We start from the raw sequence: 72,089 nt of genomic DNA on the forward strand, positions 1-72,089 counted from the left end.
TTCATTAGCACCTAGCTACGCGCCATCGGATGAACGACGAGCTCGAGTCGGACCGGTTTCGAGAGAGTGAGAGTGAGAGAGTGAGTGAGAGAGAGAGAGAGAGAGAGAGAGAGAGAGAGAGAGAGAGAGAGAGAGAGAGAGAGAGAGAGAGAGAACGCACTTGAGATTCGGTTTCGATGGCGATTGTACTGCCAACGGGAGAACGACTATCCGTAAGATAATTCCATTACTATTGTCTCTCTTCATTGTTATTCCCCACCGGTACGTACCGACGACTGTTTGAGTCCTCTTCTTGGATTCCCGTTCGATTACGGAGGGATTTTGAGGAGAGTCACGTCTCCGCCGACGATGCGACTGAAATATGGCGTAAGAAACCCGAATTGCTCGCATACACAAGGATTGCTTGAAATTGCGGTCTTATGCGATATTTTGTCGTCTGGCGCTTATTACAGACATCGCGGTTGCTTTCCTATAAAGAAAACGTTCGACCATTACGGAGAAGTATGATGACAGATTCCTTGGTGGTTAGAGTCATCTTTTTCACGAGATGGCTATTTGAATAATAAATTTACAATCTTGAAGATTTCTTCGCTATAAACTGTCTTCTTTTATTATCAAGTATTTCCATCTTTTTACTGAGATAATCCACCAAAGTAGCGAAATTCGTTAAAACTATCAGAAATAAATTTTATATGAGAAAATTGATATTTAAATACGGGAATGACGAGCATGCTTATCAATATTTCAAATACATTTGTTCTAATGTTTATAATATTACCACAAATTACTACTGTTAGATAATTTACTCGCGTAACGATACCATTGATTATTGAAATCCATTGAGTAGTATTTGCTAGAGCACACGCGCGATTTTTGGAATTTTGACCGTGCGAAGCTCGCAATGTGTTTTCTCTAATATAACGTAGATGCTAGAGACGTTGCATCTGTCCATGCTTAATTTATTGCTTATCGATTGAGGAACGCATCTGGCGGTTTCGTCACGAACGCGCGGAATTTAATTAATAATACTGTTATCGCTGTCTTTCGCTCAAGAATTTCAACTGAGCACCAGTCGTTCCGGCCTGTTTTCAGAATTAGAAGGGTTAACGCATTACATTACAGATGTTGAATCCGGATGCAAAACTTATATTAAAATACGTTAAATGGTATTTAGAAATTTGCATTTTCGGAGTGGGAGAGAGAGTTAAAGAATCGCTTTGCTGTTTTGTAACGATAATTTATTCAATTCAAACTCCCGAAGTTGCAGGTTTATTTGGTTTCTGGAATTACCGCGCAAACCTTCACGCACGCATTCGAAATTACCACGTGCTTTTGGGTAACATGCTGCCGAAGTTCATTAGCACCGCCACGCGCCAACGACCACGGTCGTTGCACGCTGATGTCGAATACGAGGGTCTGCGAACGTAGGCAGGGCAGCGGAGGGAGGGGGCAGGGATTGACCGTGCAGAAAAATGTCCTTCTTTTGCGCGATATATGTATGTCCGCGCGCGAGTGTCAACGATCGTCAAATTCCATCCGTAAGGAATTTCGCGACACGTGGACGTCTGTCGATCCTCCTCGTCTCGTTTTCGTTCTGCATCAGTAAAAAAGACACGAATTCGCGCTCGCGTCGAATCCAATTTCGAGGTTCGTCGACCCGCGTTTGCGATTGTTGCGTCTTATTTCCATGATCAGTAAATTTTTAGCACGCGCTCTTTTTATCGCTTAGCAAATAAGTTATGCGATCCGCGTTTTATCTACATTCTTAAAATTTTTTACTTGGTATATTATTTCTCGCAGCAATAATTATCACAAATGTAATAAAGTATAAAGTCTTTTTTATTAACCTTGATTTTTCTCGTTTTCAGATCGAGCATTGCAGCGTGGCGTGCAGTTCTCCAGCTAAAGTGGTGAGTCCTTATCAATATTTAGCGATAGCTTTCCTAAGATTGAGATAATTTCGCGAGTACTATCAGTGTCGGAGTGCCAAAGTAACGCTACTAATGCGTTCAGAATTAAAAATATATATTTGTGAATGGAGAACATCGCAATTTCCATGTCTGTTTATTCGATTACAACGCCAGAAGCAATCTTAAACGATGTCTCTTCAGTTTTGCGCCGTTTCTTTTTATTTTAATACCGTATCTTCGTTCTATGCGATATCGTATAACGTTCTATAAGCTTGATCGCTTTATATTAAATATAACCGATACATGCCGTGTATCGTCTTCGAGTGGCTCCGGGAAATGCAATCGCAGGCGTATCGACGGCGAAAGTAGGCCATCCCTTAAGAGCGCCGCTCTCCTCAGGGCTGAAAGGGGTTGGGACGGCCAAAGGACGCGGTGAAAGAGAAGCTCATACAGTCAGTTGTACGCCCCGGTACTTCTCTGAAGAAGGGCCCACTCCGAGAGACTGAGTGCTGCTCGAGTCTCTCTTACTTGTTAGAGAATATCCGCGAGGTATATGCGCTTATTTTCGCTTTACCTGATCCACTAATCGGCTAAAAATTCTAATCGTGTTTGAGACCGCAATATCGTCACTTAGATCGTCACTAGATCGTTTCTTTATACGTATATTTTCTGTATCGCCTTATCTAAAGTATTTCAAAAACTATTCACTCCGTTACGACCAACTTAGCGCAATATTAGTGATAACAATCGGGATTTAAATACATGAATCAAATCAAACTCATAAGTTATAAAATCTTTGCTGGACTTTTTTCCCTAATATTTGCACAATTTATTTCTGTTTAGTTTATATAAAAGTATTTTTCGATAATATTTTCCGTTTGATTTTGATTAATGCGGCGTATCGAGAAGCCACCGCTATAGTCTTTGAATTACTGCAGCAGCGACATCCCTATTTTTTACCCCTTTCGTATGCCCGTCTGCGTCTTCCAAGCGTAAAGTATGACGCGCAGAGTAATTTTAATTACACGATGCAGCGGCCCTGAATTGTTGCTACCTCGGGGACCTCAGACATATTGGACTAATTCACGTCATTCAGGCGACACTTATTAAACCCGGGAATGCCGCCGGCCTTAATCCTAGCAGAATGCAGCTGGATGGAGCTGAAACGGAAGGGGTAAAAGACGTAGCGGTGCCGGTGCGCCGATGAACACCTCCGCGTATAGCGATTGCTTCTGAAAATCAAGGATTCGAAATTACTATCATAGCTTTTGATTACTATCGAAGATCTCATGCTGACTACCATCGCGATTATCGTTTATGTTATAAAAATAGAAAGAAAATCCTAATTAATATAAACTAAATTCTGCGTTTTGCTTATATACACTTACGTGTCAATTCTGATAGTAAATAGAAATGCCATATCGCAAAAACGGATCATTTTTTTGTCACCATGAATAATTCGCGAATCAGTCAAATCTAAAAAAGAATTCGCAGTCGGAGTAATCATTTACCGCGTCAAAGGCTAAAGGAGAAAAAAAGCCGACGTCGTGTTCGGATACGATTTCACACAGCGGTAATTAGAGCGACGCATGCTGAGCATTAAAAAGCCATCGTCGAAAAAAGGAAATAAAAAAGGGGGAAAGAAGGACAGGGTGAGAAGGCAAGACGTTAAATTCCTCCTGCAATCCGTCCTGCTTCGGGGTTCGGTAACGAAGGCGAAACAAAACGTTGCACGATATAATCGACGAATAATAATCGGTGCCGTCGCGCTGTTATCGGATGGGCATAACGAGCGCTATCGTTAGGTTTTAATGAGCACTAGCCCTAAATTAATATAACGACCCGCATGGTCCCGAGACCGTGACGGCAGGCGCGCGTAGGGCCCCGTGACGTGACACAACGACTAGACTACCGTGACGATTTTTAGACGATATACGCGTAGATGCGGTGAGGAACACGGTCCCGTTCCCGTTAATACCCATAACGATTGCCGCAATTAGTGATAAATTATTAACTAATTGCCGAACGACATAACGAATTCGAACACGCGATTCGTAATTTGATAGTAATAATAACCTTGGGGTCGCTTAGACGACGATCGCGAGCTATGATCCCTTTCCCTTTTTGCAAATTTTGTCTACAAAATATATTGCAGGAAAGGAAAGTGCTCTATCAATTAGCAGTGTGCTTCTTGATTAAAATTGTCGGTAATTAGTGATTAATTAAAGGAGCGTCAGTTAAGCGCGCGGATATTACTTTTGCGGCAAGAGAAGTGATCCCGCGAATCGGTTGTTAATTGGTCGTAATTAGCGAAAGATACTTAATTCTCGATGTTGTCACCGATACCGCGATCGCCACAAGTTTTGACAGGTTAATCGCGCTGTATAAATAAATGAAATGGAGAGCGAAAAAGAGAGAAAGAGAAAAAAAAGAAAAAAAACAGCAGTAAATGGAGACTCGCAGAGAAAACGAGCTTTCTCGGTTCTAGTTGCTCTTTGCTTGGCAGATTCATTAATTAATTAATAGTGTCGTATATGCGAAACTTGATGCATTCATGGGTGCGTTGACATGGCGCACAAATGGTGCGCCCCGGCACCGCCGCGTCGCGAATGCATTTTTGGGACAATTCAGTAAATAAAGGTGTCAGAATTTGAGTTGTGAACACGAGAGAATAATATCGTATAGCTCTTTCTCGTCGGTGTCAAATATAATACAAGAAAAATATTAATTGCTTACAAATAATGTGTGATGGTTTACTATCGTTGGTAATTTAAATGTGACACATATATGCAGTATACTTCTTGAAAACGCGACAGCCTATTTGAAATTTGATATAACCTTTACATCTCGATAATTAATTCAGATCTTACAGAGACCGCGTGTTATTCAAATTACCGAGCGGCATTATAAAGTCGATGAAAGAAAAAGAAAATAATTTCTTGCCGCATCAGCAGCGCATCTAGGGAGATTTTCCGCTGCAACACCGCGTAACATAGTAGCGAGGAATAATGTGCAGTTTGATGCAGCCGGTACACGCTGCTCGAAACGGCACGCAAGCCTGCACTAACATCAGGCTTTAGACGTCGTTTCCGGAGGGTGGGCGCACCGACTTCCCTTCTTTCCGAGTCACCTTGTATGCCATGGCTCGATCTTGTTCTCCTTTTTCTGTATGTATGCATGGGTAAGCGTCGCGCTACGTTGCGTTGCGTCGGAAGTAAAGAAAGGATGCTGTTCCCTCTCTTTCCCTCTTTCTTCCTCTTTCTCTTTCATTTATTCTTTCTGACGACATTGTCTCACCGCGAACTCGCGTCTTTACGCATCCGACATTGTCGTCATCTCATGATATTGCTGCAGGCTGATTCTGTAACTCTTAACGACAATTTCGTTATCGTTGTATTGCATTGCGCAGCTTTTTTTTACCATGTATAATATCTGCGCAACGACAATGTAACGATAATGAAACTGTCGAGTTACAGAATCAGCCTGCAGAAATTGAGTGTATTGTATATCCGCGCGGAATAACACGTTTAGATTCCGACACCTTGCGTCCTTTAACTTCGCAAGATTATCAGGTATAATTTGCATAATCGACGACTTTTATGCACTGAAATGCGTTGTAGTCAAACAAAAGTGATTATCTTACAATTAGATTTCTTCGCGTTACATGGCACTCCGGCACCAATTTTGTTAACTTTACTGCTGTAAGGTATTTTAATATTACTTCATTACACTCAATTACCAAGTATCACTCGCAAAATTATTTTAATCCGATAATATGCAGCATTTCCTGGAAACTAGTTTGTCGGAAGTCAATAATTCCAATCACTTATTAAATCGACAAAGAATTATGCGCTAAGGAACGCACACGTGCGTTGTCGACTTAATGATGATTTCTCGTGACTCTAATTTTCCGACGTTTGTTTTATTGATCAAACTGTATTTGAGTATATCCCCGGTAGAAATACAAGCTAAGTTTTAAGATTAATTATAAGTATTAAAATCAAGAACCAAGCGCGCTATCGAATTTTCTACGATAGCGTCATGGCAAAACGATACTTTCGCAGCACCCCGTATACAATTTATGAAAGACTTATGGCATTACCGGCCAACATCGCCGCAATGTACAAAGCGCGCCACCAACGCGCAATAGCGCATCCTAATGCGTCATGATGCATAATAATGCATCATAATGCGTCATGGTACGCCATAATCCACGAAAATGATTCTCCGCCAGGAGCTAGGGTTTTCTTTATTTCCTCGCGACTATTAAACGCGATTTCCCGCCAATTTCACCGCCGCAAAGTAATTGCATTTGGCGAACCGCACTACTAATTATCGGCTGTACGATCAGCCACGTCAGAGAGCGACGCGAAAAATGGCCATGTGGCTCGCGAACGTCGTATAAATATATTCTATCTCAGTCAGTTTCCCCCCCCCCTCCCCCAAGTATACCGAATTATCGATTCCATTTTTAATTGGAAGCTGTATCGGGCGAAAACGGACGAGCGATATTTAACCTGATTATAAACAGTTATCCGACTTTTTACCGTGGGCGTTTTTACCGGCGACGCGCGCCCGAATTAACTCGTAATTTCCAAAGCGAATTCACGCGAGATCCATCGGGCGGCGAGTTACGCGCTCCGACGGATGTATGAAGTGCATTTTAAATGCGCGCGAGCACGTTGCATCGCGAGCGCGATTTATAGTCCCCGCATAGTAATCTCCTCCCGCACTCTCTCTTGTATGTGTCACAGACCCCGGCGTGATGTATACGTCGTAGTAGCGAGCCGAGACTAGCACGTACAAATACACACGAGAGGCGCGATAGGACGTAGCCAGCTCTCCCGCCTGTATGCGTCGCGCGGCATATATCGCGCGCGCATACTGCATTACTGTACGAAAATTCATAGCACAGTACGTATACTATGTTAACGCCACCCCTCTACCCTCTCCCCTCCCTCAGGTTAGTCCCAGTATAGAGTCCCCTAAGTACTGATCCAGCTTGTCACCTCTCGCGAGAAACGCTTGAGATATTTATGCTTGCTCTGTCTAAGCAAGCAGCCATACTGTAAAGAAAATCCTGGTACAGTATTACCGAGCTCGCCCGGCGCGTTGTCTAATATTTCCTCGTCGACAACGGCCGGATGATATCTCATTTCGATTTCTCGCGCGCCGGAAGAGAAGCCCGCGGTACAATGCGGCGCAGGCCGACGCGACGGGTTTGATCATCATATGAGACCGGGCAACGATTACGCTAATCGCGGAGCCAGGCCGGAGTCGTGGCTTCCCATGGGAAATCGCTGTCGTATAACCGCGACCCGCGGTGTGTGTGCCGCGCGTGACGTCATCGGTCATCACTGATTTCTAGTCGATGGTCACGATGAGGATGTGCCGCCACGTGTGACTACGAGCTTGGTTGTACGATTAAGGTTTTAATTACGCACGTTAACGAGTGACCTCGGCCTCCGGGCACACACGCACGTGGAACATGCGCACCGCGCGCGCTGCGTACAAACATGACACAAACTATTACACGCGCGCATCGTTGATAACGAGCAAATTCCTCCTCACGCGTGTTCAACACGCGCGTGCGATACGTCGCGGATAAATGCAGTTTGCGCTCCTCTCTCGGCCTCTCCCTTCGGCCGCCCCCTCTCGCGTTCTTCCGGGACGACGGGATTAAATCGAGATAAAACGTGGAGTCGCGGAAACCCGACGAAACGATAACCGCGCGTTTTTCGCGATAAACGATCAACGACGAGGCGCATCGTCGTCAATGCGACTCTTATTTTCGTCATTCGCGTACCGTCACGTCGCGTCGTGTAAATTGGATTGGCAGCGGCTCCGTCGCTGTATGTGTCGCCCGTGTTGTTGTCGGTTCTATTAATATGCCAGCGGCGTATGCTATAAATTCTATTCCAACCCAACCCCCCTCCTCCCGGGGGTTGCAACAGCCTTGAGAGGCAAGGACAATCGATCTACCACCCTCCACGTGAACGAAACACGAGTGCGCGCCGCCGCGCACACGTACACGGATAAATACTGGCGGAAAAACGCGGGTACACACACACACGTGCACGTGACGCGCGCGTACGTGTGTGCGCGTCTCGTCCACGCCGCAAATTACCGAGCACAACCCACTTTTTAAAATATTTACTCGTTGCCCGTTGGAAAACCAATCGACCGTACTCTCGCAGCGCACTCGCCGACGATTAACTCGACTCTTTGTCAGCGGCTCTATCGAAAATCGCCGCGATGCGGTATTTGGGTACCACCACCTGTCGAAATTAACCGTGTTTTCGCGTCCGACGCTGCGATTTAGATCGGATCTAAATCACGACATGGATTTAAATAATGAAACGCCCGTGTATTTCCTATTGTGCTCGTTGTAATAAATAGCCGTCTAAGAGAGACAAAAGTTTGGTAATGCGTTGCCAAGAAAATATCTACAATCAAGCAACAAATCGTCTTTTTGATGCGGGACGTTTCGAAATGAACTACGATACATCAATTATACATGTAGAAAATAATTATACGCGATATTTAAATACTTTTTTAATTACCTGTTTACTTGAGAACATATTGTCACATCTTTCTTGATTTAAGATCGTTATACTTATGAGAGTAACTACAATGGATACGCGAATATTTTCACGGCCTGATTCGACGAAGCAACCCGCTTCTATCGCCGCCGCCTTGCCTTTGACCAGGCCCATTAGCATCGACGAGTTCCAATTGCACGACGTCAATCCGCTACCACTGACGTCATCGCTGCCACCGCTCCTTTAACGTGCATCCGCGCAACGTGTATTTACGCTTTCACGTATACGTGTTCGCGCGGTACGGTCAATCGCGACACGCGTGCCTGCACGCATTACGTGCAAAACTCGTGGCAAAACACGGCTATTTATAGCGAGGCGTATGCGTCCCACTGGCGTAAGCGTGCTCTTCAATTAGCGTGAATGCATTCCGGTTGCAACCGATGGCAACGCAGCCATCGCTCGATCTCTGCGCGTCGACATGAATTGGTGTGGTTTATAGACATACATATTTTTCCAAGAGCATTCCGGAAGGGTGAATAACTAACATTTTTGAATGATTAAACCGTATTTTGTTATCAAATCGAATGCGTGCAAAACACTGCGTTTGCCGGAAATTGGTTATTACGCAATGTTGCAATAAAAAAAAAAACAAATACAAGGTATTTAATATTGTAACATTTTTCGAAACAGTGAACCCGATTGCGGCTTGTTCCATATATCTGCCCTCAAACTCAAGATATTTAAACCGAGATTTAAACGAATCGTAGCAAGTTAGAATTAATCTTTTCGCGAATTAGCAAATTAATTGTTCTCTTATCGATCTTTATTGATTCGCCCATAAATCTCCTATTTTGATAATGTTTAGGATCAACGTTGTGATTATCGTTAAACGTTAATCATAATTACAACTTTTGATACTCATTTGAATGTGCATAATTAATGCATTTAATGGACGAACAAACTCGTTTATTCATATACATATTGTACATGGAATTATATCGCGGACATTGTAAATGCAAATTATTGCATAGGTGTGCGTGATTGAAATTTACGGAATTTAGATTTGGTCGCGCGAGGGGCGAAAAGAAGTTGGGCACGGCTCGCTTTGGCGAGGCACGTAATGTAAGACGTGCCATTCCCGTTGGATAAATCTTTTCGTATAGATATTGAAATGCCGGTTTCCTTCTAGTCGTAACTTTCGCGCGTCGCCGTTCATGCGAGAGCGCGCGGATCTATCGTCGAACGGAGAGAACCGGCCGGGATATCAAAGATCAGAAAGACGTCCCACAGCACGCCTCGCTAATTTCAGCTGAAACGCGAGCGCTTCCCCGTACCGCAACAATACGTTGTATCGCGCGCAGCTAGTGAATACCGCGATCGATGAACTTTCGAATGCAAGAATGCTCGCAGACAATCAGCCCGAGATCGTGACGCAAGATGAATCGCCCCGCGAACGTTCCGGTTCTGTTAAGCGCGAATTTATTCGACTATCGAGAAGCTCTTCTCTTTCCAGCTACTCTCTGGAGAATGATTTGTATGCCTAGTACGGCGACGCCTTAACGCACAGGAAATAATTATAAATAGATCTTTGTTTTCACGATTAGGAGTTTTGTTCAAAAAAAAGGGAGAAAAAAGACAAAAGGAGGAGAAAGCATAACCATTAAAAAAGTCGAATGTGTATATTGTCTGAATTTACTACATGTAAAAATAGTTTACGTGGTATGCACTATTATCATTTACGCATGGTTGTGTACAATATAGCGTGTGGAATATACTTAATATACATATATCGTGATCTCTCTCGTAAATTAGGATTTCGTGGCGCTAATATATACCTCCGCTTCTAGATCGATCGCGCGATCAAATGAAAAATCGCACGTGAAATACGTCATGGGTAGATCGCGTGCCGGATTCCTCGTTGAAACCTCGACTCCGTGGGTGATTCGGTGATTCGCTAGAAAATTCCGGCGTTCATTTGTCACAATTTATTCGATGAGACGAGACCACGATCACGTGCTTCGAAGAACGCCGCACTGGGCGCGAAGGAACGAGTCACGAGGCAAATCATTGTCACTTACGGGTCGACAAGGCGGTACCCTCTTGGAGGATGTTGTTATATTTCTCGTGATTTCATCATTAGAACGCCACTCAAACACTTAATTTATTAGCCCGTCTCGCGGACTCGGTACGGATCGGCGGCGCTTAGCTCTGCCTAGCACGTCCTGGTACTAACACTATCTGCCTTTGACCGGTTGTATCTGCTCTCTGGCGCCACGACACCTCCTGAAATCAGAGCTTAATTCGGTGATGACGTTAGCGAGAGATAGCTCAGTATACTGAGAATAATGGAGGAAGGCTTTAGTTTATTTTTCGTTTCTTCCTCTGATAATGAATGAAATTTAATCCTGAGAGGGACACAAGCAATCGCTTTATTATTTATTGTTGCCAACTTAACAAGCTGCCTCAGGCTTTCAATACAGATAAATCTTGATCTTATTATGACACGTAAAATTTTTATGATGAGTTGAAAAAATGAAAAAATGAGTTCATATGAATATCAATTATAAAGATAAAATAATTTATTTAGGATTGCCGTCGCATTTTGCGCCTTTTCACATATCTTTAAATGAGACTTGCGTTAAGCTGTTCCTCCAAAATTGGTCTGGTTAGCGAATAATCGAGTTCAGCATCGTGCAGCAAAGTCTTAACGAACGGCATCTCTTTATTGACGTTTGATGATCGGTTCTATTGATTCGAGCGATTCACGATCCCATTAGAGATGAGCCGCGCTAACCTGCGCGCATCTGCATAAGAAATGCGAGGGAATGAAACGGCAACCGTAATTAACGAGCGAAGTCGAAGTCACGTCATCCACCGGCGTCGTGACCGGAAAACCTTGGCGCTGCAATTTTCAAACGATACATATGCAGGCCGCGATAACATCCGTCTTGATTTACTTTCGGTCTGGTAATTTATTTGTTATGGCGAGGATTAACCTTCTTCTGTAGACCGTCGGGTCGGTTTATCCAGGCCCCGGTGTACGAAAGGTGACGTCAGGGACTACGGGGAGGGCGGGAGTGACCGCGAAAAATAAATGACTTCGCGTGTTCGTTGAGAGGTAGGTGGGTGGCCTCTCTTCCTTCAAGAAGAAAGAACGGTATCCTCCTCTTCCTTCCATCTCCCTTTCTCTTCCGCTTTCTCTCCCCCTTTTTTTTCTCGCGTGCCGCTAGATTTATGTCGACGCTTCGCCCTTTCGGGTCGACGATTCGCCTCGACGGTCCTCGGCTGATAATAAAATATACCGGGCCCTTATCGCGAGTGCGCCGCACCGTGGGAGCACCGCGAGCGCGAGCGTGGGGGAGAAAGAGAACGAGAAAAAGCACGACAAGTGCGTACGTATTAACGACGCGTGACTTCCGTGACATGCGATAAATGCAAATTCGGGGGAGCCATCCGTGAAAACGGTACCACGTGGCGCTGAAAAAGTAATGCGGGGCGAGGGAGTCGGTACAAATATTATACCAACTGTCTATATATGTCGACGTAGTAAAATGCGCGGTAGCGGCGGCGGCGGGACGCGTGCGTTCCGCTCGTTATCGTTTCGGCTTTTTATCGACGGGCGTAAATCCCGGTGCAATTAACGGGATAACTGATTTCCGATTTCGTTTACGTCAGCCATCGAAAATTAAGTAAAATCACCGACGTTTCCGTAGGGACGTGTTCTCGCGCTCGCCGCTCTGCCGCGCCGGGGCCCGGCTCAGATTACGATCTCTTCCGACGAGTGAGTAACGAATCGTCGACGTATATCGAGAGACCCGTTCCCGAACATTCCGTTTCTGAACACCCTGTGCTGCGGAATAACGTCAACGCTTGGCGCCACGGCGCTGTCGTTATTGGCCGTTACCGCTGGAGAGTAATAACGACCGCGTCGTGGCGCCAAGAGTGGTCGGCTCTGCTCACGACGAGCATCGTACACCGCGAATGAATAATTTTCCAATCATCGGGGGATAATTATCCTATCTTGTTCCGATAAAACAAGGCTGCACGCCTCACGAAGAAAGCGGGAAGCGATCATTAAAATCCAAATCAATCATTTTCCTCGCTGTACTTTATTTAGGTAGCCGGTAATCGACGGAAAATGACGGAAAATAGAGAATAATGATTTATCATACCTTAAAGAACCGTAAAAGGCAATATTACAAAAACATTCGTAACATTATCTTTATGTTATACTTGTATCCAAGGCATTTACTGCATATTTATTCAAACACTTATTAATATTTACGGCTAATAAATTTTCTCTGTCAGCCAGTTTTTTCCGTGCGTCGCAGATATTAATTATTTTTTACATATCTTTTTACGCTGCTTAATATTTTATGCGACGTAGAATACTAAATTTCTCTAGAGTACTAAATTCTTCTGGCTTAATATCTGCAACTACACTTGCCGTATTCATTCAAACATTACAAAAAGTACTCATTTCGCCGGAAACTACGGCCGAACTACGGCATTATAAGACACGAGAATAGCAATGGGGAAAACCCGCTGGAAAGATAGTGCGTAGATGTTCACATGTAACGGTATAGCGTGCCCAGGAGAGACGGGAGATGACGAGAGAGGTAACTCCGTGATATTCGAGCCCGAGCCGCGTTCGCGAATAAAACTATCGCGGTGAACGTCGTCGTCGTCGCCGTCGCCGTGCGGCGCAGATGCGATTGCAACAACGGAAGGAACGTCGGATCGAGGAAGAGAAGAGGAAGGCGATGAGAATAGCACTTAAAATCGTTTTACGGACGTCGCCGGTAACTATTTCCATCGCGTCGTCGCGCCGGCACGAGCCGAGACGACACGCGACACGACGGGATGGGACGAGGGATGGTAGGAGAGGAGAGGAGAGGAGAAACGAAACGAGACGCAGGTTTTTGTCGCGCGCGAGATCGCGCCTTTTACGCTTCGTGGTGAGAGGCGGAGCGGAGAGCGGTGCGGCGTGCGTACGGCGACGACGACGACGACGACGACGACGAGAGTGGCCCCGGGGCCGCGGCGCGAGGTTGCATTCGTCGTCCGGACGGCGGCAGGGTGACGGCGCGGCTTGCAAATGGTGGGACGGGAGATTAATGAGGTTTGTGTCGCCGACGTGGAAACCAGACACCTACGGCCCTGTTTCCATTTCACCGCCGCGCCGGGGAGACATACGAGACCCGGTGCTCCGAGAGGCCGAGACCGGCGTGCGTAGGCAGACGCACGACAAATATCGTAATTGCACACGGCAATTAAGAGTCGAGAAAAGTGTCTGGTCTGTTGAACGGGCCGATCGACCGACGTCATACGGGATTGATCGTCTTTTTTCGAGGCGAGAAAAAGATGAAGAAAAAAGATAGAGAATAAAGCGAGACAGACAATAACAGCCGCGGTTTGCGTAACATCCAATTTTTCTAATTTCTTTCATGATTTTTCTTTCGTTGATATTTCATCTTGTAACATTGATTGATCGTAATTGTACTTATCATAACAATAATTATTGGCAATTCCGCACAGTTTTAAAGATGCGTCGTAAATATTATGTTTTACATATTTGTGTCGTTTATAGGACGTATTTCGTCTCAAACAGAGTCATAATAATGCAAATTGACAATAATTGTACGTATTCTGGGGTTTGAATCGCCGCAATTAAACATCGCCATCGTTTGACGGATAATCTCTGAAATTTTTTTGCACGAATGTCTCGAAGACTAAACCGTGCTATAAATTTAATCGGAACGACATTGGAACCGCCGGCGGTTTTGCGACAGTCTCGCTGCATGTCTCGTGAGCAAAACGTTTAATTGGTATTTGTTTGGTCCAACGGAAATGTCACTGTTGCGAAACAGTGCCTCGTGAAAGTGCAAAACGCTCATTGGGCTTAAGCTCGTGACGCACGTATATACCGGGTGTCTGGTTTAAGTCCGCTTTGGAAGCGGGTCAAGGTGTAAGTCGACTATCGCGGTAACGCTCGCGGACGACTTGCATTAAGACGAGACCGGCTTTGCGCTCGTCGCGCGGATTAGTGCAGCAGGAAAGAACGCTATTGCGCGCGCCCGAGATGAACCGTGTTGTCCTTGTCACGTCCTCCTCGCGTCGAGCTTTCAATCTTCTTGGATTATCGCGAATACGAGAACTGTAATGCCAATATTCGAACCATCATTCCCTGCGCCACGTCAATTTTGAAGGAAATCTCATCGCTTGTAATTCTAACGGAGCAAACTCGAGACTTAATCGCCAATAGGCATTTGAAAATTGAAATGTTGCGAACGACGTTGCCGTTAAAATTCCCGCCGAGAGAAAACGGGCTCGAACGGAGTCTCTCATTGAAATTTTAACTAGCGGTTGTGTGAGAAAATTTCATACGGCCGCGCGCTATTCATCCCGATTCTCGATGAGCATTCATAACGGTAGATCGAGGCGCAATTGTTGCATCGCGGCTGTTTACATCGCATTTCATTAGCACGCGTGATACGCCGCGCGGCAAGAATCGCGCGTTCCATCCTAGCGCGCGGATCGAAGCGCGGTGCCGTCATCGCGAGGCCAAGGAACGGGAACGATAATTGAAACAACTACGATCAGTAAACATCTCGGTACACATGCTATCCCGGGTGTACGTAGTACGTATCGAACAATAAGGGATCGCGTTTTGTCGTTCGACCGTACGGATCTCGTTGTTGCCCGTGAAAGAAATTCGATTCAATGGAAATTGAAGCGGCCGCGTTGAAATTCTCGGTGCGTAATATCGGCGCGATGCGACGAGGGTGAAATGAGACGGAGAGTGACATGAATGGAGCACGAGCGCGCGCCGATGACGATGATGACCTACTCGATAAGAAACGGGGTGGAATAATAACATCGTTATCCGCATTGCACTTATGAAACCGAGGCGAGAGCGAGGTCGCGCCGGGCTCTGCGTTATTGTTTCGAATCGGACTCGTCGATGAAATGAAAACATTCTCAGTGACTTTAGGACTGTTCAAATGGAATCTATACCGCGCGCAGTTGTAATTTTATATTGCGCAGCCCACATATGTCGTCATTCTCTGCGTAATAAAATATTCGCGCATTTCGCTCAATCATTTTTATACTGGAGATCACTGCTGTTCAATATTTGCGATATTCTGAAAATAAAGCGGAGGAGAAATTGTCCTACTCTGTTATCGCGGCTTTCGAAGCTTGCGGAGCGGTCACGAAGAAGTTGTAAAAGTTTCAAATATTAATACGTAAATTTTGTATTTTAGCACTACAGATATGACACGAGGGTGACCGTAAATTATGTGACGGTACACCGGCTTTTACAGGATACTGTTCACAAATCGCTCCTGTAAAAATAGGCCCCTGCGTCACGATCTAACGACGACGTTAACGCGCGTGCACCGATCCAGGAACTTTCCAGCCGTCGTTACGTTGAAATTGTTTGGGCTTTCCGACCGGCCTCTCGCAGTGTAGCGCGCATACAAATGGTCACCAGTTAGCGAAACGATGCAGCCATGAATAGGTGCACGGCTGTAATGTTGTTCCAGGAAAAAAAATGTTACTTTGCAGGCAGCGTACTGTTTGGGGCGCGCGATACGCGCGCAGGATGTACAAATTCGTACAACTTCCGGCTGTGCGAACGCATCCTCTCGACTCGCGCTCTCCTTTACCCTCCCTTGCCCTTTCTCTCTCTCTCTCCTTCACCCTCGTGCCTCTCTCTCGTTCTCTTCGGTTGCATCGGCGACCACGTTTCGCATGTAGATGACCGCTTACTTGGCGCACGGGACACACGCGCGTGCTTCGCCCGCAAGCCGCGTGTACACGGCACACGCGCGTGTACCTACGCATGAGACACGCGGTCGTTGCCAATGCGACCAATCCAATGCATTTTAATATAGGTAGCTTTAACGACTTACATAATGAGGCAATTTGTTTTCTCTCTTCGCGAGTGCGCCCCGAGAAGGCTCTCGCGCAACGGAATTAGAAAGTACACGTATACGTGCCGTGATGGCATCCGCGATATCAACCGGCCGTACAATGCATGTAACACCCTGGACGCGCAGTTGCATCCTGAAGCGCCGCGTTATTCCCACACATGGCGATTATATCGTAGCTGGAACGATAAGGCGAATAGATGTCTTTTCTTTTTTTTTTTCACATTTTAATTTTTTCGCCACATCCTCTCGAGAGAAGCCTCTTTGCAGAATATTTTTCTTCTTCAGTTCTGTGAACTTGTTTACGATGAAACTTTAGCCGTACGAATATCATTTCGTTTATAGCTCCATCTTATTAATGCCTCAAAGCTTCAGAGAGAAAAAAATTATTAAGCTTTATTTTAATTCAAGTTTAATTTCAATTTATTCAGCTTGGTTTATATAGGTGTGTTGTTTATTTTACAAGAAAGTAGGTTTATCAGACAAACATTAATGGTTTACGCAAGCCTGCGCTAATCGCGAATGCGTATACACGGACTTCCGGTTTCCGTCTATGAAAGAAAGAACGGAGGAAGAGGAGCGAAGACGAAGAGAGAGAGAGACGTAGAGGGAAAAGAAGTAAACGGAATCAAATGTCTCGCTCTTACGTTGGAACGGAAGTCGAACCGCTTCGACAAGTTCAGGACCGTCCGCTGAACGCGATTTCTGTGCGATTCTTACGCGGCACGTCCGGTTTCCGGCTCGTTAGACAGTCCGAGACCGTTCACCTCGCATTCCGTTCATACTCCACGTCTTTTATATATAGTCTCCTGATTTTTTTTACAGTTAAATATACGGAACGCAGAATACATTCGGACGCATACCAGCGTGAAGTATTTCCGGGAATCTTCTCCCATGAATGAAAAACGATCTATCGATTTAAGTTAAAAAGTTGACGACAATTTTGCTTTAGTTTCTTACTTATTGCCCCTCTAGTGCTTATATTTGAATTTCAGACTGCACGTGCAACGCGTGTCATTTAATTTATACAATGTTATACGTAATCTAAATTCGTGCGTGTATGTCTTGGCAAAACTTTGTCCTATGGCTCTAATAATAAAGCGTTATTCTATTCTATTCTATTCTATTTCCGCGCGCTACTCCGACTTTTAGCGCAACGTGCATAAATCTATGTATAGATTTTCGCGAAATGCAAGCGAGCCGTTCCTTTGGAGAGTTATCCGGGATAAAATCGCCGTTTTCAATAGCGCTTACGCGCGTAACGATTGTCCCGCGAGATTTTACGAGACAAGGCCAGTAAAAAAAAACGTGCTTCTATTGCTGCACGATTTTTGCGCCATAATGATATTCCGAAGGTTCTTTATGTCAAACGTTTATCTTGCCGGCCAGGCAAGAATATCAGCAAACTAAACAAATAAAATATTGCCGTGTTTTTCGCAGCCTGATATAACGAAGGTTACTAGTATCGTTTATCGATTCAGGCTGTGCACTTCATAAAATTATTTCGAAAAAACTGCGTTTTATTCTATATTTCACGCCACAACGAAATCCCGAAGGTCCTCTATGTATTCTGCGTTGTCCGCGATACGAATGTCCGTAAATCGCACCGATAAAACGCTTCCCAACTATTATACCCGATGGGAGAGATCTGATTGCAAATACGACATGTAGATTATGGCCACGTACAATGTAAAACTCCTGTTTATATAAAAAACATCGCGTTGCGCGATTGCGATCGTCTTTTACACAATGACGGATGCCTGCCGGAAACGTATATACTTTTAGAAAATAAGGAAACCTACGCACCCAAGGTCTCGGGAGCGCGTAACGACAGCGTATAAATATTAATAGAGCCAGATAAGAAAATCAATCAAGTTTAACGACGTGCGTGCCGACGAATCGTTAACGTGTACGCCGGTGAGGTAAGCCGGAAAGATTTTACTTGTTCGCTTTCCTTTGTGTACGTGTATTTATTATTTGTAAAAGGCGCGCGCGCCATCGGAATTTTCCCTTGTAAGCGTTATCGTTTTTAATTTGTTACGTCCGCCACGGGGGAGAGCAGGTTTAATTTTTTAGTGTCACTCGCGCCGACCTTCGATCTCCCCGTGCGTCGACAGGAACTCCTTGTCACGCGAGGGAAATCATTTTTCGTTTTGTCATGAAGGAGTGAATGCTACGCGTCTACGACATTGGCGATCTATTATCGCCGTTCTATATGGCCGGCTATATACATATAATACATCAAGACCTACATAAAAATAAAAAGGAAAAAGGTCAATAATCGAGCAGTAACGGATGTTACATATAAATATTAAATTATATACATGTAAAAACGGAACGTTTTGACTTCACCGAGTCTTCTTCAGCCGTAGTATAAATAAAAATTACAAAAAATTATATAGAATTCTTAAACCTACAGAGCCACATCACCGTTCGAAAGCCTGACAAATACATACTGAGATCTTGTCGTTGCATCTATGAAGTCAAAGGTAAAACCGGAGATAAAATGTAGTCAGCGAATAAAATAACATAATTGATTCCTCGTTCGGAGGCGAGAATAAATCGGGTCCAGTCCATAAGAATTGGTGTTTTTGTTGTATAGTTGTAAGATAATTTTTTATACTTGACTATACAATCTTGACTATACAACAAAAGCACCAATTCTTATGGACTGGACCTGATTTATTCTCGCCTCCGAACGAGGAATCAATTATGTTATTTTATTCGCTGACTACATTTTATCTCCGGTTTTACCTTTGACTTCATAGATGCAACGACAAGATCTCAGTATGTATTTGTCAGGCTTTCGAACGGTGATGTGGCTCTGTAGGTTTAAAAATTCTATATAATTTTTTGTAATTTTTATTTATACTACGGCTGAAGAAGACTCGGTGAAGTCGAAACGTTTTGTTTTTACATATATGTAATTTAATAATTATATAATTTATATATATATATGTGTATATATATATATATATATATATATATATATATAAGACCTACATAATTTCTTATACTACTTTTTTAATAAGTTCACGTTTTATTTTTCTTTTGTGTAAGGAAAATTTTATTTCGGCTGATCACCCACCAGAAATATTATAGATACTTTATTTTTCCCTCTCCTCCACACACACACACACACACACACACACGTGTATTTTATAATCTATTTAAATACTCAAATTTTGATATTGAGATAGTATAAATTTAAAGTTATATAACTTTCATTAAATCTATTGCTCGTAAAAAAGTTGCTCAACTATTAAATGAAATGACAAATATCAGTCCACGATGTCGTACAGGTGAGACGCCAGTCAGATTTCGCGACGTTTTGCTCGGGGAAGTTTTCACGGTCCGCCAGCGGCATGAAAGCTTTAGAAAGCGTTCGCGAAGGAATGTTGAAAAATATTTACGCTGTGGCTCGTCCTGCCGTGACCGGTGACTTTCCATGCCTCTGAATGGCCATTGTCCCTAAAGAAGAACGAAAGCCGTGTAAACGAAGAAAGAAACGCGCGTTGCTCTTTCGCACCGTGTTGAACACGCGGCGGCAGCGCCGACCTGGAACAGCCTTGGGCTTCGAAGGAAGGAAGCAACCATTTGTTAGTGCTTAGGTAACGAGCGCCGGCATGTGGATGCCTTCTGTGTGCGCGAATCAACTTGGCTTCGTTGTTGCCCGCCTCTCCTCTCGTCGTCGAGAGGACCCGCGATTTAGTTTAATCTCCTTTGCCGACGTGTAACGAGCCCGTAACGCATCTAATTGTTGTTATTATACGCGAACAATTTCGCCTATCCCGACATTCATTATAGTAACGCCGCGTCATTCGCGGTTATTGCGCGACTAGCGTTTGATGTTTCGAAATGTTATCTCCGGCGTTTCGTATCTGATCCGTACCGTTAAACTACTCGAAGGATAATGACGCGTTGCGAATCTCGTCAAACGTTCATGTGTAGATACGATACTCGCGATGTGAATTCTACGGCAGCTAAACCGCTAATTGAAAATATCCTAAATCCGCGCGCGCGTCTACTCATTATACATTAATTTCTCATTAATAATGAACGTAATAAACTATTAAATAACCCAAGGAAATTCAAAGCAATTTTTAGGATATTATTGTGCATTAATTATGATAGATAATTTTTTTTATCGAAGAATTAAAAACAGTATTTTGTAAGCCAGAATTAGTGTAGATACGAGGGGATATACAAAAGAGTTTCCAGAAGTTGAACCTCTCGTGCGAATTGAAGGTACTTAGTTCAGGATTTTGCCGTTGAATATCGTGAAACACTTTGTCACATGGCATTGCGCGAGAGCATCGAGGGTAATTGTTCAGAAGCTGTTTTTGTATTGTCCGCAATACTTGACTATTTTCTTATAAGATGAAAGCGTGTATGTGTGAAATTTTATTTTCTTCTGAATAAACCTATTCAAACTTGTTCAGATGAGACTCAGAATCGAAAAAGTCTTTAAAAATAATACCATGAGAAAAAACATTACGAAAAACATATAAAATATAAAATACAAAAACGCTATTTTTTTAAACAATTCCGAGAACTGAGTACTCCCTCGTATTTATTATATATATATATATATATATATATATATATATATATATAAAAGGAAATTAATATTAATTAAATAATCTTGAAATGGTTTATTTCTCTATCATACCATGTAATACACCCCGACTGGAAATTAAACTAAGGTCCAAATAAGGACCATATAATATTTGCCTGATTTAGTTGTCAGGAACTGATACTATTGCCTTATCGGTATCTAAGTAATCGTGTAACGCAGTTTTTCTATAAGGTCCTTATAAGTTATCACAATCAGGCCCTTGTCAAATTTATATTAGGTCCTCATAAGGGAAATATATAAGGTATGACGCGCATATTCACCCGACATAAAAAAATATTATTTATTTTGAAATTTTATTACTATTTTTTAACTAAATTTGTTTCTTAAGATGCAGTCTATGATTATATATATTTTCTCGTATTTGAAAAATCACTTACCTTGGTGGGATTCGAACTCGGGACCTCTGGATCGTGAGCTAACTGCCTTACGTTGTGGACTACTTCTTAATTTGATGTAAGTGTTATATATAATTTACATATGTCATAACAAGCGCAAATATACAATTTTTCAAAAATTATTTATTTTAAGAAACAAATTTTTAGTTTAAAAAGAGTAATAAAATTTTGAGTTGGATATAGATATGATGTATATTTTAATAATGAAAGAAGACGAATTGTACTTCCTACAATAATAATATTAGTCAAATAAAAAAGAACCGCAATGTGTGTGTGTGTGTGTGTGTGTGTGTGTGTGTTTTATTATAGATATTATATTAATAATATCAGATTAATTTTGATGACCTTTGAAACTTTGTGTATTAGGGGATACTCAAAAAAATCCTGATTATTGCCTTCTCAGACGCGACAGGTTAGAATATCTAATTATTTTTTAGGGCAAACTGGCAAGGTCCTGACTGGTGCCGTATCAAGCATGCCTAGTTATATAATAATGCCAATTATAATTGATGATGTTAGCTTCACAAAACTTTTATATACATTATAGGTACAACTTTTATTCGATTAAGCACATATGTACATTATCTCGATCAGGACCTAAATTATATAACCCTATCAAAATTCTGATAAAACAAGACTAACATGTCTTAATCGGGGCCTGTTTATGTCACCCTATAAAATTCGGCATTTGTAATTACTATTTTCCGATAAGGCATGTATACAGGGTCCTCATAAAGACATGATCAGAATACTTGATTAAACTTACTTTCAACCGTGTTATAATTAGCCCGATTAAGTAATAATAAGGACCTAATCGGGTTGGCCTTAGTAAGGCATGCCTTAAGAATACCCGGTGAGGTCCTTATGGTATGTCGGGCCAATTTCCAGTCGGGACATTATCTTCTGTATATCAAAACTTTCGAGAAACTTATTCCTCGAGGGGTTCCCAATCGAATTAGCCAAATTATAAATGAGCTACATCTCGTTTAGAGGCCCTTGAAAAATACTCATTTGTCAAAAAACTAATGAAACTATTGAAACAAAATTCATCTATACATCCGTTCATCGACCGGTATCGTTCTCGACGCGATTCTCGCACGCTCTCCTCGGATTTTGACAAATTTCTTCGCTCTCAGATAACCTCGAGGCACCTCAAGGTCCCACGAGGCGACGCTATCTCTGGGAATAAAACGTGACCGTTCACCGATCGTCGAGGGTATCGCACTCTCAAATCCCCCTCGACTTATCGACGTCCATCTCCATCCGCTCGCCCGGCCTGGAACGTCTGGAAACTCGGGACGCATTGTGGTCTATCTTCATTCAATGGAACGCGCAATACGGACCGCGTCGCGTCTCTCCGTCCCGCAACTATCGGACTCGAAATGGAAATCGGTGCGCGACGAGACGAGGGAAATTTCCTTGCAGCAATGCGTGCTGATCGCTTTTAGAATGTCGCCGATCGCCTTTTCGCCGGATACAAACGCTCGTCGCAAGCGTCCAAGCAGTGCTTCGGTAACAGCGAATTTCACAGTTCACAGACATGTCCGTATGTACGTTATATCCCGAAAAAAAGACTTAAGTCATGATTGAGACTGAAATATGTAAAATCATAAACTGATGTAGGATTTCTCGCAAATAGAGATTTATATAACTTCGGGAAACGTTTTTGGCAACGAAAAGATATGCCGGCATTCTTAAGGCAGAAGGGAATCAGAACTTCACATTCACGGCCGAGCGTGAAACTCGGTCACGTCGCGTTAACGGATCGGTATGACGACAAGATCGTTATCGACGGCGTCATCGGCCCAGCCACAGTCCGCCTTAGTTCGGATCATCGTGCCAATCGTCCATCTTGTCCTAAATCCGAAAGACCCCCCGTTTCTCGAGGAAATAATGGGCCATTCACCGTGATGCAGCTAGCGTACGACCGACCGACCGACCGATCGTCAACGTTCCGCGATTTTGATCTGAATTGAATCGACGAATACGCGCGCCAACAGCCACCCTCGCTCGCCCTTAGCTCCCGGGGATCACGAAACGCTTTTTTGCCTCGTTCCTTATTTTCCCGCCCGAAAATCCCCGGTCAGAAATGCCGGGTCCCGACGCGGCACGACACGGAGCCTGGACGTTAATGGAAAGAGCTCGGACCATGCTGGTAATTCAACGGAAAAGAGCCTATCCATCTCGCAATGTTGGACCGTGGAAACTCGAATCCCCAAAGTTACTTCGCCCTGCACGCGTTAAACTCCTCCCCGTCTCATCTTTATCCGACTTTCTCTCGTTATGCGGCAGCGAAATGTCAGAACATGGCGTAGAAATAAGGTACAATGAGAAGCAACGACGCACAATTTCGCGGAAATTCGCGCGGAAAAGGAAAACGTGCCGTTTTTATCAGAAATATATTTCATGCGTATTAAAAGATATTTTACGTGTTATACGTGTTATAAGGTACGCATTACGTGTGTTAAAAATAACGATTAATATTTCAGAAACAGCTTTTATATTAATAATTATGAGATTAATTATTATAGGATAATTAATAGATATTTTTCGAAAATAAATGAGGCAGGCATTTAAACGATAACATCTAAACGTTATTTGCTTCTAAGCAACAAATATATATATATATACAGAACATTTTTTAATATAAAATTATTTATAGTTTATATAAAGACAATATATATATATTTTTAGTAAGGTCATATTATTTAGAGAGACTAATTTAACTAAAGAATGAATTTACAAACATTAACTTATATATATTTATTAATGCCATTTAGATATTTTTCTTTATAAAACATCAAGAGAATCTCTTTCATTAGTAAATTTAAATGTATCAATATGCACGCCGCGGAAATAGACGAGGGATACATTTCTTGCATCAAATGTATCATTGTACCATTTGGAGCACCTGTACAGGTTTGCTAGAGAATTATTCACCGCACGAAGGTCCCATGTCTTCCTGCCAGGCAGAATGCAATCTCCCTGTGACCGCTGCTTGTACCTGGCTGTACACTCCCTCGTCTACATCTCCCTCCGGATGCCACCGTTTGGCTTCCATCGTAACGAGCTTTGATCTCACAGTTCCCGTATAGGCCACTCGACACCTTTGTATACCCGCGACATTGGTAAATGCGCAAACAGCTTGGAATGAAGATGTGTATGAAGTTAGCATATTAATTGTCAGCATATCAAAAAAAAGTAGAGTTTTCTTTGCATACAACCGAGTTCTATAGATCCTGATAATTTTTAACGATAGTTCTGGTCATTAAATATAAATAAACGGAAGTTGAGAAATGATATGCTAACTACCCGCGAAGTTAGCATATCATATAATTTTTTCAGAATGAATTTTATAGTTTTTGACGAGTTCTATAGTTCTGTAACATAGTTCTGACCATTAACTATCTCTAAATAATTATAAACAATTATTATCAGCATATCACTCGTACTAGAGTGATATGCTATGCTTCTGCGAGAAGTTCTCGGCTCGTTCGAAATTTTAAACAATAGTTCTGAACCCCCTGACGATAGTTCCGTACAGTTCTGACCACTGTCTATCTTTAAATAATTATTAACAATTTTTATCAGCATATCACTCGTATTAGAGTGATATGCTATGCTTCTGCGACTAGTTCTCGGCTCGTTCGAGATTTTAAACAATAGTTCTAAACTCCCTGACGATAGTTCCGTACAGTTCTGACCATTAAGTATCTCTAAATAATTATTACTTCGTTATACGATCCTGTGTTTGTGTAAGAAAAAATATTCAAGGGCTAAAAACGGGACGACGACACATAGACACAAAGTTCGCATTTTCTTGCGGAGACGAATGAAATTATCGAATAATCACGTTGCTCTTTTGAGTGCGAATCGAAACTTCCTTACATTACTGTTAAATATTAAAGGATGAAATTTAAACGAATATCTTGAGTTAAGTAACAATTAATTTTAACTACCATGTGTGCTGAAACTTATTATTTTAACTTTATTAGTTTAGTTAAATTAACATACTGAGTATAGGAGCAGGCGACTGGTTATAGAAATGGCTAAAAATAACTCAAATTTAGAATTTAATATTATAAATTTAACAGTGCACGATGCTGAGATAAAACCGAGAGCAACGCCGGAGGTTGTTAAAACGTCAGATTTATGATAGAAAGCAGTATTCATCATTTACAATCTCTCACCGATTTTTTTAATTGACTTAACGTATCACAGCAATGAAGCGCATACTTTTCAACGTATTCAAATCGCCCTTGTAGGGCGATTATATTTTAAAAGTCACATTTCTTAAGCTCTGAACCTCTTAATTCGTCAAAGCCTTTTAATCCTAACTGGGCGGGCCAATCGTCTAACGCCGACGGTTAAAGGTTTGAGCTTCCTTTAAGGGCCTGTTCACTGAACACACCTCGCTCTCTCTCTCTTTTTTCTCTTCTCTTCCTTTTCTCTCTCTCTCTCTCTCTCTCTCTCTCTCTCTCTCTCTCTCTCTCTCTTTCTCGAGTCTCTAATTGAAACATTGCCTGGACCCCGTGGGGTCCGGTGCGAACCAGCTTGTTCCAGGAATCGAAAGAGATGAACAAAAACGCCTTTGGACAGGGCCTTCCATCTCGTTCCTTCTCTCTCGCTTCTTCATGCTCCCATGCTGCCCTTTATCTCTCCCTTTCTCTGAAAGAAAAGAGATTGGGCCGTCGGTTATGTCCGAATCAAGAGAGAAAGGCAGGGAAAAGGAGAGAAAGAGAAGACGACGGGAGAGAATGCGGACAGGAATGCGTCGCACCACACACGGCGTTGCGTTCGAGGCTCGCATAAAGCTCCATTCACAACCAGTTGCCTCGAAAACGAACTCTCGTCTGTTAAGTAATTATAGCTGTTTCTGGCCTGAGGAGCTCGAAAGTGAGTGTGCGAAAATGTTACGACTTTTATACCCTGATTTCTCGATGCAAATAAAGAACTCCCCTTGCAAATAATCTCGCCGTGGTTCGGATACATTTCGGAGTTCTTTCTCGCACGAAGAGATTTTTAAAATCCACCTATAGAAGTTACCGTCGATCTTTTATACTGATTTTGTTTCTGTGATGGTTAATTCATAAGTCCGACAAAACATACAGTATTTTTAAACAATATATTACAAATTGCGCAAATATTTTCTTATAAAATTATATCTTTTTAAGTTTTTGCGGCATCGTTCTAAATTGAGAAAAAGAATACAAATTTAAAAAGCGTATAAACAATTTTATACATTTTATTTATTTCAGCGAGTTATAAATTTAGCAATCTTCGAATATCGCCAATAAACGCCTCGTTTACGTCATTAGTCTAAAAATGGTGCGGCTCGTGTTTCTCGTGCGTGGGTAGGGGAAGCCTAGAAGTAACGATTCCCGATTACAAATTCCGACCATATCGGTTTTCGCGCTCTAATATCACCCGTATCTACGAGGATTTAGCAGAAGTGAACTCCGACAAACGAGAATCGCGTGGGAGCACCACCGCCTACGCTGTCTCGCGGTGCTGCATTCCGCATCGTTTTTCCACAACCTATAAGAGACCAGGATCCACGCGTATATACCCGCACACTCACACACACACACACACACACACACACACAATCATACGTCTGTACTTTTCGCGTGCGGCGCACGATTGCGTGCGCGCCCTTCCGAGGGATTTCGCAGAAGCTCATTTAGCTCAGTCCGCTCACTGATGAACTCTTATTTATTTTTGGATCGAGTTCCATCAGAGTTGCGCGGAGGCGCCCGGATCCGCTCGCTTTCCTATCCCGAACACTGTTCGCCGGCACCGGAACTCGCCACTTTCGGCGATCGTTTCTCGTATTTCCATCGCGTGCTCTTGAGGCTCGCCGAAGCCCTCGGCATTATTATTTCGCTTTAATCCCACATTAGCAGAGACTTAAGCCACTGGGGTACGCGCGAGAGTCCAGTGCATTCTTTCGCAATTTCCGTAATTACGCGTAAACAACATATCGTGTCCCACGAATGCTACTGCCGACTACTTGACACGCTACATTGTTGCGGTTGAGTTACGTCGCTTCGAGCGCCGCGCCGAGCCGAGCCGAGCCGAGCCACACGAAAACGATTTCCACTTTGCTACCTCGCTCGCTAAAAAATCTCTCGCATTCGTGTACGGGTACGCACGCGATTGAGAACCACCGGCGCGCAGTATAACGAAAAGAAGTTCCTCGCATTGTCCGTACTTCCTTATTATGACCTGACCGGTAGTCCAAGCTCGCGCGGTCGCCTTTGTGTGTCACTTTAGTTGGCACGCCGACTCTGAATAGACCGGCAACACACCCTGGGCCTCGGTGGAACGACGGCGCGGCTTGGCTTGGTCCACCAACCAACACCCGAGGCGAAGAAATTCTCGATCTCGGGCGACGCACACGACTCTCGAGTTTTCGCCAAAAAGCAAAAGTAGCGTTGCGCGCGCGCGATCAGAACCGGTCACCCACGCGGAAGTGCCCGCCGAACCGTCTCGGTTCGGTGGACGGTTCGGTCGAATGGCGAATGGCGAACGCATGCACGTATCCGGATGCATCGCGTCGGCAGCACCAGCACGCAACCACGCGAATTTCACCGGCTTACTTGGTCGTTACTTACTCGTTAGACATATTACGCCTTCGTCGGCCGGCCGACCGGATCGTGAATCGATCGTTCTTAATCCCACGCGAACGAGTTTGGATCGTCGACGCTCGAACTGTCAAGTTTCGGTGGGTCCCTTCGAAGTTTAATCAGACACGAATAATCAGCCGTAATGATGTCACAAGGTTAACGAGCCTTGGTAACGGACTATTAATTAATCGCGAAGACCAGACCGAGGCTGTCCCTTCATTATTTCTCTCTATTTCTTTTCAATACATCCTGAACGGGCCGTGTAAATTAACATAGTTTCGTCAAACGTAGGTAACCAGCTGTGTTAATTAACGTGCCTTTACGTACGCCGCTCTTTTCTTACATTTTACGCAATAGTGATTTTGTAATGAGGCGGACGAAGTAGAACATTCATACATCTTCGTCGAATCTTTATTCCCTGCTGTGCTTCATCGATTTGATTGATTTATATAGATATGTACAGTGTGTTAATATACACTGTTAAATTCGTAGTGTCAAATTATACTCAATTTAAATCATTTTTAATAATTCCTAAGTTGCCACTGTTCTTACTCGATATGTCGTTAGTTTAACTAAACTAATGAAGTTAAAATAATACTGTTTTGGGTTAAAATAATAAATTTCAGCACACGTGGTAGTTAAAAATAACAAAATGTTATTTAACTCAAGGTGCTGGTTTAAATTGCATCCTTTAATATTTATGAAAATATAATTTTATTACATTTCTGTGTAATGTATCAACAATCTAACGTTTCTTCTTCTGTCCGAAAAGAAAATTAATGTAAAAAGGAACGAAATTTCCAGTAAATGGAATATTATTTTCCCAAAGTCTCATCACAGCACGGAGGACGACGTTAATGGGCAATGACATAATCGCGTGGAAATAAAACGCGGCGAATCTCCGACTTCGAGGAGACGCGACCGAAATCTTCTTCCTGCTACCCGGGATCGATCGATCCCATTACCTCGAGAACTCCTTCTTTTCTTGTTCCTCTCCCGACGTTCCTCTGTCTCTCTTCAACTCTCTCTCTCTCTCTCTCTCTCTCTCTCTCTCTCTCTCTCTCTCTCTCTCTCTCTCTCTCTCTCTCTCTCTCTCTCTCTCTCTCTCTCGCATGCTTGAATGGGTGCGACCAACAGTGAGTGTGTGGCTCCACCTAACTCGTACGACGTGTAGACCAGAGCTCGCCATTCAGGTTTTTAAAGGCTATTACAAATGTGACAAGCCGGACGGAGTCATTCCTAGCGGGGAAGCGGAAGTCCGCCATTATGCAATGGAAACGTCAATTTCCGGTGGTATTGTCGCGACGATCTGTTTCTCTCTTTCTGCGCGTCTCCCGCATTCCCCCGTCGACGAGCGGCGGCGTGGCGGTGGCGGCGGCGGCGGCGGCGACGAGAACGGGGCCGGCGGCCGCGACTTTTTTTTGTAGGAAAACTCTGGGATCCGGATACTCCCACACGTTTTAATACGCGTCGGTCCGACACGACGCATTCCACCGCAATTTGCGTACTTATCGGCGATACGATACGATACCTACGATACTACGCTTGCTTCGTCGTTGGCGAAACGCGCGATCGCGCGCCCGATTGTCGTCCGCAAAACCGACGACGCAATTGAAGCCCCGTCCGATGAATGAATACAAATTGCTACGGTAACTTCGCGTCTACCGGCGGACGTCTACGTGTAGGCAACGACGGTCTACACGTAGCCTATCTAAATCATCACTTTATATGCGCAAGCCAAGTAGACAAACAGTAAGTAGTCGTTGCTTTTCATTGCTTTGTTTCTACGCGTATATTACGGCCAGATACTTGGCGCCGACAGCTGCAGTCGATCGCAATCTGCTTTTCACGTTTTACGCGGAATTGGATGACGTAGGATGAGTCAGAGAAGAACAAGGTCTTTGCGTATAACTGGAATTTTCGTTAATTACCTCGCGCAACCGTAAAGAAACGAAGCACAGCCGAATTTCACCTTTCACGAATTCTTTCTTAGAGCTGATAAAATACGGCCGCTGCTGTATCGAACGCAAGGAGCGAGATGATTTCTCAAGTCGGCATTCTGGGCTAATCAAAAGCAATCTGCCGTTTCCGTCTTTCTTATTTCCGCGTCGAGTTTTCGCATCTGCGTCGTCTCGCGACTTCGACCGACGCGTTACGCGTGTCCCAACCTGGAAGTTATAAGAGAGGTTTTCCGAGGAGAACCTTTAGCCTACCAGCGGCTACATCGACGTCGCAGCCGAGCATTCACGGCAATAATGGCACCAGCCCTCGTCCGCCCCCGTTCGTCCCCGGCGAACTCAACGCGATAGTTTGTCATCCGGCAGTGTTGGCTGGCCCACCTTTCTCCCCGCGATCGCACTGGCAAGACCCCGGGTGTTTGCGTAGGATCCCGCGACGAAATCTTCGAACATACACTCAACCTGGATTAAGGATCAACGCCCTGCTGCCGTCGACGACGCGCAGCTGTCGCGCGCGTCCGCTTCTCGCCTCTTCCCCGCGTCTCCGTCTTTTCTTTTTTTTTCCTCTCCTCCTCCTTTTTTTCTCTCCTCGCTTCTTTCCGCGTTTTTGACGTTTCTTATCCGGTGATAAATCTTCGTAGTCACAGCCCGCCCGAGATTTGACGCGCGGAGCCGTGTGAACGCGCTGACGACGACATTCTTGGGGTCCATTAGAGCGATTTGTTGAATTTTATTAATAGAAATCAGATACCAAAACGTGATCCCCCCCTTGTAGTTACACTAGAGCTCTAAAAAAGTAGGTATTCTTGTCCGCCATTTTGTATCCAATCATATGTGAAAACATAACCTTTTTCAACGTCAATACGCTTTGTCGCACGTTTAAGAACACACGTCTAATCAATTAAGAATCAATTAATACTTATTTTCAGTTTTTCAGAATCGATATTTCAGCTTTATTTTTACATTAATCGCGAGACCGAAAAACGTATTGACGCTTACGAAAAGGTTATGTTTTCACATATGCGATTGGATACAAAATGGCGGACGAGAATACTCATATTTATAGAGCCTTAGTTACACTCTAAAGTTCTGGAGACTACGAAAAGGCATAAGACACAGGGAAAACATGCCAAAAATTTTCTATGAAAATTTACCTAACTTTTTATTAGTAATTATTTGTCAATCGGTTAACAACTTGTGTGTGTCTATAGTAACATATATCATTTTATAGAATGCCGTTTCATCATAACATCGTACGGTAAAGCATTCGAGGAGCGCCCACGATTGAGAACCTCCGCGGCTGGATGCGCTATCTTACGCAGTGTGCGGCACGGCATGACACATCCGACCATATAAAGTACTTCCATAGGGGCCTCCTCGTGGCGTCTCGTGGCGGGCTTTGATCCTCACGAATACCGCGTCGCGGGAGGCTATAAAAAGACTTGGGGTCGTGCCGAAGATTACCTTAGACCTTAGACGAGTGCCTTAGGACCGGCGCCTAGGCGATCTCTCTCTCTCTCTCTCTCTCTCTTTCGCTCTACTGTCTCGTGCAATCCGGATGCGCGTGTGCGTAGCAGGGCGAGCTTCGTGGGCATCGACGGTGTCATTTATCATGTCGCGTCATTCCCATGAAATGACAAGCGATGTGCGTGCCGCGGGGTTCCCATAAAGGCGTACCGCAATGCGTACGCTCTGCGCCGTAGAGAAGCCCGTGGTAGAGTAAGAAGTCGCGTACCGTACAACGCGTACTATAAGGCGAATGCCAAGTAGAAAGTATGTTGCCGCTAATGCGGCAACAAATGGCACCGCGTGTCTCCGAAAGACCGAGCGCGGATACCTATATCAAGCCGCTATATTAATAGCTCGTCCGCTCGGACTGTAGGAAATTATCATCGACGACGTTAGAAAGCACAATACGCTTAACGTATGTGCAAATACGTAATTGGATTCATGCATTCGTAGAACGCTATCGGGACTCGGAAAAGGGATACCCGAGGAAATAATTAGAACTTTCGACGTTAGAGGTATAATATATATTATTTGTGGAATACGACTTTCATTCACATACCTCGAGAGAGTCTAAGGTCTATTTTGACGTCAATACTTGGCGATAACCCACGTCATTTGCATAAATAATTCGTCATTTGAATAAGCCTGATTGATTCCGTTACGGCAATAGGTTACTTTATTATTCCACCTGAGGTGTTGACACGCACGCAATTTCCATCGCTGGGCCGTTGAACGCGCCGTTGAACGCGCCGTTGTCATGTATAGTTAAATTATCGTCGTTCAGACATCATCGCGTTCACGAAGACGTTGCGCGTACGAAATGCTTAGGCCGAGCTATATGCGATAATATCGAGGCCACCTCCGTGCCGGCATCAATATTTAAGGAATCCGTGAATACGCGGAGTGAATTTCCATCGGCACGTCATTTACGTCAACAACGTCAATGGCCGGCAGCGCTTATTTCGTCCGAAAATTGTATCAGACGGGCATCGTGCGCGCGGACAATATTGCCGACTTTATTTATGGCTCTCGTTTACTCTTTTCGTGCGATTTGACCGCCGCGTCGTCCGCGCACACGGTGTGTACCGCGAGGAACGCGAGAAAGAAGAGAGGAAAGAGAGAAGCGGGAAGCGTGCAGGTGTGAGTTAGAGTCGGGTTTGCGGTGGCCGCTGTGAGAAACGTCGAAACCATAAATTCCCCCTCGGGAGTAGCCGCTTTTCTCGAATATGCCCGTACACCGGGCTTATATTCGCTGCGGTATAAACTGCGCGCGGGCGTTTTAATCGTCGTCGCTTCGTCCGCGCGAGAAACACGCTCCCGAAAGTATCTCGCGAGAATGAAATTGGAGAATCGTCGGATGTGGTGCCTGTCTGCCGCTTTCCGAGCGTTCCATATACGAGTTCGTGCAAAGTCTTGTGTGAATTCGTCAAGTTCCAATTAAATGCGCGACGAATGCAGCTCGGCTGTACTTTACACGGCACAGTTACTTTTTATATAAATAATATATCGAAATGTAATTACGACGTACGCATTAAATTTTATGAGCGGATTGGATTTTTGTTTTTATCGAAAGCAGCGGCGCCGAGGAATATAAGGCGTTCTGGTAATTAAGAGATTGTAACTGCTATGGAGATACAGCAAAATTAATGTAAATTCAGTCCGACGATGCTATCGAAAATCAAATTTCGCGTACAATTATCTAAAGGAGGATGGGACGAGACGCGCGGGAGGATGAAAAAGAATCAGGTACCGGAATAATGCATTAAACGTGCAACCGACGATGAAGTGATACAAGAAGCACGGCACGCCATCGCATGGTGAGCTTTATTTTATATTCGGGAGCGCGATCTAGGTGATTTTCGCACGTCCTCGAGAAAGTCTTTCCCAGGACGACGGGCTCTCTCTCTCCCTTCGTGTAATAATACGCATGTATACGTACGCACGCACGCACGCACGCACGGTCGCGCAACGACGAGGTCGTAACCCGGCGTGCGATCTTCTCTTCTCGGCGCTCGTCCGTGAGAGAAAAAAAGAAGCAGAGGAAATTAGAAAAGAGTAACGTGGTCGCGGTGTAATTTCGTGCATACGCGTCGTCGCAAACACGTCCTAGCCACGCGAGCGATCGCGTGAGAGCGCGAGCATGCACGCGGGAGGAAGAGGAGGAAGAGGAGGAAGAGGTGGTGGAAGAGGAAGTGGCGGAGGAGGAGAGAGGGAGAGAGGGCCCTGTCGAGTGCGTGTGGGTAGCAGCGTGCGGCCCATTGATAGCCCACGGACCATTCATGGATTCGCGGATCCGTGAGAGGAAGTCGTCGTCGGTGTGTAGTTTCGTGTACACGCTGCGGCCGTGCACGACGCGACGCCGCGATATGTGGGAGCCGCCGTGTGTAGGTATGCAACGCTGCCTTATTTGTACCGAGCGCGGGGCGCGCGCACTTTTTCACATTTCCGATCCGGATCCTGCATTAGAGATTTCGCGGGGACCGCCGGGGCGGGTATAGATAGTGGCCTTGAGGAACGACCGTAGAAGGAAAAGAGAAGGGCACGTTTATCGCAATGCGAAAAGAATTTGTTAGAGAGAGAAAATAGAAAGTGGGATATACGATAGGGAAGATGTAATTGAATAGGGACAATTAAAACTAAATAAACTCGTAGGTATAATGACGGGGACGCATATGACGAGAAGGATTAAAAAAAAATTGATTACGCGCGTGCTAAATAAGAAGAGAAATGGCGAGAGAGAGTTCCATTGTCTTAGGGAAATAGTCTCGCGAGCGCGTGTTGGGAAATGAAAAATTTTCCATGTGGAGTCGTAGACGAGGTCGTGGGAGTAACAGTAGAACGGCACCGAGCGCGCTAACAAGAGTGACGTTTATCACGCGTCTACTCGCGCTAGTGCCTCCGAGCCAATTCATCGCTTAGCTACGAAGTCCAAGTTTCTACGCAACGGCGAGACAAACTCCGACATAAGGAACAACTTTCCTCGCTGCGGCCTACGCGAATCTTGCCCACCGCTTATACTTCGCTTTGTGCTGACTCGTTGCTTTCTCTATCGCGAAGTTCGTAGCTAACGGAAGCACAAAAGCACAAAGAAACGCTCGTGTGTATGCATATAATTCGGAAAATAAAGGATGAATGTACTTATACGAATGCTACAAAACGTGTATGAATGTATGATGCGCCTAACACAACCGAGAAACTCGCGTTCTCACGGCATGAAGCATTCTTGACTTCATCTAATTAAAGTTGCGACAGAACGTGATGTCCCATGAAAGTGATTCAAATTCAGCTTTTTCAGTTATAAAAGTTTTTTTATACAGAGATATTAACACAAATATTTAAATACATGAATCTATTATAATATGTGCTATAAGATCTGTGTAACAGCATATAACTTGAAGTGAATTTATTTGCCAAACGCTGTTTCTATGTATGTTAGAATTGACTTAAAATTTACGAACTTTTCGATACAGTGATGCGTAGATTGGAATAAATATCCGGTAGATATCGATTTTATATGTTGCTGAGACGGAAATGTAAAATATTTATCGTTTTAACAGAATTAAATGGCAAGCAACGTGTCATAAGGCGCCATCCATCAACATGCTTATCTTTATGACATCTAGTGTACATGGCTGTGCACATACAAAGTGAAGAAATTCGAGATATCGAATCGCAAGGAAGACGTAACACATACATCAGGGAAAAAAAACTCTTCTTGTGATATTTCGTTCCGAGTCGTAACCAGCAGACGCGTTATCCGTAAAGCCGTAAAATCGAATGACTCGTCATTTTCTACTCTCTGCCCCTCGCATGCCACGAAAGGTTTAGGCCTCTCACGAAGGCGTTCTGCCAACCCCCTAGAATCCGGCGACATGTACGGTTTCCCGTACCCGTGAGGGGTCGCGGGCCGATTTTTCATATTACCCCTCGTAACATGGATAACACGAAGCTCCCTCCCAGCCCCCCCCGTTCCGTTATTACCGCAGAGACAATGAAATTTCGTGCACGGATAGACGATAAACCAACGAAACAAAACATTCGCTTGTACCCCTCACACATTCTAGCACGCGTAATGATATTAGAATACGACATATAATTTTTCCAGGAGCTTTATTAAATCTTAGTGAATATTATTATCGGATATTGTGTGAATAATTCTTCAACTTAAATATTTTTGATAGACGATCGCACACGGGATGGATTTAGGAAGGGTCGAAAAGATACAAATGCGAAATCTCGGAATCTAAATCTCTAATTTTCAGATTAAAAGAAATCGTAGCGGTTTTTCACAAAGATCTGTTTACAAGTTTTCAGATGTTATGTGACTCACGCTCTTTCTATGCAACGCTATAACGATGCTTTTGACCTCGTGCACGCGTTCCCGCGTTTATTACGTAAGGAATTACCGCGGGAGAGAGCACGAGCTCCGAGCGTCTTGTATCATTCGCCGCGAAAATGAGGCAGGAACTGACGGAAGACAAAGACGTGAACGGATCGAGCCGGGCTGGCTACGAGTCGCTTTAATTGCTCTTAATTTGCCCCGTAGATTCTATGAGATTTATTCTGGTACCGGCGCTATCTAAAAATAACGCGTGAGGCGACGGGCACGCAATCGTTTCATTAAAAGTGCATTAATTGGCTGGTGGCGGCGACGGCGGTCGACCCTTGATGCAATCCAAGGCGAACTTAGCGGTTACTCAACTGCGCCGAAGATGAGAACTGCATAACGCGACGGTCTCAAGAGTTAGAGTTGCAAACTTTGAACTGGTTTTTGCCGAAGCCATATTTTAAGCGGCTGTCTCGTTCCTGACGAGATTACAACTATTTTCTTGATTAATATATACGGTCACGGTAGCACTGTTGTGCGTAACATAGTTATATTATGTGTTCCAGATAGCGTTTTTGCTGCGTGATTTTTCTTCTTTTTCATTAAATATGTATATGATAGTGGCATGCATAAGCCATTAATTAATGACTTGGAAAATTTTTTATCTGCAGCGAAGCGTACATATCATTTGCGTGGTATGTCATTTCAAGAATATCTTGAGAAATTACATAAGAAATTACATTGATATCTACTTTATGCTAGTCATACGCATGTTATTTGATTAATGAGCTCGAGACAGGTTTTAGTTGAAATACATAATTACATATTGCGAATACGTTTATCTTTTATATGCACGTATTTAATAATAATCGTATCTGTTCTTCTTCTCTAAATAAAAATGATTTATTCGTTAGATTGAAGTCATCTGGTCTCGAAATTTTCATGTTAAACGATTAAATGTCGAATTAACATTCCTAAAAAATGGTTTTAGCTTCAATTACAGCATCTCTGAAATATAACTGTAAGATAAGAAGGCTTTGTGTAGGTTCGTTGCATGAAATGAACGATACGGACAATTACGCGCTTCTTGTGATGTTTAACAGGGAGGAAGATACGCCGTACTTCAATGGGAGACGAATAAAGACTCAGGGCGGCGGTTACCGTTTCTTTAACTCGGTACTTCCTCCCGGAGAGTCGAATTCTAAAACACGGCCGCGAATTCCCGCGTTCGCGCTTATTGTCGGTTGTTTAAGGCCTGCATTCCCAGAGCGTGAGTCTCGCTCTCTTTTTCTCTGTTCGTTGCTGCTATCCCCCACCGACTTCCCCGTACGGTACACGCATTATCTTACGTAATCGTGTGACGTCCCGTCGCCGCCGTCACCACACCAACTCTCTCGCCCAGACATGAATGAGTGACTCACGCCGCACCTCGATACGTCCACGCACACGACGCACGTGTGTACGCGTGATCGTTTTTCGAGTACCGTTCTCGCTCGTCGGCGGTGTCGGAGACGACGTACACGCCTGCTCTCTCTCGACGACGATGGTATTCTCATACGTCCCGACAGGTAGAAAATTACGGTATTTCGAATTATGCAAACAAACTTAATATTGAATAATTACTCAGAGGGAGAGAGAGGTAGCCTTCTCAGAGATACGCAGAATACAAGGGACGCGGCTAACCTGCCGATTATTAATCGTAGTCGAGGCAGCGAGATAACAAGACGGAAATTGCTCGAAGAAATCGATAAACCGATCGATAATCGGCATGTATGCGCGAGGAGGTGGAGTGAATATTTTTCTAGACGGGGGAAGAAGTGGCGATACGAAAAAAAATGATAATTCAGATTTAAGGCGTACCGTAATTTACGAGGGGAATTACATAGTGCGCCATGACGAAATTACAGTACACAAATACCGCAATTATAGTAGGCTCCGCGTAGTACACGCATTCACTGGGACTCTCGTAGTCGCCATATCGCTGGCGCCGTGGCGATGTTGCACCACGTGGAAAATTCGAGACACTTGCGTGATTGCGCGAGACTTACACGACGGACCATATTCCCTCGATGAAATATCTTTGATATCCCCGTTCGCGCGATCTCCCGCCGCGTACTCGCCTGACGATAACACGTATTTCGTAATTTGCACGTATTGGCGGAAGAATCGCGCGTGCCTCCGTAAACACGCGAGATATATGTTCTTTGACAAACATTTGCGATAAACCATCTCTCTTGACCCCGGTCGCAAATCCCACGTGTAGGATGCCTCGTGCGATCCGACTTAGAAATTTCGCACGACTGTATAACAGCAGGAAATCCGAAACTCGCCGAAATTAATACAGTGCGTCGCCGTCGCGTTGGTAACTAACACGGTTCCTGATATACCCGTAACGATACATATAATTATTTATCGGCGTCGATTAACGGAGAGGTATCTCTCTGCCGTTCTGTTTATCGTATCTGGGCGCTCAGATTAATGGCACAACTAGTTTGTAGCTCGAGAAGGCTGCGTATATTTAAATAAACTGCGAATTATAACGCACGCACACACCGACACGTACGCGAGCTATTTATAATCCGCGGAGTCAAAGGCGGACGTGATTTTTCAGAAATTCATACTCGAAACGATACGCTAATAAATTACGGGCCGAGCGAACGATCGTCCCATGTCCTGTCGTTATTAATGCGATTTTTTACAACGCGCTCTCGACGCTGCTCCGATCTAAACACGAGAAGTCGTTTTGAAATCCAGTTTCACGGGCTTGATGTATCATCGAAAACATCTGACGATAATTGCTATCTGAGAACGTTTTGCGCGTCGCCCCGTTAATCGTCTCATTAATCTCGAAACCTGTTTACAAAACACAAACTTTGTTGACGATAATATATATAAGATCGACTAAGTATATCGAGTTTTACACCGTGTCGCAATGTTAGCGGCGAATAAATGATTTCATCGATTAATGAATCGCTCCTTCATTCTCGCATACTTATTCCGCGCCGGCACGGATTTCTCAAATCATAAATAGAACGACAAAAATAGCGCGATGTAAACAAGACTTCAGCCGCGGACTTTGGATTCCGTGCGCGCGGAAAACTTTCTGCACGACGATGTTACGCCGCTTAACGAGCACTCAATGTCGCGAATTGAAATGGATATATACGCGCGCGTATATATAACGCCATAAGCAGCCAAGTGTTTTGAACGGGGTATATCGGGCGATGGGACAAAAATCGTCGGACAGCGTGGTACAGTTGGTACGTTCCCATTGCATAGCGGATAGAGTCATTGTGGGCTATTTATGGTCTCGGCACCAATGCATTTAGAAAGTGGCTTATCTGCAACGATGGGGGCATGACTCAACCGTTCGTGTAAACGGAATTAATACCTCCACGCGGTCCGAGCGCAACTTGGTGACGAAAGGAAGGACCCCCGTGCTTTATTACGGACATCTTGATGTTGCATCAGTCGACGGTAAGGGGGTGAGGAACATTAGTGTCGGATGATCGCATAAAATAACGAGAGACAACCAACACCGAGCGATCGTAACTTTCTTTTTATTGCTAAATAAAATTAGCATGAGTATCATTTTCCGATAAATGTTTATTATGTACATATATTTAAATGTTATGAATATATGTATAAAATAAATATTGTAGAAAAACTATACTCGTATATATGTGTAGTATATATTAATAAAATAAATGACGGGAAAAAAGATATCAAAGTTTCTATTTTGAAAATTATAATAATGAAAAGTTATCTCTTTTTGTCTTCATTAGATATATTAGGAATGCTCGAAATAAGCATCTGCAATAGTGTTAATCTGCAAAATATATATATTCTTTCAGCTTGCGAGCCGCGTTACCGCGATTTATCGAACGAGTTGTCAGTGCTCATTAAACGGCGCGATACGTGTGTTTATTAGGAGAACTAATCGGATTCCCAGGTATATATGGGTGTTCAGCATAAGAGTGATAACCGTTGCGTTCGCGCGACGTTACAGCGCGCATTTGTGAAAATTATGTATCACGAATTCATTATCGCCAGCACTATGCTAATTTCGGAGCGGGAAGCCACTCGTCTCTCGGATACGGCCGCCGGTGATAGGTGTTAAGCGAAATCGCGAGAGCGTCCGTGACTTCGTTCGGGCTATCAACTCGCTCCGCGATAACGTGACTGGTTCGGCTCGTGAAATTGGACGAGACGGATTGGAGTGCGTTTCTCGTGTCTAAACGATGGTAATTCGTTTCACGACTAATGCATTAAGACATTTAACGCAAGATTTTGAATGCATAAGCGATCACATCGTTTATCTATAGAAATATTAATGTCGATTAGATTAAGTCTCTAACTTTTTAAATAATTCCGATTATAAAAATTTACTGTCATTGTAAAATATATTGCAGAGATTATTATTTTATCCGTGCTTTGACTCTCATCTTCTTGACATAATCGAGCGAAGAGCATGACATTCATGCATATTCATTTATATACTCACAATCTATCGAAAAATCGTTTGATTCAACCGAGACGGAATTAAAGTTGAGAGATGCGCCGTGCAAAGCAGGAAATGTGTGAGAGGAAAGATGTTCGCTTAATGACACTTTCTGAAAGACAGCTCGAGAGAAGCCGACGGCGAAATCTCAAGGAGAGAACGCTCCTAAAATATTAGTATAAGCGCGATAAAAATATTGTCCTCTCGCATGCCCCGTACGTCAACGTCGCGCAACAAAAGGGATTACATCGGATATTATTTTTTTAAGCACCACTCCGCGCTCCTCGCTCGCGAGGATCCACGCGCGCGATCGCTCGCTCGTGCGCTTTATTTTTTTTTCTTCTCTTTCTCACGAGTTCGTACAAGAAAATTTACTCCCGCAGACAGACCGGGGGCGGCTTCTTTTCCCGTTCGGCGATCATCTTTCAATTTGTCAGTGTCTGTCGCCGCGAAAGCGCGCGGGCGTTATTTTTACGTGAATGTCCAACACACCGACGTGTGTCCGCACCTGTGTGGACATTACATTAATACTTGTCCTACCGTGAGTTTGCGGGTGGTCCGAGACTTAATTTCGGACGCTGTTCACATGGACTCATCGTCGAGACCAACTCGGAGTGCCGTTACTAAGTAACGTCGAAAACGCTCAGCGGGAATAAACGCAATAGAGGGATTCTCGAGACACTCCTGGCGGTCCGAAATGTCTGAGAATAAACCAGGTTCATTCTCATTTAGGCCCAACCAAGAGAATCCCCTCGCGATGCGAAACTTCAGAATTAACCTGTCATCTGGCATAAACGAACCCGAACGTGTACGTCACGAGGTAAGCCCTGATCAATTGCCCGACAGGATGAAATAAATGTCTGTTCATTAAACATTCTCAAAGTTTAAGACAACTATATACAAGACAATGACTCAATGAACATTTACTTGAACACATCTAGAAAATTTACATAGAGAATGACAAAATTATTTGACTTGTAAATTGATTTTAATTTTCCGAACTAGACACATATTCCTAAGTGATAATGCCGCGTAATTTTATCAAAGCATTTTGTTATAGTTAACAAATACTGGTGAATATAATCAAATCTTTTTTTCAATGTAGCTCCAGCTTCTCACATATAGAATTGCATCATTACAATTAATCTTTTTAATGTTTGATTTATTTCTTTGTTATTTTAAACGTATATATACATATTATATACTTTGTTATATTATTAAAGATTTATTATTAGTTTTTTTTTTATTCTACCGAAAATGATGTAATATATATGTATAACGCGTTCATGTTACATTAACTAAAATTAATGATTGCTATAATTAATATCTAACATAGTTCGAGCCAGAATTAGTGGCATGAAATCAAGTTTCACGTATGAGTAATCGTTCCCACTTCTCAGTTGAGTGAAGTCTCGGTAATTCTCTAATTGAAATGTGACTATTGAACTGTCCGTGCGTGTCTCTCAAGATATGACATTCCGTTCTCGACCGATATGCTCCTCAGACGAGATTCGAGTTAACGATATTGCGAATATGGGCCTAAGTAATGGATGCAACCTTCGATTCCAACGATGTTTACAACCGAGGTTTCACTGAACTAGTTTCTTCGCGGCGAGTGTGGTGCAAGGATATGGCACACATACCGGAGCGCACGGAAAGGTGTATCGCTTCCAAGTCACGCTGTGCATCTACGTAAATTAAAGGGGTTGCGAAAACAACGGTTTAACATAGATAACTACCAGCCAATTTGCCTTAAATCGAGGTCGAAGCGAAATTACCGCGAAGAAAAATAAGCGCTCTCGTTTTATCTCGTCAGTTTGACGATTCGATTTTCTTGAATTAGTACGTAACAGTTTGCGCATTTAGCAATAGAAATGCACCCGTGATAAAAATAGAAATATATCGTATTTGGATATTGTTTAGTCGTTAAGTTTGACACTCATTACTGGACATTATTTTCTATTTGCCGAGATGTCATTTTCCATTCTCGGCAAATTTAACCGCTGACATTCACGCCGTCAGAAAAAGCAATTGACGTACGAATTATAAATTAATTATGCTCAATATTCTAGTAAATAAAAAGTTGTCGCGATCCGATCTATATGAGATGTCTCTCTCTCTCTCCCTCCCTCTTTTTCTCCTTTTCTTCCGCCGTCATCGTTGCGCTGTATGGCTCGCGCGCGTACACCAATAATACAACTGCTAAATCAGTGCCACCTGGCCTGAATAATGCCTCTAAAAATAACGTGAACCCGCCTTTAAAAAGCGTCTCGAAAGCTCGCCCGACCGACCGGCCTCGCCGCCGATCCCGAGCGCATGCCGATGATGTCAGAGATTCTGCGTCGCGCTTGCCCGCCGCCCTAGTATTTTTAGAAAGAGAGAGAGAGAGAGAACATCCGTGTTCACCGCAGGAGGAAGGAGCCTCGAAATCACGTGCGCCTTTCTTGGAAAGATCACGTGAAGCGCGTTTGCTGTACTTCAGTACTTCTTCGTCTTCGCGTATGCTTTCCTCGCGAAAAGCTGTCTTCCCGTGACCATTGCGATTCGTCGCGTGACGACGGCTACCCATCCGACCAGGCAAAGACCGGGAAATAGCAGTGATCTCTCTCGTGGATATTGAAAATGGATTATTGCGCCGAGTAGATGCCATTACGGTAATGAGTTTCCCTTATGCGATGCCCCGATGTGTGTCCTCCTTCCCTATCGGGGACGAGAGACAGAGAGAGGGGCCGCCCACCACCGGTGCACCGGCGAGCAACGAAATTTCCGTCGACCGCTACTTTGCCCGTACACCGGTGCGATAATAATAGACCCGAGTACCGAAATAATTATACATAGGCCTTTCTATGTGTGACGGCCTAGTGGACGAGGGTCAGGATTAAGTTCTGCCACACGGCGAGGCTACCTAAGCCGAGAAGGAGGTCGCGCGAATAAAAGCGCCGGGCGTCTAAGAAGGGAGAAGTAATTTTCCGAGGTTATAACTGCGGGGAAAACTCTTTGGAATTCTTTCCGTACTCCCTTTCCCTCTTCCTTCCTCCCTCTCTCGCTCTCTCTCTTTCTCTCTTTCCCTCTCCTAGGATAAAAGCTCGTTTCAGACGTTTTTTACGCGGGTCTGGGGTAAAGTGATTTTATTACTCGCGTGCCTCGCGCGATGCATAAAATTTAAGTCAGCAGTTTCGCGCGACCCATTCCTAGAAAATTGTCGAATCAGACACGAGAGCGTCAGCGTCGCAATTAATCAGCGCGATAACGGCCGATTAAAAATGGGAATTATTTATGCGTCGTTGTAATTTTGCAATCATTGATCGGGCCCGGGTGTCCATTAGCTATAGTCATCCCTGCATTACCGTCGCAATACGGGAAAGCGACTCGGCCGCGACCCGATGGGTTCCTGGCGGTTGATTAATCGATTAATAAAACGTGCTTTCGAGACCGGCCTTGGGATACCTAACGACGACGCTTCGCTAGCCTACAACGGGCCGCTAATAGACTAATAACCTTCGTCACGAGTGAAGCGTTATCTAAATACGTTTAGCGGTTATTACGCCGTTTGCTCGCGCTGGAAAAGTAGAGCGATCGATCGTCCACTTGATCTAGTTTCTTGGGCAGAGTTGCAGGCGATGAGCGCCGGGGCAATCGAATACTTTCAGATAATTGTCACGATGTTTTATTTGCGAGCCTTGTAATCTTATAGTCTGGCTTCTAATAAGCTTCTTGACCTGTAATTACCTGAGATGAAGCCTGACTTTAGCGCGCAGGTACTTGGTAAAAAAGAAATACGTAAAGTTTAATTTCAGCTTATTAGTTTTGTAAAATAATTATTATGTCTTCATGGTGTTATGTATGATTCTTTTTTATTCATTAAGCAACCATACACAAAATAATTTATATTATTATATTATTCTATTTTATTTGTCGGAAGGAACTAATTTCATCATTACCCAAGTACCGGATAAGATCTTAATATAATATGAGACGATATAATTTATTTACACTAGCCTATAACTAGTTAGGGCATCTAATTATTGGTACTTTTTAATTTTAATAGACTCTCTTAGGTCAAATATGTGATATAGGACTTATTTACGATTAATAATAATTTATTAGCCATATCGGCAATACCGGTAGTAATTCAGAGAATGTTTTTACATTATTATTAGAAATATACTAGAAATTATCCTCTGATGTTCGGATAATGCGAAATTAGTGTGCACTCTTCTCGTTTGTTTTCATTTCGCGTCTATATAAGGCTAAAAGCGATTAGTGCAGTCGAGTGTCAGTGATCTGGCGGCATCGTCTCGTATCCCGCGGACGACAATCGCAGCCAGACACCGGCTGGAAATCGATTCGGTCTGGCCAGATCCATTGTGCGTAGCGCGACGTAGCACCGGTCCTGGGCTCGTTCCCCCTAACGCGCGCCGCCCGGGCTCGTTCGAGTAAGTTACGAGGGCAAGGATCGGCCCGGTCGTCGTCTTATTCCACCACCCTGTTCCCCGGGGTGCGAGAGCACGCGACTACCAGACGGCAGGTGTTCGAGATTGTTGCACCCGGCAGATGTTGCCCCGTCGCGTCCCAACCTTCTTTCCCGCGCGCGCTCCACACACTTTCTTTTCTTCTTGTACGTTCGCGTCGCGACGTGCCTTTACGCCTCGTTCCTTTTTACCGGTCCTCTCTCTCTCTCTCTCGACGCGCTCGTCCCTTTTCGTGACCGAGCCACCGCGAGTCAGATGAAGAAATAAATTCATTGTGCCTGCGATATGTTGCCTCAGCATCCCGCCAGGTCATCCTTTCGAAGAGCCCTCCATCTGCCTCTAGTTTTTAATCCCTGTTTCATTCAAATCATATTAATTTTATTTTTTAATTCTATTTTTAACATTATGTATATGTTCTCTCTGAGTCTCAATGTTAAAATTGATATGCACAAATGGATGCAGTATCTAATTATATTATTATTTAGTCAAATTAAAATTTTTTTTGAAGAAATTTGATTTAAAATTTTATAATCTACAGATTTATACCCTTTGTTGTTAAACTTCTTTCAAAACCCGCGACTATGCATTTACTTTATTAACGAGAAAATTTAGTATTATATTTCATGTATACTATATTTACATATAACATTAGACGTTTTTGCAAATGTTATTGTAATTGTAATTTTATCCGTATAATACTTTTGCATTTTCGACATCTTTGCGTCGCATATCTTTTGACAAAGTATCTATTGGGAATATACGTTACAGAACATTTAGCAAATTACATTCCTCCTCCTTTCTCTCTTTCTCTTCTTTTTCACTAGAGTTGCTCCTCGAATCGATCCAGACACCCGTAACGACTTAATTTAGTTACCGAACGTTTTATCAGCGGGGAAAGACTCGTCGACTTTCATGAAAGTGAAAGGCATTTCCGCGCGATATCGTTTCTGTGTACGTCCGGATAAAGCGCGTGGATTTCTACTACGACGTATTACCGTATCGACCACCGTGTCGTCGCCCCCAGAGCTAATGATACGATCGATCGAATCGAGAGCACGAGCCAACGACGACGACGACGACGACGCGGTCGATGGCCGCAAGGGAGCCTTGACGTATCTTGAATTCATGCTCGATGATTCAGGAAGAATCGAGCGTAGAGCCCTAAACCCCCTTCTGCCCTCCCTCGTTCCGGACGATCTATAGCCCCGCGCGGTGATCCCTCTCCTTTGATAGATACACGAACCCACCTCGTTAGTTTTCTTTCAGCGAAGTGGCCCGGAGATCCCCGGAACCCCGGCTGGAAGTTTTCTAAGCGATTCAACTCCGCGCTATTTGTCCAAGCTCCTATCTTTTTTCTCTTTTCTTTACCTGGAGGAAAGCCGAAATGCACAAGGCAAAGGGAACAAAGGGGAAGAGGTTCCACTCGCGGCCGAGACGCGCCGCGAAGGAGAAAGGGAGGAGATAAATGCCGACTGTTATTCGAGAAACCTCATGCGCTCTCGCACCTGCCTGGCACGTGGCCGGCGCTTGTGTGTGCGAGAGCCTCGCAGTCTCCTCTTGCTCTCTTTGTCGAAATGGCCGAGGATGTTCCGGTCGCTCGGTTCGTTGGATTTCACGAATCCTCTTCTCCGGCTATGAAGAAGTCTCTCCCCTCGCCTCCTTTCGACCCCTCGGCTTACTAAGCCCGCGCGCATCCGAATCCGAATTGCTTTTTACATACGACGCGCGTCTCTCGTCTCAAGGCAGAGATTTTAATGATTTCTCATTAGGCCTTTCACTTCGGTACAAGATCAAATTAAGCGCCGACTTTTTTTCGCGATTGCCAGACCGATTGAACAATGACGTTACGAGTCATCGTCTGCAAAATTTATATCGAGATTTCGCTGCGATTCGTATTGTCTCAGACACGACGACGAGCAAACTCTCGATCGATCCTTCTTCCTCCGATCACGCTCTATTAATCTAGACGAGCCGACGGCCTTTCTCGCGAGCGAGATTGGAAAGTGGTTCCGCGATCTCGAAATATCTCCTAGCCGGCCGAGTGAATCGCGAACGGATTGGAGAACGCGGCAGCGGTGAAGATGGCACCGTATTAATCGTAGGATGCACGCAAGTATTTCGCAAGTATATCGTGGAATCGATTCCCGATGTATCGGTTCGCGATTGGGCTGATAAGTGCTCTTCAAAATTGAATGTTTTCTCTACAAGATTGTAGACTGATCTTTAAATTCCGATTTTTTCTATTTTATGAAAAAAAATTTCCTTTCTCCTGCTTCATAATATATACTTACGGTGCATATTTATTTTTTATATAATCACAAAAAGCTTTACAGGTATTCAAAATAGAGAGAGATCGTTATTTTTGTTTTTTGGGCCTATAAATACGGGTTATAAGTCAATGGCCTCATTCTTACAATTGCAGCGACCGATGCATTTCGAAGAGATAGAGAGAGGCGAAAAGACGCAGAAATAACAAATATATAAGCCAGAGAGGTGGGCATTTTGACCGGTGAAAGTCTAAATAATACCTAGGTTTCAGGCTAGACGGCGGAGAGACTGCGTCGTACACCCGGTGAATCTCGACCGATGGGGGGCTGGCAAAGGGGCGGGGGAATAGAAAACACGGCGGAGGAGGCTGCCGTAAGAGAAAGTGAAAGTATAACGGAGAGGAAAAGATCTCGTTCCTTGTCTCCTCCAGACGTTATCCTCCCATCAGCGAGGCGAAACGCGATTTCGAAGTATATACGCGCTTTTAAACGCGGCTATCTCGGACAGCATTTAAACGGATTCGTAATTGGTCGTCTAGGAAATTGCGATGGACGTCGCTTTAATCAGATATTAGCTCGATCATGAGATAGAACATAAAGAACTTTAGATTAATTAGTGTCTCGATGTTTGTGAAGATATTTCTGTGTAAAATATAAAAATTTGGAAACGTGACGATACCAATGTTTATTGCGAACTCGAGAGACAGATTTAACAGATGTACGATCTCTCAGGGATTAAAAACTTTCAAATACTGTTTGTATCCGAACGTCTCTCTTCGAACGCGTTGCCTCTTGTACTCGAAGAAAACACGGCGATCCGGATTAATAGTTCTATTTTTTCAGTAATGTAAATATTACGATAGATGCAAATTATCTTACAGGTTTATTTGTTGAGTTAAAATTTAAGTTAAACTTCATGATTTAACATTTCCGCGTGGACAACTGAAACAATGTTAATTTAACTAAACCAATATATAGAGTTAAAATAATACTGTTTTGTGTCAAAATAATAAATTTTAAAAACACCTATGATGGTTAAACATAACAAAATGTTATTAACTGAAAGTATTGATTTAAATTCTATCTTTTAATATTTAACAGTGTAATACATTTAATCGCAGTAAAATCGCCGATCAATTTTCTATCGCACGCATGTAGGCGTTCTCGTGAACACTTTCTCATTTCAGCCACAAACGAGAAATCCGAGGCTTACACGGCGTCGATACATCTTCGTCAATGTTGTCGACCTCGTCGTGCGACAGGGCGAAGGACAGCTGTCGCACACCGGAAACGGTGGCATCTTGCGAACAACTCGCGGTAGTTTCGGGCGAAAGAAGGAAAGAAAGCAAGCCGAACACGAGTGTAGTAAGCGTCCATCGCGTGACTCCGCGCCATTTTACAATGTTGTTGTCCTGTCCTCTTCGCGTTTACCGACCCTTTTTTGTTGTTGAGGATTCGACGGCGTTTCGAACGAGAGGAATTGCGAAGATCTGCGACATTCTTCGTGCAGGAATAATTTGTTTTTATGTGATGCTCGCGCGATGGCGGAGCGTGAAGAGAAGGAGGAAGAAGGAGAGAGAGAGAGAAAGCAGGCACGCCAAGTCTGAAATTCGTTCAATGACATCTCGCGAAACGTGAAAAGGGAGGAACGATCGTCATGGCGAAGTGTAGAGGAGAAAGAAAGAAAGAAAGAAAGAGAGAAATCGTCCGTCGCGTGACTCGAAGTCCTTTCCACGCAGGTCTGCAGATGTTGACGACTGCCATTTTTTTCGAGCACGCAATATTTAATTTAGAGTGGCTCTCTCTCCGCGCACAGAAATCCACCTACGGGTCACACTCGGGGGATCCGCGAACCGCCACGGCTACGGGCGAAGGCGAAACGCGGGCGTCACGCGATGGCCCTGGTAAACACAAAGGCTGCCGGCGTCGTCGCGTACCCTAGGTTATTTTCTCCTCCGTTTGCCCACTTAAGCTCGGCTGTCCTTGCTCCGTGTTTCCTCCACGCGACCTCCGTATATCAGGCTCTATTGTTTTTCCAATAATTAACCCAACCTCCGACCGTTTCGCGGAAAAATAATTAGATGTTTGTTATGCCGGGATGCTTCACGTCTGCCTCCACGATTGCACGCCATCCGCAAAGTGCAAAAATATGACATTAGAAAAAGGTGTTCGAGTTTTCAGAATGTTGCACGACCAAGTTGTTCTTTAAACGAATAACTTTATTCCTGAAATGTTTCCCGTTAATTCAGTAAAGCTTTTGATAATGTAACGATCTCTCAGGAATTAAAAACTTTAAAATACTGTCTGTATCCGAACGTCTCTCTTCGAACGCGTTGCCTCTTGTACTCGAAGAAAACACGGCGATCCGGAGGAGGTCCAGAGGCAGGTGAAGAGTACTGGATGCGATTCACATAAGGCGGAGTGGCGGACAAAGGTTCTCGGCGCGGAGAATCGGAAGGTTCCGACGCGTCAGGAGCAAGGAGGAGAAAGAGAGAGAGAGAAAGGAGAGCCAGGTAGAACGAGAAGGGATGAGGAGGGGAGAGCGGGGTAGAGCTTCGGTTGGAGGGTAGCAGCGCCAGGGTCTCGGCCGCTAGACTCAACATCTGTCGGCAGGTGGCCCGTTTCGGACATGCTCCGTGGCTTGAGCTCTTTGTGCATCCGCGTGCATCGCCCTAGCCCGGCGCGGCCGGCGCGCACGCAACGCACGTGACCCCCCCGAATGTAGCCGCCGCGCCGCTGATTGCTGCAACCATCTTTCTACCGGCTGGTTCCTCAACCCAAGATCATCCGATAAAGGGACGAGAACGTCGACGTAAACCCCGCGCCGCCGTGCTCCTCCTGAAAATTACCGTCGCAACTTGTTCGTTCGTATGCGGTTTGTGCGCGAAAGTGTTTTCTTGCTGTCACGCCAACACTTTTCTCGCGCAATCTCGCGAAGAGTTCCGATATGGGAGGCCGCGCGTACGTCGCGCGTCGTCATAAGTCAACCCATCGTTAAAATCCCGCGGAATTATGGCTCCCTATAACGGAACACTGTTTCTCTTCTTTAATTGCTATGCCGTTAGCCACGACGCCAACTCTCTCGAGAAGAAACCACGGTCTAATCTTCGCGGTTAGGCGACGTACGCTAACTCGCGCGTATGCACCCCGGCTTTCGCCGCACGGCCTGGCATTAACCACTTTGTCTCGTTTATATATTACCGGCTCCGGCGTTGATTATTATACGTTATAAACGTGTTTGAGCGAAGACGCCGCTAAGACCGCGATCGGTACTGCCTCAACTGGAGTTAATTCCGCCTTTTAGAGCATTTTCCAAAGTATGTCGAAAGAAAAAAGTCTTATTGATAACTTAAGGAAGTATCGGGATTATCGTGTCTGCCGTTATAGTTTAGAACACCCTATTTTAGTCTCTTAATATCTAATAATAATTATTATTATTAGGTCACTGAAACGATACGACATCAATAATAATTGAAAACCTTTGCCGTATATTTGTGTAATATTGAAGTTAAATTAAATTTTTGACATTCAATATTGTCTATCTCATTATTCGTTATTTAATGCATACATTTGGGGACAATTTACAAAGAAATTACGCGAGAGATAAATTCCGCGTATCATCTTTTTCTTCCGAAAACACCTTTTGCCGCGGTTAAAATAAAGCAACGGGAATTACTTTTTGGCCTTACACCGTTCTTCGTGTCGTTTCTCTATTAATTTATCACTTTGACCGTAAGTTTGTACGTAACTTTTTCAATTTGGCAGAAGGCCATCCTTTGCCAGACGAGGCACCAAATAGTCCACCATCCATCGCGGAAGCCGGGCGACGAAAGGGTATGATCGTCGGAGAACAAATATTTATGCAGGTCATACCGCCTATTCGCTGCTGATTGCGTTAAATAAAACTAGGAATAATATATTCTTTTTGCCCTTTAAACCCCGTTCGTATCGTAAACAACATTGCAATGATGCACCTGCACGAACGAGAGACTTATAACTTCCAGCTTAACGTGCGATATCTCCGGCGATCGATATCGAGGGGCCAATACCGATGCCTTTGTTAACCAAGTTATTAAACTTCCGCCTGGCTGGCCGGCGCCCTCGAGAGTTAACGGATAAACGCACGTAAGATAAGTTTTACGCCCAATTTAGTGCTCGTTATTTACTTTGGCCGCGATTTAACCGAGGGGTTTCACTTTGATCCTCGCAGTAAAAATGAAGGTACATAAGTTATTGTACTTTTATTGGTCCTTACCTACCACCGGGGGCATCAACGGCGCGAGAGGGTTGAACGACCAGCGTTTCCACACAGGGAAAAGGGAAAGGGCAGAAGCAGGAAGTGTGGCAGCAGCAGCGACTTTACTGTCGATCGCCCGATAGACTTCCGCGAGCGAAAAAGGGCAGCCCCGTCGTTTGATGTGCATCGTGGAATATTCACGTATAGCGAACAAAAATCTTTGTCGTTTTTCCACCCCCCCCCCTTACTCTTCCGACCCCTCGATGAATATTCTATTCTGAAGTCAGCGAACGAGAGCTTAATTTTTTATGTCGAGCTCTAGAATATTCAACGCAACGATTTATGGGTCTCTGTCGTCTCGAGCGGTCTGATATCGCAATTTCCCGTGTGCCGTTTCTCTTCTCCCCGTGTCCGGATCGATCCTTGCTCGCCTGCTGAAATTCTCTCGGGACCTGCGGCAGTATTAACGTGTCCGCGCGACGCGTCCGCACCAGGCACCCTTTTGGACGCGCGTCTGTATGTACCGCGTGATGCGCCTGAAAATTGCGCGTAAGTATCGGTTGCGGAGCCATCGCTAGCCGGGCACGGCTCGTTCCGAGGCTCTTACGTATACGTATACGTACGGGGCCGGTGGTCGCGAGATAATGAAGGAAGAGTAAAAGAGGGACGAAAAGTAGGAAGGGAAAAAAGGAACATATAGTTACACACCGGCCGCCTGCTGCTCGCTTGCAGCGGCGCGCACCGGGTTGCTTTCGGCAGGTGGCACTTTGTAACCTTTGTGCATCCGGGCGCGTTGCATTTACCTGCATACTCCGCGGACGGTGAGCAACCTGCCGGCCGCGCTGGGATCGTGCCACGCACAGGTGCAAGAGTTGATTTCGGGGGCCCGCCGGCCGCTGCGCCGCCGCACCGCGCCGAGGCGTAGCGCGACTTCGACCGGCAAAGAGTAAAATGAGACACACTCCGCATCTGGCAACGCTTGATAAAACGTCGGCTGTCATTCCACGAATTCGTGTACCCTGGTTAAACAACAGCGGTTCTTTCACGTGTACATCGTAAGAAAAATTTCGGGGCTATTGTTTCCTAGTTATTATTATTAATCTTTATGCATTTAAAAATTGCTTCTTTCAAATAATCACGTCGCCAAAGTATACTGAAATGTTTTATTTTATATCCACTAATTATGTAAAATTTAATTAGTGACCTGTACAGCTGTGGCTCAATAGTTTTAGAAATGTCGCAAAAGTACTCGAGCTTTGTGATTTTAGAAGAAATTAGTTTAGGATTAAGGGAACGTGCTTGTGTGCAGGACACCGGCAGCCGGTGGTCGTCGCACCTGCCTTCTGCGGTCGCTGATCCTTTAAGAACCGCATTTGACAACTTTCCAGACATCTGTTCCCCGTCTGAGACCGAATACTAGCGAAACAGAATATTAGAGGAAGTCATTGACCAGCGTATAATACATTGGTTAATGTTTTTAACATGTATACACTTCTTGCGTTTGCGTTTCGAAACTCTATTAAACTGAACCGTCATTTTATGAGAATATGATGTCCCTCGGAAATAGCACGACAATCGTAATCGTAATATATCAAACTTTACCGTCGTGTAGCTTAGCAATATTTATTCAAGATCTTTCGAATACGACGCGCACTCTCGGAAAGCTATAACCACGTCCGGTCTTTAAAAGCTCTCCAAGTCTGACAGCGGAGAGAATTACGTTCGATACGACGCGCGTGATGCATGCACCATCTGTTCCGATTTCAGTTAATTGCATGTTTAATCTAAACATCCAAAATAAAAAGAAACGATAGAAGACGATACAATACGATAGAACATTATATATAATTTGAATATTGTAATGTTTGATATAAAATTAATAAGTTTATAAAAAATTTAGTTAATGAATTTTCACTTTAAGAGCAATCTAAAATTACATGTATAATTCTATTATATATTCGTATATAATTACTGTTAATATAAAGATAAATTATTTTTGTAGTTATAAATAATTGTTGAGTGAAAATCAGATTATTTGCAAGTACACGTGTGCCGATGTTTGGAGTTCTCGAATTGCGGGCTCGCATCTGAGAGTACCTTTCAAATATATTCAATGGACAATGCACAATGTCAGGTCTTCTTGCGCAATCGAGTTTCGGAGCCCCAGGGCTCCTCCTCGCCTGTATCTCCGGTACCGAGCAGGTGCAAACGTTGATTCCGCAGCTGCGGCCGTGCACCGGGGAATTTTGTACGCGTCCCCCGTCTCTCTTTTCTTTATAATCTCGGCGAGCCAATCTGGAAAGTCCCTCTATAGTTGGGACTTTCAATCCCGGTCTTACGCTCTTCAATCCGTGCTTCAGCTTCCGCGATTCCAGGACTTTTCCCGGCTAGAGCGAAATCTAATCTGAAATTACTCGACGCATTTTTTATTCACTCCGACACTTCTTAACGCTCGCATAAAAGTCTGTTATTGCAAAAATGAAATTTTTTGCGTCGAGCCGGGCCGACTCGTTTGCTCTGGTCGCTCCAAACTTTCGTCCGCAAAGTGCGAAACTTTTAAACTAACAATATTAAATATTGCTATCCGTTACCTCTCCAAGGTACGTAGCGATGCCAAGGGAGATCGTTACATACGAAAGTTAATTTGCGCGCCTGCAACTTCAAACATTGTTATCCTAATTATGAAGGCTGACTAAATTTTACCTGGGACTTTGTACGTAGCTGCGAGATTTTTACACAGTTTCAGAGATGCGACGCTATCAAATGTGCCGGATAATATGTACGTTCGAAATTTCTTTTATACATGTATACATATAAAAAGAGAAAATTTCATTAATTTTCGAAGCATCAATATGAATTAATATTGATCATTGAAGAAAGAATATCTTGAATAAACAAAGTAACGTATTTCACTGCCAAATATATTTTAGGGAACGTCGAGTCTCTAAAGTAAACTAGACCTATGTCACTAATTCAAAGATTAAAGCTATCGGTAACGGGACGTTACATAATGCAAATTTGAACAAGATATACTGTTGGAAATTCGACTGGAATGCTCCGCTAGGAAAACATCTCCCTAGCATCAAACACACAGCTTCGAATCTCCTCGAGTTACAGACGACGTGTCCGTTGCACGCCGAATTGCCGCTCGATAATTTCTCTTATCGAACCATTCGTACATCCGTCGACGGGGGACTTATCAATAGCGATAAGAGTGGAAACGACCCCCGGGGGCGTCCCCTTGGAAGAGCGCGCCTTTAATGAGTCGTCAGTAGATGTACCCGGGCGATTCGTAGACATCGCGTCGGCTTGGATTTTTTCGAGTGAGAAATTGTCTTGTTGATTTAAACTTGTGGCCCGGGCGATTTTATCGCGCCCGATTATCGGACGTGCCTAAATCGACCGGCGTCCCTAGATTATTCTCTGAAGTTTGCGGGCCATATGGCGAGAAACTTGAAAGAAACGCGTCCCTCGTCGATATAGCGTCTCCTCCCACGAACATCAGATAAAACCCGATACATCGATCACCGATGAAAGCGAAGGAGATCTTCGGTAACGACGTCATTTTCAGTCCGACTCACGGCTCGCCTTGGCGCACGTGTTATTATCGTATTTATACGCGTATCATGTTACACGAATTATTTTTATCCATTATCGGTTAACTCTATAAATATAGTCGAACCCTTTTCTTCGACGTACTCGTGCGGAATTAACGACTCTTCTCCTGTATCAATATATAGTATATGTTGTTAAAGAAATTGTCGTGTAAATAAATAACACTTTATTCTTGCTTAATTTCACGTCAACGTTACCGTAGCAGAAATTTAATTTGAGAGCCTTGGTTGCAGAGAAATTTCTTTAACATAAAAGAACAAGATAATAAGTAAAAAAGTAAACGAGTTTCTTAAATTTTTTTTAAAAAGATTCATTCAAATGAGAAACATTTTTTATACTATGCACTTCTACTTTTCTTAAAATTAACTGCTTTTATTTCATATGGTTTTATAAAAGATTTAATTAAAAATTGTCCAGCTACGGCCGCCTGACTTGAAAAGTGCCATGTTTTCTTGAGAAAAAGAACGCGCTAGCGTTCTAATTAGTTATTTTCTCGATGAGATGAAAAGAAGAGCGAAAAGTCGTTTCGCTCAAGGCGCGCGCAAGGCGGCGTCTAATCCGCCTTGCTCGCCGTCCTTGAAAAAATCGAACGCATCATGAGTTGCGTAACCTAAATGTCCCTCCATCCGTTCGATCGGTCCATTATCCTCGCCCCGACGAGCCGTGCGATAAACAAAGCCTCGTGGAAATGGCGCGGCGGCGACACGGTGCCTTGAGGCACCTTGCTGCTGCTGTAAGTACGTCAGATACGTGCGGGCATGCACGTGGCTGCTAATAAGCCTGTCACATGTATGCCTAGCATTGTGAGGAATATTGTGAACGATGTACAGGGGACGCGAATGCGGGTGCCTCGTCTGCGTTACGTCACACGTATCTTTGAGTAATTAACTTTCCCGTTACGCATTTTCCGATTGACCCATGTCATTCCTGAATGTGCGTGTGAGATGATGTACGTATCATAAAAAGGCGAGTATCTATATCTCGAGTAACTCGCAAAATCTTTAGATTATTGATTATTTTTCCGTTTCGTTAACTCGAACATTCTCATAGCCATTAGTTTTGAGAGAGAGAACTTCTGGAAACGTGGTTATCAGTTATAAAACGAATGAATCAATATCTACCATTTGAACAATTAAACATCTAAATGTTTAATTTGCACATAACAGAAAAATGAAATAGCTTAGCCCGCTGCTTGGGGGGAGAAAAACTTTATTAGACATTTACGCCGTATGTTCTTCCCGTTTTTTTTCACGTTGCATATGCTCATCCATTTCGAGTTTTCTTCCGGGTTTAACAGGAGATCTTTTCTTACATCGTGCCAGATAGACTATTTAAATTTTCACGGGGATTAAATTTGTAATAACCTCACCGTGAGCACATCTGCTCTTCTTTCTTTAAAATGCACCGCTTTCTTGCATGCGGGATTAAGAATGTCCTAGATTCACTGCATATTCTATTGAATAATTAAAGGATTTTGAAGAATTGTGCTTCAGGAACATAAATATATGACATTGATTTATTAATAAGAAATATCACAGAATAGCTTAAACTTTCAATTTTAATTGGAAAAATGTGTAGGGAAATGTGCGTTATTGAAAATTTACCATGAAACTCTCGAGGAGAAAAAAATCGGCTTCGTATTCGCCAGACGTTCATATAAGAGAGCGACGAATCTGGGAGATCTATATATGTGTACGCTCAAGATTTTCTTTAAAAAAAATATGTGAGTGAGAACAAGGTTTCGTTGATACTAATTGCGCTCGACTAACGCACCGACGGCACCTTGCCTGTTTAATTATAATTCCAACCGTTCCCCCGCGAAACTTTGCTCCAAAGTTTCGGGTAACGTTGGGGAACGATCGTGGCCTCTTTCGCCGCAATCATAAAATGTAATGGAAATTAAATTATGGCACGCAGTAGTGAAATATTTCGCGCCAATCTTCCCCGCGGATGAGAGTGGAAGAGAAGGGGAGAGTTATGAGGAGGAATGAAGTGGACGAGGTTGAGGCAGGAGGGGAGTCTCAAGGAGAAAATGGGGGGAAAAAAAGCGCAAGCCGCTATTACGAAACGTCAAGAAACAATTATTATCGCGCCATAACGCGGCGTAGGCACGCCAATTAGGAGGCGCCAGTAGTCGTTGCGATTGCGCCCAGTTTTTACGGCGCTACCACAGCCTTACATAATCTCCCCGTTCTCAAAGAGCTTCCGTAATTCTTGGTCTAATCAAGCCACGCTACTTCTTCTTTTCTACCTGTTTGCTTCGCCTCTCTTTTTCATTGTTTCTCTTCCCTCCCGTTCCAATTTTTCACCTTCTCTCGGCTTTCTTTCCGTTTTTATTCTCTAAGAAAACGCTATTAACATATCCGACGTTGACGAGCCGAGCATTTCTTAAAAGGTTTCTTATCGCAGTCTTCTGACGAATGACAAGGTTTTTTTTCAGAAATAAAACCTATATAATCAGGTTTATTGTATTTAAATTCTTACAAATAATTTTTTTACAGCTTGAATAGGCCCTTCTTTATACGGTTATAAGTCACGCGTAATTTTTCAATCGATTAAGTCTCATAACGCGAAAGTACGACGTTCAATCAATCTGAAATACTCGGTGACATTAATTGCGACGTAGAAGACAAGACGCGACGCGCGGTGAAATCGTATAACGTCACACAGCAATCGCGCGCTTTGAAAGTTTCTCATCGCCAGCTGGGTCGCCCTTCTTTCTCTAAGTTGCGCGCAATTCCATGACGTCGCGACAATTCCGTTGCCATAGATGGTGCAATCGGTGAGCTGCTGCGCAATTTGCACGGCGTATATAAGCAGTCGCGTACGTGCACGTAGGTACCGTGTACGGCTATGTACCGTGTGTGTGCATACGTACGTACATGCGTGCGCAAGAGTGCGTGTATGTCGCAGCCTGCAGTGGCAAAGATTGATGTCACGGGCCGGCCAACCGATGATCTTGGCCCGGTTCCCACTGCCGATATATCGACGGCTTCGAGCGGTTCTACGTATGAACAAGTGTTCTCCGTTAAGCGCGGATATACTAATCCCTGACGTAAAACCGTAAAAATGTAATGTATGCGGGACATAATGAATAAGCCGCGTTTTACGTGACGTAAAAAGCGACGAATAAAAAGATTGCTCAGTGGCTAAATCGCGCTGCCTTTTTTTCCCCTTACGTTACGCCGCTCGAATTTAGTCGTGTAATATGGCCGGGGAATTAATTAGCATTCTAAATTACACCGTGCGCGTATAATAATCTCGTAAGGTATCCGGGGGACCGGATAGGTACATCGGCGAGTTAATAGTCACGATGTGCCTCGTGTAAAGATCCGCGAGTGTTTCCGCGTGGATCGCGGACAGGTTTTCCCAGAGACTTTACGACGCAGTTTCAAAACGACGAAGACTGAGATTCCATCGAGCGCGATCGGCCGCGAGGGTATTACCGACGAAGGGGGTCTAATTGGCCTTAGGCGCCAATGGAAGAAAGTTAACAGCTCGCGTTCGCACGGCACATTTCAGGCGGTGGATGTCGGCGTCACGTATACGTTCGCACGCGGGAATCGGCGCCGATGAATTTTCGCGAACCACCTGCCAGATCGTGAAATAGTCGTCGCGATTTCTAATTGCCCGACGTCGATAACGGGTATATTCGCAACAAGACGGGCGTCGACAAAGCACGACGGAATACGTGATCCTCGGCACACAGGTGCGCCCGCCATCCGTCGTTAATTAATGCTAATACGGCTAACGAGCGTCGGTTACTTTGTAATTCGACGACGGTTTAGCGGCGCGAAAACCGTTATCCGGAATTATCCGAGAATCTCTCCGTTCTTTCTCCCCGCCGCGCCTTGTCTCCCGTTTCTCCCTTTCTGTCCTGCGGCGCGCCAGAGGTATTGCGTGGAGAGGTGCGCCGAAAGACAAACAACCGCTACAAAGAGCTTCTTTAAAGAGTAATCGTTACCCGACGTGAGCTGCAAGAAGGCGTCGACTTCATTTTCCTTGACTCTTTCGTCGCTATATAGAGCCTCTGTGTGTGCACTTGTAAATATATAATTAAATTACTTACGGTGAATTTTTTTTTTACCGTGATCACCGTAAAATTTCAACACTCGTGCGCGATTAAAGTTTTCGATTAAATAGACTATCGATATTCTGTTATTAACTGAAGAATCGCGGTCCTAATATCGCCCGCTAATTCTGTCTAATCTTGAGTGATATGTTATTATATATCGGAAAGAGGATTGAAGATTGAAGTCCAACATTGATGGCGTCATTCTACGTCGAGCTTTTCACTGGTGTTTGTCATTCCAACGCGCGGTCGTCATCTTCGTTTGTCGGAATATTGACGCAAGAATTCCATAGACTGTAATCGGCTTTGGATTAGCAACATTTCGATCGCTTCGTAACCGGAATCCGATTTCGCGACAACCGGCGCATCGTTTTCCAGCCGTCAACATGGATGCTGTATCAAATTTCATCGTGTACTGATTTATTTTATTTTAGTATTTTTTCCATCAAGCGATAAATTTGGAAAAGGTGGATGAAAACGACGGTGGTTTCTTCAGAACGAAGAACTAATGGCAGAAAAAAAGAGAAGAGAAAAATTGAAATAAGATTTTACGAAATATAATTAAGACCTCTTGGTAGATTGAGTCATAAAATGTCTTGAAAATATTATAAGTGAAAAAATTAACGTGTACGAGTAAAACTACTTTATATTGGTAATTTACTTTGGTTAATTAATCGACGAAAAATAAGATCACGTTGCCCAATCACTGAAATACCATTTTTGCACCGACGAGTTCTCATCGTTTAAAACGAGTCTGTACAGTTTTAATTTCACGACCTTCAGATACAAATAAGGCCCACGCGATTTACGAGGTATTAATGAAGAAATCGTAGTTATCAGAGTAACATACGTCGATCGCCGCGACGTCGTCCTTGGAATATCGGATTTACGATATTGATTCGCGATCGAGAGCCGGAAGCAAACGGCTCTCGGCGACTTACGAACACGTCGAAACGTTTTGGATTCCTGCAGTCGCACGTCACGCCTCACGTTTCACGCCTCGCGCGTCTCGCGGCTCGTCCCATCCTGACACCGCGCTTCTGTTTCTTCTAGCTTTTAATCGGATCGAGTTGACATTCCGCGCCACGATGACCGCACTGTCGGCAAGAGGCACGGTGCCTTGCACACGCTGCCGTGCATCTGTTTGATATCTGATCGCGCGTTATTGCGGGAACGCTGAAACACGCGAAATAAACGTAAACGCGGAAGAAGATAACCGGACCACACTGCGATCGCGTATCAAAAGCACGATTGGCAGCGACGATTTATTCCAATTCGATTTGTATAAAACGATAACTGGACGCCTCACGGGGACGCTTATCGCGGTTACAATTTAATCCACTCCGTATATCGTCGTAATGCGCAATTGAAAGGGGTTTCACTCAATAAAGTTGTCAAAAGGGATGGTAAAGTGAGTTTACGCGTTGATTTGCCAGTGCGCGAGAAGGAAAAAGGAAGGAGGAAAGAGAGAGAGAGGGGGAAAAAAAGGAGAAATTGCACCGGCGATGCACGCGGACGCGCGCGTACATGCGGGCTCACGGGTCCGTAATAATAATTTACCACCTCTAATTACATCCAAGGTACTTTCCCCCGAAGTGCACTAATAACCCCGCCGGACGGCAGCAGGGGCAGCTGTGGCGTTTTACAAATCTCGCATTTACATTTACGACTCGTAACTTACGAGCTAGCGGCTCGTAAAGGAGTAGAGCGTTAACGATAATTGCAACCTGGACTACGCGCCAGCTATATACGTGTATCGCTTCTAATAAATTCTGCCTTTAATTAATCCACCGAGTCCACTGACTCTCTGCGCCAGTTTCCTTCGCGTTTGTCCGTCCCATTGGTTTTTGAACGAGGCAGGATAGGCGTGGAGATCCGGAAGAAATAGGCGGGCGGGCAGAAGGAAGTGATACGGTGTCCCGCGACGTGTAACGGCGATGAGCTACACGCCCGGAAAGATCATGTCGGCTTCGCGAGGCGTCTGGCCTTGAATCGATATCCTAATGATAAAAAAATCCGTGGACACACTACGTGTCGCGTGGTGTGGTGTCTAGACGAGATTGTAAAGAAGCTGCGGTCGCCAAGGCTTTAATGCGATTCCATCCTGACGGCCGCAGATGCACCGTTCGCGCTCTTCGCGAACGTCTAACTTCTTCTCTGATTCTCTCGTTCTCGGCGCTTTGCAGTCTCTCGGATGACACCGCCGTCTGGCTGTCAGGCTCCATCGCCGGGCTATAACTGCCAAGGAAACGGCGTAATTTCTCTCTGTCTCCCTCCCTCCCTCTCTCCCTCTCGCTCTCTTTACGACGTCCGGCGTGACTTTCCACCCTAAGTCTTTAAAACGGCGAGCACATCTTTTATTTCGCGCACATGATCGTTGGCGCGATCGGATCGCGTGTTTGGAGGAAAACGGATGTTTCGGCGAAAGTTAAGAAATATAACGGGACGTTCATCGTTTTCCGTCGTTAATAATATCTGTCGTTCTCACGACATAATGACGTAGTATTTCATGTTAGAGAATACCGTGTCATTATATGTATATTACGATACATGTTCTCACAATAATGACACGATATTCTTTAACATAAAGTACTGTAGGTTTAAAATACAAACGTGGATATTTGGTATTTTAGCGAAGTTCTTAACTACAAATTAAGCTTCGGATAAAGTTATATAATATTCCAATTGTTAAGATACATAAATTCATCGACTTAACATTTTTCTGTTTTAATATACATATATGTACCCTAGGATGTCCTTTTTGCCTCATTGCATCAGCTCCTCTTTCTAACGGTTAAATTATCTTGAAATTATACAAATCTGCGGCCACACGTGCGATGATCGTCCTATAAGAAAAGACGACCGATTTGAGGAGCTGATTAGAGAGGAAACGGACGCGTTCACCATAATTCGATAGCTCCGAGGGTGCTGGCCAGCTCATAATGTTGGCGCCTAAATTTCTAAAGGGGATCTCCGAGACCTAGCCAGCCGTGAAGATAGGCTCACACATAAATAACGTCTGCGTGGCGGAGTCGCGCTGGAATGCGCGCGGTGTAACAGTCGCCTGTGTGTACGTGCGTATATTCGTTGCGTATGTGTGAAAGAAATGGTAACACACGTACGCAGGCGTACAGTTTTCCGCCCTACGAGATTCTGGTCACGTATCCCGTACCTGGCTTCCGGGAACCATCCGGAGTCAGCTCCCCCCCCCCCCCTGATGGGGGGTACACGTGCACTCGAGCACGCGTCGTGCGTCTGTCTTAATGGGATTTCGGGATGTGCATACGCATACGATCGACTCGATCTCGCGTTACAGGTGAGCGACAGGTGGCGGGTGCGCTTGCCCAAACAACGCGCCATCAGGTGGGTCTCTCTCGCGCGAGTCTTAACCGATGCTCAATCTCGTCGATCGTGCCAGTCTCGTAAAATTCGATAGCTCGGAATCGGGTGGGAAAGGGAGGGAGGGAGGGGAGAACCGCAACTCGTGGACGATCGCAGTCTTGAGATATTCATATACCGCGAGAGATACATTGTACGGCGGTCGAGAAGATCGGCTCCTTTGAGTCGTAACCTTCTCCCGTTCCGGGCCATCGAATCGCGCTTTCGAGATGTAATAACGTACACGTACAACGGCCACTAACGGCCGCCACTCTTCTCGGCTAATGCGCGCGATGTGTACCAATGGCGCTCGGCGGCTTAATGGAATTCCATGTTCCATAAAACCGTGAAATTGATACTAAAAGGCAAATATGTACATACTGTAAACGCTTTCGACTGGAAGACGAGTATCGCATTATGTATATTGCGCGGCGGCGGCTGGCCTCGCGCCGGGAATCACCTGGAACACGCTTCGCGGACCACGCGTGTGTCCTTAAATATCTTTCTACACCGCGCCCCCGGAAGGATTTTAATGGGACTTTATGCGTCGTAAAACTTCGCAATCGACGTTACGCCGAAACGTCGGATTCGGTCTCACAAAAGGGGCGAATCGCGTCGCTACCGTACGGACTTTGTCCACCGATGGATTTTGGCGACGGGCATTCTGCTTCCTTCGAAATGTACGAGCTTATCTCTTCATCCCTGCTTCCAATTCTCGTTAAGAAAGATTTAACGAGGCAATTATTTGTGTCGAAAGCTTTTATTTTTTACATTAAATACAGATATCAAATTAATAAATATACATGATATTTCGTTAAAAATACATTAGACACATAATACAAATTATACTGTACAAAATGAAAAAATAAATTACGAGATGATTGAAGTTTTTTCATTATTACGAATAAATGGCATTTTGAAGCTTGTCCAGCATCGTTGGAACTCCTGGGGGATGGTTATTACTCTTCATCTAGATTACAACGTATATCGACGCGCGTGGCGCTTAATGGAATGTCATGTACTATAAAGCGACAAAGTCGATACTAATAGGTAAATGCGTATACTCACTAGGGGATCTGGAGAATGAACGTCGGACGTGTTTCCTCGGGAACACGATTTCTTGCAGTACGTGAATCTTTAAGTACTTGTATCGCGCAATTTTCGTGGAATTTCTTGCTTTGCGAAACAGCGAAACGATTAATATAACAATCGAGATAAATGTATTCCACATCTATATGTCATGTTTCGCTTAAATTCGCAATTCAACGGCATTCCCGCTCTCTCGCTCACGCGTGGATCCCGCACGTCGCTTTTAAATACCGCGGAAGCGCCGAATTGGACATTATTTTCCCGCGCGGGGTTCCGACATAAATCGACGCAACGTTACGGCACGTCATTTTTATCGGCTCGAGAGCGGCGGCGAGAGCGCCTCTTACCGCATAAAACAAAGCGGAATAACGCGCGAGCCAAGGCGCATTATCGAGGCGGATGCCAGGGATTCCGCTGTACGATTCGCGAGTCAGAGGGGGGGGGGGCAACATCGATATTCTCGACGGTAAGGGGGAGAGAAAGAGAGACAGAGAGAAAGCGAACGAGCTGCGCGTAGGTAACCGTAAACACTGTAGACGAGAGATGCGTCTTCGGAGAGGGAAAAGGGGTGACAGGAGATGAGGGGCAGAGAGGGCAGACAGACTGCGAAGAGAGAGGAAGAGGGAATGGCGCGAGAGGCCCCTGAAATTCCTACGTCGTCGGCCGCTTCTCGGATTCCTTTGTTTGGTCTACGCTTCGCAAGGGAGAGACGGATAAGAAACGACGTGCTGGAAGGCCGGGAGAGTTTCTCGACTCGTTGTCGGTTGGTGGTCCCCGCCGCGGAGACGAGTGGTATGCGAGAACCGGTGGTCTCCGACGGTCCCGAGGAGTGGGGCCCGCCGCGGGCCTCCGCGCCGGCGAGAGGGGGTAAAACGGGACCCGACGGGGCCCCGACGTCGGGGATAGATTGTAGAGTGGGGCAAATCGCGTTGAAACCGTGGGGGTCTTGTGAATGAATCTACCTGACCCCTCTCTCACTTCTCCTTCCCTCCTTCCGACCGCAGCGAGACGACGCGGCGCTTTTGGTGAGCACTCCGATTTCAAACTGGAATTCTTTTGCCTTCTCTCTCTCTCTCTCTTTCTCTCTCGTTCGACCTCTCTTCCCTCCTTCCCTCTCTCTCTCTCTCTTAGCCTAACATTCTCTTCATCGCGGCTTTCTTCCCGTCCCGGCTCTCCTTTTTCTTCCATTCCTTCATTCCATCGCCTCCTCAGGCGCTTCTCGGTTTTGCGTTCGCAGGGTGATCGAAGATGGGTCACGGAGATGAGACAAACCGCCCGCGTGGGAAGAACCATGCGAATCTTTGGCACGCTACACGTTTTTGTTATCCGACACAACAATATTTTCTTAACATTTCCATAATCAATTGATTACAACAGTCGTCAACGAATATTTTATCCTAAGTACCATCGTAGCATACTGTTTTTGCCTAAAAACGCGACTCGTTGGTTTTTATCGATAAATTCATCAACTTACAAACTCTTGAATCCGAAAATTTCACCTTTCACCGCACATTGCACTCGCTTATGAATTATATTACTTTGTATCGCGGGAACTCGTATTTCTGCGTATTATATCCAGTGCGATTCTCACGCAAGGCATTATTGACTTTTTACTCGTGCTGTGAAACGGTCCTCTCTTCCTAACTAAAAAGGTGAAGTTGAGTAGGAGTGCCCTCCTCGGATTTAATGCGGCGCTCTTCTGAATGAATATACCTGCCCGTGTGCCCTCCATGCGTTTCTCATCTCTTTCCTTTTTGCTCCGTCGGTCCTCGCAGCGCGGCGGCTCTTTTGGAGCACGCTTCTATTTCAGACACCGGCATCCTCCTCTATCCGCTTTGCTTTTCCTCCTGTCGTTTTTTCTAGTATAAGTATTGGACTTCTCGGTATTCCGTTGTGGAAGCGATCAAGGGCAAGGGTCCTGGCCGAGAAGTCCGCGTGGATATAGGGTCAGTACGAACGTGTGAACGCAGCCAGAGGCAGATCACAGAAAGCACCTGTTGGTTGATAAACCGTCTCTCGCCTCACCTCGTAAATTTCTCGACGATGAACCCTTCACAATGTATATTGTTGTACGCGATATATACACTCTGCCCCAATCTCTTGATTTTAATAAGATATATTTTAACGAATATGAAACTTTTCTTTCGAAAATATTTTAGATTAGTTAAAAAAATTATCTTATGTAACTTATTAATGCTTAATGTCAGATATTTTTAACTCGATTAAATCTTGATTTAATCCTATTTTGAAAATGTAAAGTTTATTCGAACTTTAATACGATAAACTTTCAGATTTTATACATACCTTTTTATTTGCAATAAGTTGCGATAAAGTTACGTATAACTATACATATACGTATAAAAATTTGTTAAGAGCACATGGTTTTAGAAAAAACCACATTCTAAAATCATTCAGTCTAAGATTTAAAAGAATCTGCTATTATAATTAAAGATGAATTTTCTGAGATATTCTGAGATGTACATACGTGGTTATTTAAAATTTTGGAACTGATCCGAACTATATCTTAATTTATTTCGTCATATCTCGTTCATGACGAAATTACAACATTAGATTTTTCGATTATCTCTTTTCTTTATCGACGGATGTAACCGTACGAGATTACAAATTTACTATATGATAAGATTTGAGGTATGGATCTACTTTTGATTTCTTGCGATACGCGTGAGAACGAGAGCTCGAGATCCATTCGGCAAGCTCCCCCCGCGGCGCTTCTCTTTTCTTTTGGCCGCGCTCGACGGCGCTCGACCTAATCTCCATTTTCCCAGTGTTACCGGCGGTGTCCCTTTCGAAATCGTGAATTATGGACTGGCACGTAAAGCCCGTGTGTACACGCGGGCGAACCTAACTAAATGGTAATCGACGACGATTTATCTTCGGCCACGGTCGCGCCTACCCGTTCTATTCGGGGCATTTCCATGTCAGTGTTCGATCCGTGTAAGAGGCACCTGCCACTTGTTGAACCGTTGGAAAACGGAGGTGCATTTAGCCGGTAATGGGAAAAAAAATCATCAGAAAGTCGACTTGGGACGAGCACAGCTGTCGCATAATCCCGAAGTCAAGGATTTCGTTTCGAGGAACGAACAAGCGGACTTCTATGAAGCGTGTCGCACTCGAGTCACGAGAGTCGAGACTTCAATGATTCTTACTTCTGATTTCTGTGACCGAACAGAACTCAACGTGAAATAGCTAATAGGATAAGAGAACACCTTTACGACACCTAGTTTCGTGATTGAACCATAATAGTCGTTCGCTCTATTCGCGCCTTCGATTCGCTCTCTCTCGTCCAATCTCCGAATTCCAATTTAATCATAGCCTCACCTCTTCACCCTGGTCGCCCCTCGATTTCCCAATCGATACGCCTTTCTTTCGTGGGCACCACTACGAGAATGACTACCGGAACTTTCGTCGCGAAGTATTCTAACGATCCCTCTCTCGCGCGAGAAAAGTCAAGGGGGACCTCCTATTAAACAAACTTTTGAGTCTTATTAAAATTTTCCGACCGACGCCGGGAGGTCGTCTTGCATCTACCTGGTGATGGCAACTCGTCGTCCGTCCAAGAATTCCGGACGTTTAATTCTCGATAATTGCTACCACGGTCACGGACTCTGCGGGGCTCGACTTCAAATTACTGCAACTTCGTTCTTGCATCCTTATAACACCGTCACCGTCCTACCCGTCAGGATACTTTCTCATAGGGTTTCCGTGCTGTCCATACCCACACAGCGACGCGTCCCGTTAAGCCTTGTTCGCAATTGCGTTTGCAGAAACGTGGCGGAATATATAAAGCTGCCTTCTTTACTCGAAGCTGGAAAATTTATGGCCAGTTTATGCTCGGGCTTCGGGAAATATTGTTTCTTCCAGTCGAATGTTTTAGCGGCGAGAAGAGAAAAAGAGACAGAGTGAAAGAGAGGAGGTAAAGTCGAGGAGCTTCCACCTCTCGAGGAACTTGAAAAATTGCCTATACGAGCAAGCGCGTTCTTCCGCTATATCGCGGAACGAGGAGAACGAATCGTTATTACGGAGATCCAATGGACCCCTCGAAATCGTCGCCCTTTTTTCTTCGTCGACCGCCTTCTAGAGAGCATTGTCTCCTATGCTACTATTCCGGGAAAGTACACTCCGCCCGAGAAAAAATGACGTGGATGAACGCCCGATTCATCCGTAAACTCGTTTTCCCGAGTAATTCGTCACGAGATGTTACGCGCGCTGAAATTACCGAAACGCATCGTTGACGTGCTTGTGCGGAAAATATCTTTATTCCAGGATAAACGACAAGCAAATTTACGAGAGAAAGGTAGGGTGAGGGAGGAGGAGAGAAAGTAAAATAATTTTATTTTTTTCTCTGTAGCCTTTTCTTTTGTATTTTTGTTATTTAATAATATTTAAAAATAATCCAATAATAGCGAAATAAAAAAAATGACGTGCTCCGAAATAATTTGCGTAAAATAAATTTAATATTGCATTTAACATTATGATGAAACATTGTATGCACATACCATATTTAAATGGCATATTCTCGATATTGATTATAATAAAAAATTTTATAAAAAGTGTTGAATAACATTATCGCACTCACACTCGCAATAATATTATTTTTAGTTATGTATCGTTCTGTCATCTATTGATCTTTATAACTCAGGCAATATTGATTTTCATTGCTCAGTTGATTTTGTTTTTCAATTTCTTACATATATATACGTATGCCATAACAATCAGCTGATATTAACAAACTGATTAGTACTCACAAATTTGAACTATTATATACAAGCAAATTATTTAATTCTTTTTTAATTAAAAGGTGAAAAAAATTAGAATACATCTCTCCTGTTCGATGAATATATGTTCCGCTATAGTTAAATATAAATACACGAACGGGTATTGGGAGTTATGCGTACTTTTACAATCACGGATTTTCAACGCTGTAGTTGAGGGCTCATTAAAATGCAAGCAACCACGTTTCACCGGACGATCAACCGACCATGTATATATGCATTGGTCAGCGCAATAATTATCAGTTCCACACGTCTTAACAACGTAAGAACCTTTTCTCAAGACTCGGTTTCTCTCTCTGTGCTATGTCGTCCGGTCTTTTTTCTCTTACGGTTGAGATCGTAATGCTTTCCTGTTTACTACCCATCACAGAATATGACACGTACCTTTCGAGCGATTCGAAGAAAGCGTTGCGAATTAAAAACAAAAGACCCAAATTAAACAATAATAATGCCAATGGTCGATCCAGTGTATGCTAAAAACGTACTTTTATACATTGTAAAAGATTAAAAATAGTTAAGTTAACTGTTAGAATTTTGCATAGATTAAGATAAGAGATACCAATTTCTGGGATGGTCGAGTAACTAAAAATCCCAATTTATATATAGACAGAAATAGGTAGCGATATATTTTTATTAGTCTCGTGAGAATTACATATTTTAGTATGTATTACAGTTATTTATTTATTAATAGAAAATGCCAACATATAACGCAAACTTTTGCAATTAAAATTTTTTTTCCGACTGTTCCGTTCGACAACAGGATGTAACCTTACATCGCTCGTGTGTAATTGAGAATTATGATTATTTCTATTACAATCCGCCGACGGAATCGTCAAATCGTAAGTGCTGTTTACAGGACGTGACGTAACGATTGTACCATTATTTCCGGTATTACCTTCGTATGGTTACCTTCGTGTTTCTTTTTTTCCTTCTTTCTTTTCTTTTTCGAGTGATTCACGACAGGATGCATCGGCTTGTCAACGGCTAACGGTACCGGCGACGTATGCCACCGTAAAGAGAGAAAGAAAGAAAGAAAGAAAGAAAGACGCTCGCTCACTTCCTGCTTACCTCTTTCCGCAATTTCCGCGTAAGAATCGCGGGTGATTAGCATTCCCACTGTGGCGCGCGCGGCCGACAATGAGAGGAAAATAATTAAGCGATGGGCGATAATTAAATGCTGAAACGTGTATGCCGCTTAGAGGCTCATTTCCTCTATCGACCGCTCGAGCACGAAGCTGTTTATTCTAGTGCACGAGCTGGTGTTGGTCTTAACTCTTATGTATGACATATCGATCTATGTCAGGCTTAAGCACGCGGTACTATTTTCTTTTATGAAATTGACACGACTCGTTCTACGACTTGGAGTATCTTCATGTTTCCTTAGGACATTTCGTGACTTCATTACATAGATATTGACGTTTGCTAGAGCACTCTCTATTCTGTGTTTATAATTCATATTTATTTCGATGCTTTATTATTGTATATTGTGCCAAATTTTTAATCATAAGTTTTTCAAAATCACTTTGTAATTTGTATAATATTCTTTATTGAATTTGAAATGTTATCGTTGTTCAATATTTATTTACGAAATTATGAGAAATTCACGAGGTTTCAAGGAACTTAAGAGGGTCTAACGTTTAAGCTGTAGCCGTATGAAAGCTCTCCCGTATGAAAAGAAAAGAATTCAGAAATCCGGAGTTTCTTGTTGTTTTTTTCCCATTCCAATGTCAATCTTCAACGAGCGAGTGTTATCTAATGATATCTCTCCAGGGAAAAAATGGACCGACCGACCGGCCGGCCGGTACCTAAAACAACAACTCATTTTCGGCCAATAATTTACTGCACGCTGCGGAGGTTCTGTGTCTCTCGCTCCGAATTTCCGAAATGATCCGGCTTCTTAGAAGATCGCCGGACATTGCCAGACGATCCTTTGTGCCAATAGATTAGAAAGAACCACCGCGCGCGCGCGCGGGGCGCCCCTATTGCCTCTTCGTTCGACACCATCGACCACACTTATTTTTTCGGACTCACTTTTCGACTGTAGGTTTAGTCCTCCAATAGTATTTCTTTATTGTTATTTTTATAAATTCTCGTTGTCCTTGTGGGTCTTTGAAGCGCTCTCGTAAAAGAGGCGCCAAAGAATAAAGAATGAAATCTTCGCTTTATGAATCGACACATACGACCGGAAGGGTCTAAGAATCTTAAGAATGTTTTTGGTAGGTAGGTCAATTTATGCTTGTAAGCCGTGAATAGTGGTGAATAGAAGTCTCGGAGTTTTACTGCCATTGTAAATCCTTAAGAAAAAATTATATGTCCAACGGTCCGGAAAATGAATGGAACTCTGACTATGCAAGCGCCATAGTCGAAAAGCTTATTTTGTTTCGAAATTTTATTGTCGTCTTGCGCTTCGTTTTTCGCAGCGTCTCCGAAATTTCCGTTACCGACGTTAATTGTCGTGAGCTCGTTTCAAAATCGACTGTCGCTGGCAATGAGTGAACGAAAAAAAAAAAAGAAAAATTGAAGACAACAAATCGTCGCGATTCCGACGTGACAGTTGTTACAAGAGATTGTTCGCGTAGCTATATCGGTGATTCGCGCGTTGCGTGTTACGTCAATATGCGAAGGCACCGGAAATTAGGACTGTCGTCTGAAGACAACAGTATTTAATGCGTTAGTAAAAAAAAAAAAATGTTTTTTTGCGTACTTCTTCTCTTGTTTTCATGTTCATTAACAGAGTAAGCGAAATTATCCATATATATGTATAAAATACTTTTTATTAACTAATTCTACAAATTTTACAAATAGTCTAATATTTTAGTAGTTTAATTTCAGATTTATTTTTAGTTTTTACTATAAATTTCAGATTTTTATTTAATTATTTGTGTTAAAGAAATGCAATTATTTTAGCTTTTTATTTTAAATATATGTTACCCATCTATATTTATTGCAACTATTACATTCATATATTTTTATTCGCGGAAAGAACGAACACAATTTCTTCGTTAAACATTACAAAATGTGCAGTTGACTCGTATCAGTGTAATCGCCATGCCTTTATTATTCTTCATTTTTAATTTGGCTTTTGTCATACGGACACAACGCTACGGACGTTAATCACCATTGCTCGCGATCGTCGTCGGCGGTTTCTGAAAATAATTGCTTCTGTAATTGTATTCGGACGTATCGCAAACTTGAATCGATACGCGGAGTCGTACTTCGTACAACCATGTGCCACTTAAGTTCGCGATGCAAAGTATCGTCTCGTATAATTGACCTGACATCGTTAATTGCCGTTGGCGTTAAACGCCCGACTTCTAGATATTGGCTGTCACGGCGAAAATCATACGGTAAAACAGGAAAGCGCAGGAGGAAAGAATTAAAGAAACGTCGGCACACCACGTTCGTTCTTGCGTGATCTCGTGATTAACGCTCAGAGAAACGATTTGAATGCCAGACGGGAAGATTAGGCAATCGATCGTGATGTTTAACCAGCGTATAGCATGCGCGCGCGAATAAATTTGGCATTTATCCTCAAAGGAAAAGGAATATACTTCGCGTAGTATGTTAATTCATGATAATAAGGCTATACTCCTTTTATGGCTGCTCCTTTTTTTCCCCGTGGCTAACACGACGGCGACCGCCGAGGCGCATCTATTTGAGGATTTGGTCAAGCTTTTTGCGTAATACGAAACCAACGCGGACGTGTGCAGAGGGAACCGCGCTCTGCAATTTCAATATTAGTTAACGTCGCGGATAACGTAATTCCGGGAAGCATATAGAAATATTTACCACTCGTTGCGTACTTTCCGTTCCGCGACGCGC

The 72,089-nt window shown here is 43.9% G+C and overlaps 2 long non-coding RNA genes across 2 annotated transcripts; one reads left to right on the forward strand and one right to left on the reverse strand.

Annotated features, from left to right (window-relative positions):
* Nucleotides 1-10,121: 10,121 nt before the first annotated feature.
* On the reverse strand, nucleotides 10,122-38,275 carry LOC143893386 (uncharacterized). The gene is made up of 3 exons (XR_013255781.1): nucleotides 37,704-38,275; nucleotides 10,531-10,735; nucleotides 10,122-10,406 (listed from the first exon to the last, which is right to left on the reverse strand). It is a non-coding gene; the product is annotated as an uncharacterized LOC143893386 (long non-coding RNA).
* Nucleotides 38,276-38,954: 679 nt separating this feature from the next.
* Nucleotides 38,955-40,647, forward strand: LOC143893444 (uncharacterized). The gene is made up of 3 exons (XR_013255799.1): nucleotides 38,955-39,103; nucleotides 39,173-39,320; nucleotides 39,698-40,647. It is a non-coding gene; the product is annotated as an uncharacterized LOC143893444 (long non-coding RNA).
* Nucleotides 40,648-72,089: the final 31,442 nt, after the last annotated feature.

The sequence above is a fragment of the Temnothorax americanus genome, unplaced genomic scaffold, assembly GCF_048541705.1.
Source record: "Temnothorax americanus isolate GAGA-0224 unplaced genomic scaffold, ASM4854170v1 Scaffold12, whole genome shotgun sequence".
Taxonomy (NCBI): domain Eukaryota; kingdom Metazoa; phylum Arthropoda; class Insecta; order Hymenoptera; family Formicidae; genus Temnothorax; species Temnothorax americanus.